Source organism: Sebastes fasciatus, chromosome 1 (genome assembly GCF_043250625.1).
Source record: "Sebastes fasciatus isolate fSebFas1 chromosome 1, fSebFas1.pri, whole genome shotgun sequence".
NCBI classification, from domain to species: Eukaryota; Metazoa; Chordata; class Actinopteri; order Perciformes; family Sebastidae; genus Sebastes; species Sebastes fasciatus.
In genome coordinates this window covers 26,064,064-26,136,152 of record NC_133795.1, presented here as the reverse complement: position 1 = coordinate 26,136,152, position 72,089 = coordinate 26,064,064, and the positions used below count along the sequence as shown (strand labels likewise).

General features: G+C 39.6%; 2 protein-coding genes across 3 annotated transcripts in view; one reads left to right on the top strand and one right to left on the bottom strand.

The window, feature by feature from the left end:
• Positions 1–14,926, bottom strand: part of phc2b (polyhomeotic homolog 2b (Drosophila)) — a 43,061-nt gene extending 28,135 nt beyond the window's left edge. For both annotated transcript variants that reach the window (XM_074639887.1, XM_074639888.1), the window contains exon 1: positions 14,772–14,926. The gene's annotated coding sequence lies outside the window, so the exon portion shown is untranslated. The remainder of the gene's footprint in view (positions 1–14,771) is intronic.
• Positions 14,927–44,041: 29,115 nt separating this feature from the next.
• slc2a1b (solute carrier family 2 member 1b) lies at positions 44,042–69,250 on the top strand. Its single transcript, XM_074639882.1, has 10 exons — positions 44,042–44,432; positions 56,936–57,031; positions 62,040–62,200; positions 62,798–63,038; positions 63,217–63,379; positions 63,626–63,813; positions 64,010–64,114; positions 64,963–65,064; positions 65,163–65,366; positions 66,516–69,250. The coding sequence occupies exons 1-10, from the start codon at positions 44,418–44,420 to the stop codon at positions 66,711–66,713; spliced, it is 1,473 nt and encodes a 490-aa protein (XP_074495983.1). The 5' UTR covers positions 44,042–44,417; the 3' UTR covers positions 66,714–69,250.
• The last annotated feature ends 2,839 nt before the right edge of the window (positions 69,251–72,089 follow it).

The window sequence follows — 72,089 nt, the reverse complement described above, 5'->3', positions numbered from 1 at the left end:
GATCCAAAGAAACTAAATGTGTTTCATCAGATTCAAAAAAGAAACGACTGTATTCATTAGCAGAAGCTAAACTACAGCTGTATGTGACGGCTACTGAGCAACTCAACGTCAAGGAAATGTTAAGAGCAGCAACACAAAGGAAATGTCAAGAAAGATTTGATCTAATATAGATATCATAAAGGAAGTTAAAGCGTGTGTGAACATGTCAGAGATAAAAGATTTCAAGTAATCTGCAGACTCTTTTCTCCATTAATGGATTCATCTTTGTCTATAAAATGTCACAAAATGGTGAAAATAAACAGTTTCCCACAGCTCAAGGTGATCTATTTAGCTTGTTTAACTTGACTAAAAAAACAAAACAAAGAAAATTCAGTTTACCAACGTGGCAAAGCGATGCATGAAATCATCACGTTGGAGAAGCTGTGAGTGTTTGACATTTTTGCTTGAAAATTGACTGGAACAAAAAATAGTTGCCAATAAATACAGTTGCCTGCCAATTCAATACCACGGTAAAAAACAAAAACTAAACAATAAATTGCACAATCTTCAACATCCACTCCTTTATTACTGTTTGCATACTGTTTTTTTTGTGAATTTCTTATTAATCCCTGAAGATCCGCCTCAAGTTTCTCGGCAAAAACTAAATTTAACAAGATTACATTTGAACACAATATGATGATGTTATAATTTACCCTCACCCAATATTAATTTTTACTGAATAGAGCCTGAACACCTCATCATGTAGCAACCTCCGTATGTTAACTGTTAGCTCCGTTATTTAGCCAAGCAGGACCGTGCTGCCTACTTGTTGCCTACAGCTAACATTACCAGCTCTCCTCCTGTGTCCTCCTTCACAATAATGCATTAGCAGGGACTAACGGGACGCCGTTAGTCAAGACTTCTGATCCCCAGGACGTGTGGTACCTGCGATACTGTAGAAAAATGAGTGCTGTCACTTTTTCAGAATTTTGGCATCGACTTGGTACCGAAGTGTCGGTTCTCGATTACATCCCTACTGAAATATACGAATCAGAATACAATCTACCATGATGATAACATGATTTACCTGCCTTGCATAAATCACTATCCATCCATTATCTGTGACCGTTTATCCCATTCGGGGGGGCTGGAGCTGATTCCAGCTGACATTGGGCGAAGGCGGGGTACACCCTGGACAGGTCGCCAGACTATCACAGGGCTGATACATAGAGACAGACAACCATTCACGCTCACATTCACACCTACAGGCAATTTACAGTCAACAATTAACCTAACCTGCATGTGTTTGGACTGTGGGAGGGAACCGGAGAACCCGGAGAAAACCCACGCTAACACGGGGAGCACATGCAAACTCCACACAGAGGCGTGAGGCAACAGTGCTATGCACTGCACCACCGTGCAGCCCATGAATCACTACGCTATTTCCAAAGAATGATCTGCTATCTCACTGCAGAGGGACTCACTGCAGTCTAAATACTAAAGTAAAGTTAAGTAGTGCATTACACAGATCTGCAGTAGGACGAAAACCAGTCAGCTGGGAAATGAAGGATTCTTTTGAAGTCTGTTTATTTTCATGCACAAATTCATAACATCAAATCTAAATTTAGGAGCCTGTTCAGATAAACTACCCCTGCACTGTTCTAAGATTATAGGCAGAAACAGGCAGTTTCTGAAACACCATACAAAGTGTATGACTTCATTCTCCGAAAACAAAAAGTGAGGCTGAGGCATGGCAAAACAAAGCTGGTTAGAGAAGCACACAAAAATGCAATTTGGGAAGCTAATGAAATCCAGTGAATTAAACATAAAAGGCAGAGTGGCTGGCCAACATTAGTGGCCTCCCTAAATTACATTTTAAACAGTGGAACGGTTCACATACAAGAACAAACGCATTTGGTGCAAGTTAATTGGGAAGGCAGCGGAAGCTGTACTAATGACTATGACAAAAACTCCCACTCCCATCAAAATGCCCCAAAAAACCACCATACAAACACCACGTCATTGACTTTAAAGAGGACATATCCTGAAAATCTCACTTTTTCAGTGCTTGTGCTCATACATTTGGGTATCTGGAGTACCTACCAACCCACAAACTGTGAAATAAAACAACCCAGTCAGTTTTTTGTGGGCTGTCTGGATCAGAAAACATGTGATTCAACAAGCCATTCAGATTTGGCTCCCCTTCCTATGTCACATGCAGACCAAACAGTATATAAGCAAAGAGATGAAAGTCCGGTGTTATTCTGACAACAGCTGCTACCGCCATTTTGGACTGAAAACGCTTATTATATTTATAATATTTTATTGTTCAACACAGGCCATTTCGGTAGAATATGACAACAGAATAGAAATAATTGTGTTTAACTTATGTACAGCACTTCTTAGGACGTTTTACTGGCGTCCGGTAGTCATTTTCAGTCCAAAATGGTGGAGGCCTAGCTTTGCTGCTGGGCGCTGATGTTGCAATGGAACGAACACTTTCACTTCTTGGCAATATACGTTCTTTGTGCAGGCTCATTAGAATATGTCGTCCACGGCTTGAGAACTACCTACACAAAGGTGGACCATATTATCTCGCAAGCCAATCAGAGCAGACTTGAGCTTTTTCGGGAGGGGGTCTTAAAGAGACTAAAACGGAGCGTTTCAGACAGAGGGTGAATACAGGTATATTCAAACAGACGGTGTGAGAAAAATATTGTGTTTTTTGAACATTAAATTATGTAAACAATTTCTAGTAGAAACCCAAAATACAAGTATGAACCTGAAAACGAGCATGATATGTCCCCTTTAATATAAGTATAGGCCCAATTATTGCTTAGACTCTCTCACAGAGTCCAGTCTCTCCTAACAACAATTAGCTAAAACAAAAGTAGTAACCTAAAACTAAGTTTTGAAATACAGTATCTCAGACTTCCATTTCTTCTCGTCAGTCATGAGCGTGGAGTAGAAAAGAAGGAGTGATTTAGGACCCGTTCATAAAAGCCTTTTAAAAGGTTGGTCCCCTGATGCTCTGCTATCCATTAGCACAGGAGCAAGAGAGCTCTCTAGACGGATGAGATGGAGGGAGCTTCATCATGACAGCTGATGAGATGTGAAGAGGATGGGAGGAGGGAAAGGATCCTCCCTTGTTGGAGGCAACAGTGAAGTTTTGTTAAAAGAATATGAAGAAAGTTCTTTGATGAAGCAGAGCTCTAACGGAACAGGAGGAGTTGAGATGCTGGTCGTGTAGAGGACGAGGAGGGATTAATGAGTGTGTATACTATACTATGTGGTGGGGGGATTCAAACAGCATGACAGCTGATGTAACGGAGCTGAAAAGAGAGGCCAAAACAGGGAGGATGGAATGTCTAGCCTTGAGGTTAGAGGTGTGAGCATTAAGATACAGGAGGTGGGGAGGGGGGGTGAAGGTTGAGTGAGCAGCTTGAGGATTTTAAATGGGTTGGAGTGGAAAAGAGGGTGTGATGGAAGTAATTAAATAAGCCGCCATGCTGCAATTCTTAAGCTATTTCCTCCTCCTCCTCCTCCTCATTATTCTTTTGAACGGATTAGGGGCCAAAGCACAGCTCTCTTGCCCACTTATGCTACAAAGCAGACTTGGAAACAAATCTGCAATCTTATTAAACCAAATACTATTCACTGAGATGGAAAAAGCATTAGACCCCTAAATATTCAAGCAAACTAATGAGAAAAAAACTGGAATTTGAGTTTTACTGTTTGCAGAATTGCTTGTGCATGAAATTAAAACATTAGATGCTCATGAATGAGGCAATTACTGTATTCATAATAATAGAGCTGCAACGATTTCTCGATTAGTTGTCAACTATTAAATTAATCACCAACTATTTTGATAATTGATCAATCAGTTTGTGTCATTTCTTTTTAAGGAAAAAAAGTAAAAATTCTCTGATTCTGGTTTCTTTACTCCTCTATGACAGTAAACTAAGCTGGGCGACATGGAGAAAATCAAATATCACAATATTTTTTTACCAAAAACCTCGATATCGATATTGCAACGATATTGTAGGGTTGAATATTGGTGCTTTCACAAAATATTTACACAATGAGATTTTGGATGTATAAACATCAGTAATGTGGATATAATGACTAAGAGGGCAAAGTGCAAATAATAAAACAGCTAAAATAGTCTGGTAGTGAAGAAAAACACATCACCTTATTGTAATGCAGATTTTAACACTTATGCCATATTACAATATCCAAAATCGAAGACAATATTTTGTCTCATATCAGAATATCGATATTAATATAATATCGATATAATGCCCAGCCCCACAGTAAACTGAATATCTTTGAGTGGTGGACAAAACAAGACATTTGAGGACATCATCTTGGGCTTTTCCAACATTTCATAGACAAAACAACTAAACGATAAATTTAGAAAAATAATAGACGGATTAATCTCCAATGAAAATAATCATTAGTTGCAGCCCTAAATAATATATCCTACATTTTTCAATAAAAAATGCTTTGACATGCAAAAACAGAAGAAATCTTGTCAACACAATTTTCTCTAAGCAAGAATGTCTGGGGTTATTCCATGAAATGAGGACAATTTAAATAAAACATGAATAACAAACCCAGCCAACCCTCCCAAAATGGAGCCTCAACTGATAGAAAATATGTCAATTGTAAATTCCCCAAAACAAAGAAAACGTGGGTTTGCATTCAGAAGTGTCTGGCGTGAATTTAAAATGTCTCGTCTGCATTAAAAAGCTGAAATCTAGTGCGGTTCTCTGGTTGTAAACAAAGCACCGCCGCCGCTGCCAGTGTGCCGTCATTAGCCTACATCCCAGAGTCTGCTTCCCATTGCCTCCTCGTGTGTGTGGAGAGGGGAGGGAATCCCCTCTGGTAATGATGCCTTCATTCCCTGTCTTTCTGAGAGGAGTCACCCATCCATCAGTGGAGGGGGGTGCTCTCCATTGCACCCCCCCTCCACTCCAATCCTAAACCCCACTTTCACATCTACAATCAAGCTTTGAGCTGGTTTTGGGAAAAAAAAAAAACCCTGGTATCCATGTGTTTGAGAGCACATCAGAGCAGCGCCAGCAGCCTGTAATGCGTTGCAAACAGCCGGTCAACACCATAACAACACAATTTGCGCTCCTCACAAGAGAACATATTGATCCGCTCGTGCTGGCATTACAAGACCGCAAGAGCCGACTGTCAGATTTGTGTCTGGAGGATTTGCATAGCCTGCGGGAAGATGAGAGCTGTTAAGAGACTGTCAGACAGACTGGCTGTCTCTACAGAGCTTAGATCACAGTGAGGAAGTGCAGGAGCCTCCATCAGCATCCATCCTTCAGTCCTCATGTAGGAGAACTCGCATTCGAAACACCACTAAGAGCGCTGCACTAATCGATTGATGTGTGATAATGGCTTTAATAGCCAGGAGATCCACAGAGAAATGTATGTGTGTGTGTGTGTGTGTGTGTGTGTGTGTGGAGGGGGTACTCTGCTGCTGAGACAAAGCCCCCCTAACCCTGGTGCTCCTACCTCCTCCGGCCCCCCCAACGCGATGCAGGGGTATGATGCCCCATCCCCTCGGGAGCGTGCTGTCCTCCTGCAAGATGCTGCTCCTCTTTGTCTGACCGGCTGAGCGGCTGCTGGTTGACTGAGTGAATGAATGAACGCGTGCGAGCGTGTTTTCCGTGCTGTATCCAAACCCCCAGCACTCTCTCATCTACCCCCAACGCACAGCGAGCTCGTCGTCGCAGCATCAACACCCCACTCCACCAACCAGGCCGCGGCCTGCCTCCTGATTATGTGGTATCCTAGCGACAGCCAACGGGGTGCCTGAGGAATCCCCGTGCGGAGCGGCGTGCTGATTGGACAGCAGGATCCTCTCTAATGAAGATGATGGTAATGATTTTACTCCGTCTTTCCCCTCCCCCTCTGCTGCTGCCTGACTACTGATTTTTATTTTTTTTTTAGGATGCCTGGACCCTCCAACATAAGGTAGACTGTAAACATCACCTAAATTATTATTTTTTTAAGGTCATTCCAAGGTAATAAGGTATTTCATCACAGACAGCATCTTTATTTTGCTTAGTCTGCGTCTGGACTAGGACGGCACAATTTGGAAAAAATATCTGATTGGGATTATTTTGACTGATATTGCAATTGCGATATGGTTTGCCATATTAGGGGGAATTTTTACATAATTATTTTCATTTCCATTGAAAAACATATCAACATGATTATGGTGAGATTTTTGCAGGAATTTGTACCAAACAAAGATGTTTTTTTAAATCTGTAGAATATGATGTGTACAGCAGGTATTTTGACAAACATTTTACCTTTGACAAATATTGCGATTTTAACAAATACTGCGATTTAAGAATTGCAGTAGGCCATATTGTGATTTCGATAAAATTTGGATTAATTTTGCAGCCCTAGTCTGGACAGCTGAAAACTGAAGGCTCCATTTCAGTGCCTCAAATTTGAGGGTCTACAGGAGAGCTTTTAAACCATTTCCACAAATAACCAGCAGCACTAAGTGGGCCAATTTTATACCATAACACTCAGCGACCGACAGGAGCAGTGACTTATGGCCAGACCGAACATTGAACCCATTATCTTACTAGCAGGACAGTAATCATCATCAATTATGCGACTAGGCTGACACCGAGGCTAGAGAGTAAAAAAAAAAAAAAAAAAAAATAGCGATCGGTCAAGACGCCCATTACCTAGTAACTGCTGGTTGTGAGGCGGTCTAAATCTTTAACTAAATTTACCCTAATCCTGCTAAAACAGCACCATTAAAGAGAAGAAGAATCAGTAAGGGGCGGGCCAAGTTGCAGCCGTAAAGCATCAAACCACCTATTTATAGCAGTTATGGAAATGAAATGCTAAACAATAAGAGTAGAAAATTGCGATCCCCTCTGAAAAGTGAAATAGGATAGCTTTGCGGCTGAATTCAAACCGCTCTTTAATGACAACAGAATTCGTTGACGTGAAATAGGGGGAGATAAAACCAGAGGATAATGGCATACTTATGCTCTGCCCCGCCACATTAACACGCCACGCAACTGTCTGGCCATATGAAATGTAGCCATTTGAATCGTTTGCCGCTGCAATGTGGTATTGATTTGGGCCATCCATGCATGAACCTCATTGATTATTATCTTCTCATTAGCATATAGATTAGCTGGCGGTGCAGCCAGAAACGCGAGCCTCGGGTCTCACACAGTTGGCTGACGGAGCTGTGCAGCAGAGGGGGGGGAGCAAAACAAGGAGGAAAAATAGAGGAATGGGGTGGTTCTGGTTTGATATGACGGACCGATACATCTGAAAGCCTGGGACCTATGAGATACTAGAATAAACAGAGAGCGGTCACAGTGAAGTCAGGCGTTAAGTTGGTAGGGCTGGGCGATGGAGATGGAGAAAATCAAATATCACAATAGTTTTGACCAAATACTTTGACAAAGATATTGCATCAATATTGTAGGGTTGACAAAATTTAAGATTTCTGATAAATAATCATCAGTAATGTGGAGATAATGACTAAGTAGGTAAAGGCAAATATGATTATTTTATACATTTTAAAATTACGATATCCAAAATCCAAAACGATATCTAATCTCATATCACGATACCGATATAATATCGATATATTGCCCAGCCCTAAGGGGTGGTCCAGCAAGGGGCTTTAAAAACAAATAAACTGCACATTTTCTTCAAAAATGCATTCAAGCTCATTATCAATTTTAACAACGCTGACATCTAACAAGCTCTTCTGGGGGGGGCGGTATAAAAATAAATGGTCCCGGCACCATATGAGCCTTGCTTTTAGATTCCTACATCAAAGACACCACCAACCAATGTACTAAAAAGTTTGCTTGAAAATACACCAACTCCATGCTAATTACGATTCATCTGAAAAAGTTTGAAAAATGAAACAAAACCATGTCAAGTGACGGTGGCGTATGAGCTAACTCAAGGACAAATTGAACTGAAATAACACAAGCTGATTAATTAATCATCGTAGCGCTTTAAAAACAGCAAATCATTTCCTCCTTTAACGGGATGAATATATTAATTGGATGCGTTCGTCTGCCTTCAATTATTTTTTGGGGAGGAGAGCCTATTTCTAATCACACAGGGGAGATGAGGCATCTGCCTGCCAGACTCATCCAGTTTTAGGGACAAAGTGTTCAAGCTGGTTGAAATTTCCGCAGAAAATGCAGATAATATAAGTAGCAGATTTGTCATCCTTTATTTATTGGAAATTTAAATGAATAGATTCTCAGATGTGAGAATTTGTTGCATTTCTGTTTTATTATTGTAAATTGTATATCAGTCTTGGTTTCGAAAGCCAAAGCAACTTGAAGACATCAATGTTCAGAAACAGAATCTGAAATACTTTATTGATCCCCGAGGGGGAAATTTGGGCGTTACGGTTGCTCTTGTATAAACATAAAGAAATGTAAAAATAAAAATAAAGGAGTATGTAACATGTAAATTCTGCACATAATGCTACAATGTGAATACAATATATGTAAAGAAATATAAGTACTAAAATTCAAAATATTAATTAGAGTATGAGGAATATGAAATGTTTGTATTAAGACGTGAAATGTTGAATCGAGGGCAGTTTTTCTGACATTTAAAACAACGATCTTTTAAATAATCGTCAGATTAATCAATGAAAATAATCGTTAGCTGCAGCCCTCAGTGAGTCATTCATGAGCAGAAGTTCAATGTAGGGCTGGGCGATATGCCCAAGATCTTCTGTCACGATATAGGTAATTTCATATCTCGATAATGATATACTGTATGTCGCCATATAGCATGTTTTCTGGTCTATATGAAATAACCACAAGGTAAAGCCTATTTTTGTATACTCCTGTGTGAATTAAAATACTTGACAAATGAAAAATGCTGAGTATTTTTTCAATTTAAGATCTTGATTGCAAAAAGAACATAGCAGTTTTAAGTAACATTATAGAGAAAAAATAAATAAATATAGACCTAGCCCATATCGCGAAAAAAAACGGTATCGAAAAATATATATGGCAGACATTTTTATATCATTTTGGCGATATATAATGTCATATTGGCCAGCCCTAGTTCAGTCTAGTCGTCATGTTGAACTAATGAACTAACAAATCCTAATCTTAACAGACAACAACATCCGCCACTTATATTCTGGTTCATTTCTACCGTATGAGAGGGACTGCCCCGTGAATCATAACAGTAAAAGTCAGCCTCCGCATCCTGCGCTCTACATTTCCGTGGCGATGCCGGGGTCATCCCCCGAGGCTGATGACGGCCGACGGGTCGTGTCCAAACGGAGCGAGCGGGGCGCTGCCTTTGTTAGAGCATGTGAGACAGAGATACCCTCTGATCCTGAGGCAAGATTGGTCGGGTAGCCGTAATTGAGCCATCTGACTCAGACGGACCTTTCCTTCCACAGCTGAGTAGAGCGGCACAAAGAGACGCTGGCTGCTTTCCAGGTTAAAGTGTGCCGCGTGTGTGTGGACCATTCCAGCACACACAGACTCACGCTGTGAAGATACAAAACACTCTCACTTGACTCTCCCCAGTTGACTGTGGTCTTTTTATGTTCGGCTTCATTTAGTCGGGCCCCCAGCCTGTAAAGTGCAGATTGCTCCACGAGATGCTAAAAATCGCTCGGGTTGTCATCAACTCTCAAAATAAACACAGGAGAAGCAGACAGAAGAGCACAGAGACAGACTGGGAGCAGAAAACGAAATGAAAGATTCTCCCGGCTCCGATCTATAAATAACACAGTTAAATAGTTCTGGCAAAGCTCGCAGATTAGCAACACGCTTCAATCCAGACGGTTCTATCAGAGCGGTCTCTGAGGCATCACTCTCAGGCGTCGATCACACCGAGAGGAAAAAAATAGGTCAGGTACGAGCCGAGATGAGCAGCAGGCGGCACAGAAAAATGGAGTGCTTCACTGCCTTCATCAGAAACAAGCACTTTCAATTTCTACCAACGCCAGCAGCGGACCAGCCAGACATCTGAAGTTCTAATAATCCAAAGGATAAGAGAGAAGCCTCCGGGTCACTGGGGACTCAGAACTTTCTAGTAGCTTGTGATATCTGCAAGGATTTCTTTCTTTATTACCTTTCTATGAAGTAGAAGACTATGCCCAAAATGACACTGTTATTTAATGAGGTTAGAATGAAGGCACTTAATTCCTTTTCCCCTGATGAAAAGCTTTCTTTTCATTTGCAAAAGTATTATTCTTATAACAAATATTCCACATCCTGATAGTGATATCCTGCCTGAATATGGACGTAGTCTATGTGACGTCATCAATAGGTTTCTGAAGAGCCGTTGTGAAGCTCAAAGTGGGAGGCTCCGGCTGTAGCCGTCTTGGCTTTGACGACACAGCCTAAAGGCCTTTGCACACCGGGAGCGTGACGAATAGATGACACGAAAAATGCAAAATACTCGCCCGCGAATATTGTATGTCTGGGGCATTTATTGTTAAAGTGTGCATCTGGCCTGTGCTGCCTTTGTTAAGGTTGAAAGGAGTAATACAAAAATGGGCAAAGAGGTGGAACTGAGGTGGGCCCAGATGACGCAGCAGAGGAGATGGCTAGCGACGAGCGACCTGAGACGGCACCCACCTGTCACTCAAAGCGGCGACGTGTTCAATTATGCATAACTTTAAGCCTTAATAAAAATTTAAACGGGAAAGTTGTATAAAAATTCACCCCCCAGTTGTCATGAATAGAGATATTAGCTATAGAGACCAAAACGTTTTTTGGTACCAGGCTGTAAACATGTTTATTTCTGCTGTAAAGTTGGGCATTTTAACATAGGGGGTCTATGGGGATTGACTTGCTACTGGAGCCAGTTTCAAGTGGCCATTTGAGGAACTGCACTTTTTTTGCACTTCCACATTGGCTTCATTTCTCAGCACCGGAGGTTGCCGCTTGGTTACAACACGTTCAAGCGAATGCAAAGGTTGACCAAATAATCTATAAGCCTGTTCCCCGAAGATGCGTTCAAAAAGAAATCACTGGGTCAGAGTTGTCTGGTCCTGATCTGACACGTTGGAAAATGTGTTATGTGATACTCTTTGGTTTATCTCAATAACCACAGCCTTTGAAATGATGAATAGTTTCACAAACGTCTTTGAGTGATGCTGTACATATTAATGAGTGGATGGTTCTTTTGGCTGATCCTGATACTTTCTATGTTAATGTAACACCGCTATGACTCATGTCTCCACCAATAGCCACTATAACTGTGCTGCACGGTGCAGATGACTAAAAATCAATGCTATATTTGTACCTGTATGAAATATAAATACAGTTTCCAACTGCGTGCAATCACTTGATGTGATCACAGATGACTTCAATTCATGAGTAGAAAACATGTGACATTTGTTCGGGGAAACATTTCACTGTTCTTGCATTTTTTCCAGCAGGTGGATCTTTGAAAAGCGTCTCTGTGTCATGCTGACTGTCAGTGTGGTGACAACAAGCTTTTTTATGCAATGAAGGGAAATTCTACTCCCTTAAGTCATCACAAGAGGTTTTACCAGTTGGATGTTGACTTCACCCATTGAAACGTGGCTAGTCACATTTACACATAAATAGATTGTCTAAAAAAAAATGAACACATGGAATTAAATGAGCCGACCACCTATGAAATTGGCAACAAAAAACAACAACAATGATTTCCTGATGTCATGCACTCCTATCGACCACTTTTACGTGACTATAAATGGATACTCTGGATGTTGCTGTGACTGAAACTGGCACCTTGCACATACTGGAGCACATCTGGGGAGCATCTTGCCAACGAAAGCATGCCCAGGTATGCTGCTTTAGCACAAGAAAAGATCAGTCCAACTATTTGAAGCATCAAGCCTCTCTCTGATGTTGATAATAATAGTTCAAGAGGCAAGTAAAGTGGGTACATCTCACATGCAAATATGTCTAAAAACAAAACATGACCGTGACATGTGGCTGTCAACTCTCTCGTGAAATAAACAAATCATCCTTTTCATCACACTGAGATGAACAGCACATGACAGCTTACCACATTAGACCAGGTATCAGCAGTAAGAATGGATGTGCATGTAATAGCACCAGGCTGTGTGATCTCGGGTTTAAAAGGTGTCAGTCAATTTTGTAATAACAGCATGTTGTGCTTTTTAAGTGACTGCAGCAAGCATCCCCCTGTTATTAACCCCAGCAGCCCTGAGGAAAATCTATGAGCTTTTTAACTGCTGCTTTTTATTCTTGAAATAAGCAAATTACTGGGCGTGATCTGACCCTCTTCAGAGTACAGATAAATATGAAGAGGTGGTCTGGATCTGGTGCATCCATGGCCTAAAGTGACCTTATGTGAAGAAGTGGTGTTGTCCAGTGAAGCTAAATACAGGAACTAAACCAGTGTCCATTCCTATATTTAATTTTCTTGGTGTTGTCAGACACTCCCCTATAGGTTTTGATCACATACAGATATGCAAAGCGGCACACATCATTAGGCATCACCTTGTACAGTGGCTGTCTGACCTAATTGGCAGTAGGAAATGCACGTTAAATAAGCACACGACTTTCAAACCGAGGCCATTGCAAAGTTGCCCATTAAGACCTTGAGTGTGCCTGTATAAGTTGAATCTGAATCAAACGTGCTTACATTGCATTACTTTTGTCGCTCATTTAAATAGCCTCGAATGTACTCATCCAGCAACAGTGTGTGTATGAGGTAAACGTGTGTGCACCGAGTGTGTTTTTCTCTCAGTACCAGCAGCCTGGTTGTACATAATGGCTGTAGATAATTTTGGTGAAACCTACTCAGTCTTGATGTTTTGCACTTATTTTTTCTTTTTCCATCCATTTATTTGACTTGGTTTGTAGTAGTTTTGTTATCCATTTAATGATGAGGTGGTTGTTTTGACTGATCAAGCTAATGTTACAGTGATGGGACGGCCTTTGCGCCGATTGCAGATACGCTTTCTATATGGATTTGTGTTTCGGGCAAGAAACACTTAATCTGACATAAATCCTGTGTAGAAGATCTGAAATGACAATGACATTAAATCAAATCTAGGGATGCAACTAACAATTATTTTCTTGATTAATCGATGAGTCAACTGTTTGGTCTATAAAATGTCAGAAAATGGTGAAAATGTTGATCAAAGCCCAAGATGACATCCTCAAAACGTCTTGTTTTGTCCTCAACTCAACATATTCAGTTTACTGTCATAGAGGAGTGACGAAACCAGAAAATATACACATTTAAGAAGCTGGAATCAGAGAATTTTGACTTCCATTTCTTCAAAAATGACTCAAACCGATGAATTGATTATCAAAATAGTTGCCGATTAACTTAATAGTTGACAACTAATCGATTAATCGTTGTTGCTCTAATCAAATCAGCTACTATTTTGATAAGCGATTGATCATTTCAGTATTTCTTTCAAGCAAAAAATGTCAAATTTGCCCATTTGCTGCTTCTCAAAAACACAAATTCCCTTCTTTTCTTTTCTTCTGTATGAGTTGAACACATGCAATGTAAATCTACTGTTACAGACATGTGCAATAACACGTTGGTCATTTTTGTGTCACTTTTGTGCAATGTAAATACTGTAAATCTACTGTTACGGATATGTGCAATAACATATGCTGATCAATCTGTGCAATAATTATATGATGCTGTGCAATAATTATATAATTATCTGACGGACACTTTGTGCAATAATCTGCCAGAAAACTGTAATCTGGCAAAACTGTCATCTCATCAATATACATATTGTATTTTTATATTTTATATTGTATTATCTTTTATATTTTTTATATTTATATTGCACTATCTCTTTTTTTATTGTATTATCTTCTCATTAGCACCTATGGGATTGTCACAATCAAATTTTGTTGTACTACACAATGACAATAAAGGGCTTGACTCTTGAATCTTGAATCTGATATATACGTTAGTAAACAGAATATCTTTGGGTTTCAGACTACTACTACTATTTGAATTTGTTGTCTTGCATTCTGGGAAATTATAATGGACATTTTTAACAATTTCTTTTAGAAAAAATCGATTAGACAGATTAATCCATAATGGAAACAATTGTTAGTTGCAGCCTAAGTGCAAAAACACCCACATGCTGTACATGCCCATACACTAAGCCTAAACACAGACTCACTGAAGAGCAGGTTAGCTAAAAGCTGTGATGTTATTTAGCCCACATTCAGGTCAGTGGAAGGAAGGCCATGGCCACCACACTATCACACTATCCCAGCTCTTATAGTGGAGCATCAGGACTAACCTGATGACCTACAATAACTCCTCCTCTGAGCCAAAGGTCATGACCTCTCTAGAGGACCAGAGTTCCTCTAGTCTAGAGAGCACCTGGCTAACTTTATCAAAACACTTTTAAAGTAATGAGGCAAATTACAAACTAGAAAAGCTATAGAAGATCTGCTGTTGTTGACCAAAACATTCAATTTAAGCACTTTAAGAGCTAATGTTTCTCCCTGATACTACAACTACTACTACTGGAGTCCGTTACAACGTTAGCTAGCGTTAGTTAACGCTGCTTGGCTTGTTATTGATCACCAGTAGTGGTTGTTTTAACCAGCTATATACGAGGCTCTGCAGGCTAAACTTAGCTGTTAAACAACGTTAGCAGTCGAGCTAGAGAGAAACGCTGCTGCTGTTGTTGTTGTTGTTGTTTTGGGGCCCAAACACACACGATGACTGACGTACCGTGACACCCCGCAGCCAAGAAGCGAGCTAGACGTCGCACTTACCGTAAACGTGAAGCCTTGAGTCCTGGATCCTCTCTCTGGCCGCTGTTTGTCCTGATATCCTACACCATGTCTCTCTGGCTGCTGGCTCACAGCAGAGAGGAGCAGCTACAGAGAGCAGAGCAGAGCAGAGGGCGGGCCGCCATAGCAACGCTTTTCATTTGCATTCCAAACTCCACACGTGACGTGAAATCTGACCAATGAGCGCAGAGTATGATGTTTGGCCCCGCCCCTTTCTGCTGTCAATCAACAGCCCTCCTCCTCTCTCCTCACCTCACCTCTGGTCGCTTGTTCCACGCGCCTGTCAAGTGGCGACCGCTGGCTTCATCTCCATGGTAACAAAAAGGATGGATTTAACCCTTACACCTACTGTCTATTTTGTTTTGCACTGTAGATACACTAAAGTCAGTATTCACACCCTTTAGATAAGATAAGATAAGATAAGACCTTTTCTGGCATCAGCAGTTTTTTATGGAGTGGTCTGCTGGGGCAGCAGCATCTCGGCTGGAAGAGACTAGACAGAGTGATCAGGAAGGCCAGCTCTGTCCTGGGATGACCCCTCGACACAGTGGAGGTGGTGGGAGAGAGGAGGATGATGGCTAAAATGTCATCCATGATCGCCTTGTTGTGTTTCTTGGTGATGGAAATAAGGCTTAAAGGAATTAAAGAAGGAAGCCATAATATTAGTTGAAAAACTTTCAAACGTGCAAAGTATTGAAACTATAAAAGGAAATAACTACGGAATGGTACTACTTACTAGCCTTTTCTGAATTTTCAAAGTAAAACTGGACTGAACATTTATTAAATTGTATTTTTTTCATATTTAAAATGTTATTTTATTTCTATTTTATTCTTTTTATCTCTTTTTTTCTAATTCAATTTTTTTTAAGTGTGGAACTTCTTTTTTCTTTTCTTATTTTGATGTTATTTCATTCTCTAGGGGACAATGTTAGAATGAGTCTGTCAATAACTGGATTCACTATATCCAAAAAAACCTTAAGCTGGAGATACCTGGGACAAAATTGGTCTTGTGTATATATTGTGGGTCCTATGAGAAATATTTTGATGGACTGGTAAAATTAAATACAGTGAAGATGATTGAAGTATTGGACCTATAAAAGGAAATAACTACAGAAAGGTACTACTTAGTAGCTTTTTCTGAATTTTCATCAGCAAAGTAAAACTGGACTGAACATTTTATTAAATTGTATTTTTAATATATTTAGTTTCAATAATTTTTCTTTTAATTTCAAATGTTATTTTATTTCTATTTTATTCTTTTTAGCTCTTTTTTTCTATTTAAATTTTTTGTGGAACTTTTTTTGCTTTTCTTATTTTTGTGTTTTTTCATTTTCTAGAGGACTCACTGCATCGACAAAAACCTTAAGTTGGAGATCCCTGGGACAAAATTGGTCTTGTGTATATATTGTGGGTCTTATGAGATATTGGGATGGACTGGTAATATTAAATACAGTAAAGATGATTGAAGATCTCTCTCTTTACATTTTGTTGAAAATGATTCTGTTGTTTCAGTGGTTGTCTGCATTGTCTTTCAGTAATCCCAGCAGTATTCACACTGTGCTGGACAACACTGTACAAGCTTTGAATCCACACTGTGTGTCCACATGGAAATTACCGTAATAATAAAATGGACAGCAATGAATTGCTATTGTTCCAATGAGTCGCTATTGTGTTTGCCTGCAATATGAGCAGGGGGTGCATTCATCTGCTGCAAACACTGAATAATTGATCAGTATATGACTTATTTGGTCGGCCCCTGAGTTAATTATCTGGTCTTTCATATCTCCCTTGACGCCTCGCTCGCAGCATCAGCATGAGCACAGTATCATTCCAGTTACTTGGTTAATCCCCAAAGACGCGTTATGATGGGGCTCGCAGCCAGGCAGACTGGGTGATATTAATAATGTTGCAGAGGTAGCACTAAACTCAAACGCTGCTCTGCTGGGCTGGAACATACCTTCAGAGTGATGTTTATACAATATACATAATGTGCCAGATGTAATGGTGTGTATATAATACATGAGAATCCTGATGGAATATTTATGCGGGCTCCCGTTCAGCGTGGTCGATCCTCCGTTTCAACAAGGTCAGGGATGGTGGTGGTTTGTTCTCTATCACCAAGAGTACAAACCTGAGGCTGACTCACAGTGACAAACGATTTTAGCGATTCAGTACTGGAACAATGCCTTAAACTTCTTGCAGCTTTGACTATTTTGTGGTTGGTGGTGGAGGCCCAAATATTTTTATACAGTTCATTCTTTCAGCATTTATCATTTTAAACCAAACCCACAGCCAAAAGAGATGTTTTTTTTACTTAATAATAGTGGTGCTTGTGCATAAATCTCTCTGTATCAACCCTCTCAGCCTCTATGGTCATGTGGTAGCAGTCTACTGACCATCCCTATAGAGTCAAAACATGAAGAAGCATTTATTTTGAGTATTATGTTCAAAAGTTATTATTTCTGAGTATGCACAATAGCACTACCTCCTGCTGGTGAAATATACAGCTACCGTATGATCGTGTAAACATTTTTGATAAGTAACGAGACAACAGGAAACTGTCTTAGCCAGCAGATGTTTTAGAGTTATTAAAGGGAAAGTGTGCAGGAGTAGTGGTGCGGTTGTATATTGCAACCAACTGAGTACCCCTCCGCTCACTCCTCACTTTCCAAGACTGTGGTAACTTGAGTGCAAACAAAACTGTGGTAATGCCTTTCGCCTTGCTCAGAGGCCATCCTTACCATAATAACACTACTTTAGGAGCAACAGAAGTCAGACGGCGGCTGGAGGTACCACGGTTTTGCACTCTGCGGCAGTTTCACTGTGGTGGCCTTTAGGTAAAGTAAAAACACAAAAGACTCTCTTTAGAGCCAGGGTTATGTTTGTCCGTTCTGGGCTACTGTAGAAACATGGTGGAGCAGCATGGCGGACTCCATGAAGAGGACCCGCTCCCTATGTCAAGGACTATTGAAGGAGGCTGGGACACGGGTCTTGGGGTATGCGGTATAACACATGCGCAGTGTAACTGGATCTACAGTCGTGCGTTGCGATTGGCTTAATTTCGGCGAGTGCTGACCAGATTTTACTGGGCATGTGTTGTACCCCAAAGATATGACGCGTTGATGACCCGTGACCCAGCCTCTTTCAATAGGCCTTGACCTATGTAAATATGAAGGGCTCATTCTAAGCTAACAAAAACACAACGATTCTTAGTTTCAGGTGATTATACACTAATGAAAACATAGTTATGAATATTATATTAAATTTCTGCAAAAGGATCCCCCAAAATGCTACACACTGTTCCTTTAAGTGTTTAATTCTCATGGAAATTTATTCAAATTGACTAGAATTGTTGGAGAGTTCACATGGAGAGGATGGGGCTCTTTGACATATATTTAACATAATGTAAAGCTGTTACATTACTTGCTGTGATTTTACATTGTGACCTGAATTAACCTCAAAGATTCAGCCAGGTGCAATATTCATAATATATATTTATACCACCGTCTATCTAAATAGGCAGAGACTCGTTTTCCATTACGGTCATGATTTGCTCTACAGAAAGAAATAACGGTAGGTTTATATTAATTCAATACCATTTTTAATGCAATATAATGTGTCATGTTTGAAAAGGCTTACATGTTAAACAGTTCACGGCTAAAGTAATCTGTTGGAGCTTTATAAAATCAGCCTTAAACCCCATGACGAGCAGCTCTTCTCTGAGACAGATAATGACTTCATTACATTATGAATCAGGTGATGGGAGAAAGGGAAAATGACCCTTTATGGGAACAGTAAACAGTCTCTGAGTGAGCAGAAATGACAACTGGGATGCAGTCATCCTTTCAAGGACACAACATGGATTTTTGCCACAGAGAATACTGTGAAAGACCCCCATGAAACCAAGGTAAGCAACATATTTTGTTAGTCCTTTGCTTTTTATATGCGATACATGACTAAGGCAAACTTACAAAAATGTGCTGAACTCGGTTGAAATAAACTTTCTTCTTGAATGCAACAGAAGTAGAAGATGGTCTGGTATTTAGTACTTGTTTCATGATTGAGAACATATAGTGATCATATGAGGACATTAGTTCCTTGTAGCAATAAAGGGTGGCAATTTTTTGGATAGTTTAAAGGTGCTGTTGATAACATTGATCAAATTCAGCCACTAGTTTTCGCATTCTCCCTCCCCCGTTCCATTGCATTCACTTCACAACAAGTCCTTGCCAGGCACTTAGCGTCCATTTTTTTCCACACTAACTGACACCACAGAGATACCACATGATACGAATGTTGTTATACTGTTGGTTCACAAGCCTTGTTAGAAGTGGGAACCAAATGTCAGATATCCACCACAGAGATAAACAAAACATTCATTTGGACCCGCCAAAGTTTTTAAAATGATAAATTCACAATCATAATAGTTTTTTTCAGGAAAGCCATACTTCTATTCGGCACCTTTCTAAAAGCTCTGTGGATGTATTATTTAAAAATGTATATATTTGTCTACTTAAAAATGTAGACCTTTAATTTTACAATAATGTGTCACTCATGTTTACTGAGTTTTAGGAGATACTTACAAGAGTCTGACATGGAGTTTAGATGTTCAGTGACTCTCTTGGCTGAAGTTAGGAGTAGATTTAGCCTCAGGTTGAGGTTAGGATAAAGTCAGTATTAGAATCACTCAGACAGACACACAAAATCAAGAGTCTACAGAAGTTCAGTCAATATGCAAGTAACTTTGTCCATCAGGTTACATCTTGACCTGATAGATAAGTATGACCACTGACTGGCCTGAGTATAAAAATTAAACTTTTATATGACTTTCTTATTATCATAATGCAATATTTCTTTTTAGCCTCCCTTTTTTGATAGTGTAATTGAAATGCAGTCCATCAATTTCTCACTGAAATCGTTTTGGCCTTATTGATGCAGCTTGAATTGTTTAAGCTCCGGATGACTCACTTAATTTGTTTGTGCCTCCCTTGTGCAAACATTTAAACAGAGAAGAAAGATTATTCATGATGCAACACAGACAGTCTACAGAGCATATTGATAGATCTCCGCCATATTGGCTTTTCCGTAGTGATTGTATTGTGTGTATATTATATCTTTAGACAGTTATCACCTCAAACCTGAAGTATGCTTTGATGTTGGTTTCTCTAACGACACATAACTACAAGGAGACCACAAGACGTAGCACTACACACATGGGATAAACTCTGAGCTGAAGTTATTTGTATGTTTAGATTGCATCATGGATTAGATTACCCACAGAGTGAGGCATGATAACATTTTAGTGAGTCACAATCAAGACTAGCAATGAACCGACACTATGCTCATTATAACAGACTACAAGACGTTCGCTCACGCTCAAATCTCACATCAAAAGGAAACAACTCTAACTATTAAAAGCGAAGGGTGTGTTCTTTATTAGATCTATGCCTCCAGGAAATGCTTGCATCATTCATTCAGAAATCCCCCTCTCCATGCCCACACATATAGTAGCTGATGATGCAATGCCTTGCTAAAGGGCACCAAATAAGATTGTTCCATTTAAGACCTTTGTTCCAGCCCTTACAAAAAAGAAGATTATTCAAGTATGCTATTAGTATACTTCTATTAAAACTTAAAATAGGAAAGTATACTTTCAGATTACTTTTTATGTACTTATCAGGGATGAACCTCACAAAATTATACTTAACTATACTTGGCTTATACCAGCAAGTATACATAAAAGTCTAAGTGTACTTGGCAAGTATACAGAAAAGACCAAGTATACTTGGCTTATACTGAAACGTATACAGAAAAGTGTAAGTATATTTGGCTAAGTACTTTAAGTTATCTTAAAGAAAACTTGCAGGTATACTTGCAGTAAAAACTACTAAACTAGTAGTTTACTGAGAGTATTCTTTAAAGGGTACTTTCATGAACTAAAAGGTGGGATACAAGTATATAACTAGTAAACTAACAGTACACCTATTCGTTCAGTTGTAGTATAGTTCATATTATAGTTGCAGTACAAAATACAACTTAGATGTAAACTTGTTGTGTACTCAAAGTTTAGTACTCTTACATTTAAAGTATACTTAAACGTATACTTTTATAAGCTAAAAAGTGGGCCAATTTAGTCCCAAGAAGTATTGAAGTAGTACGCTTACAAGTATACTACTAGTACATTGATTTTAGTATACTTATCAAATAAAGTATACTTGGGATTATACTTGAACAATACTTAAGTTTACATCATAAAATAAACTTGAAGTATACTTCTTTTTTGTAAGGGAGTCTATCCTGCAGAAAACATTGTTCTATATGTGTCTGATAATTTAAGTAGTGTTATGTTCTTGCATGTGTCTTCCACAAGGGGGAGCCATCATGTTACCGGTCTACAAAGGACTTTCTCTGCTCAGGCTCACACTCATGAGGACAGATCTGACCAAAGAGACTTTACCACACAAACATTACTTACCAAGACTAATTTCCATAATTCATTTTATAAGTAGCGTGGTATTATGTGTCTTGTCTTTTGAAAATAATGTGTTGGTGTGAGCGTGATGCACAAAATCCACGAATTGTTTGGTTTTCAAAAGATGATTTAAAGAATTACATTTCATGTAAAAAATGTGTAAAATAAATCATTTCATTTCTACGGTAATGTCTAGAGACAATTCTGTTCCCAAAAGTCACCGTTCAGGCTGGTAAAATGTTTAAAATAGCATTGAGGAACGGGGTTAATTGTTCCCCTGAAACAATGAAAATTCCTGAAGTCAAAGGCTGCGTGCGGTTGCTTCCTCTCTGGTTAGTCCTGTTGTGTTTGCTTGTATTATGTTCTTCAAAGAAAGAGACTTAAACCTCCACCTTGATGCCTTTTTGAACTGCTTTTTTTCTGCATGAAAGAACTTGGGAATGACGACAGAGCGGCCTCTCGCATCAAAGTTTGCTTATTAGTTCTCCGTTTTCTCCTCATTGTTGTGCAGTTCTCCGATTCTGTCTCGCTCGGTGTTTGTACAGCGGGGATGACTATTGTGAGGAAGGATATTTAGTCTGATTCAGCCCCAGCAGACATCCCCTCCCTGCTGAATAAAACAGACTTCACAATAAAAGGTTTGGTGATTACAGGTATCCTGTACGTTGACCTTTGTGTTTACTTAATGGTGGTGCGATAACACCACTATTACCACCAATTACACTTTTTTACAAGTAGTTAAGCAGTCAGAGGAAATGCCTATCCTATATGAAGCAAGAACAGATTGGCTGCCAACCTTCTCTGACTAATAATTGAACTAAGAAATGACCTTTTGACCTTTCCAGTTACTGTTCTTGACACGTCAAAAATGAAATAAGACTTCTTCCTGGAAAAACTTGAGAAGGATTTCCTCTGCATCATGTCCGTTTCTGATCACTCATACCTGTATCTCCTTGTATTTATTCTTTCATAAGAACATGTGGTTCTCTAAAGTGCCATTAGTGGAAAAGAACCCGGCACTCATTTACAGCAGCTTAAAAGCGTCTCCACATGGCAGAGTACATTGAACATGCTCATTACTTCAATCTCCTCACACCCGATCAAAATAATAGGATTTTTTTTGCCATCAAAGTTATAACATGCTGGGTGGTGTGCAGTGATGTGTGGGGAGGAACAAGGGTCCAGTGTTTCAAAGGGTGTTTCACTGCCAATGAGTGACCCATGCCACTGTTTGTGTACTATTGCTGCCCGTGCCACCGTTTTGCCTTTTGGCTCCACTTACTCATCATTTTCCTTTTAAGTGTCAGCAAATTATATTTGGAAAAGCAAACAATGTCACATCAGTTCCCACAGAAACAACTACTAATACTGATAAAGAGATATATTAAAAATATATAAAAACAAATGACACAATGAGTGTGATTATGCTTTCTTTACTTATACCCACACTATGTTATACTATGAGTATTACTTGTGGATAGCATCCACAGCAAGTCATAACGATAGTAATGTTTCACACTGCTTCCTGCCTCTCAACAGTCAGCCATGCCCACGTAACTTCATTCCAGTGATGCGAAATGATATTTAACCTGTCACTGTTCCTGTTCTTTTCGACGGGTGATTATAACATGTTAAATCCCCAGGTAATTTTTCAAGGGCCGCCCTGCAGAAAGTCCTTTAAATGAATGTGAAGGTTGTGTTGGGTAAATCTTGATAATTATGATCTATACTTAAAGTAAAAACAATCTTCTGATGCAACAAAACAAAACCAACAAAAAAGATCAAGAATTCTAAATATATATTTCCTCTCGTCAGGCTGTGCAGATACATGCTTGTTCCTATTATCTATCTTTACATTGAGAACAAGGAAATGAAGTTAGCTGGAAAGGAAACAAGAATAGTTTATTTTTGGTTTGACTATTGCAGAGAAAATGATCACGCTAGGGTAGCCATTGTCTCAAATGGTTCTCAATATTCAGATTGGTGTCACACTGTGAAATTACTAAGAAGTGATCGGATGAGTGGAGGTTCTCGAAATGATGTATCCTGATACGTCAAAGCTGCACAGACAAAAAAAAATACAGGTTGAAAAAACTTGCAAAAGTGCAGATTTTACTGTAATGTGTCTATTTAATTATTTCATATTTCATAAAAAAAATCATTACGCAAATGGGAAAATAATGCAGGAAAGATTTTTTTAAGTCTGTCATGAATTTTAGTTTACAGTACAAAAACAAAATACACCAAACAGCATCTGACTGTACGTATAATAGATGATGATTCGGATTAACTGCTTGATTATTATCATTATTAGAAACAAACTAATTTCCCCCTCTTTTCTTGCCTTTGTGTGTGTGTGTGTGTGTGTGTGTGTGTGTGTGTGTGTGTGTGTGTGAGTGTGTGAGAGCATCGGAGGTTAAATGAGGTGAGCTAACAGGAACAGTGTAGGTGGGAAATGAGAGCCGCTCTGCACTGCCACACATGTTGTAGCGTAGTTTATTTTATCTTAAAAACTTGATCAGGTTGGTTGTAACTAAGTATGGGGAACTAGATTTTTTTCTGCTGCATGACAGCTTGTGTACAGTGTGGTTTATTATGGCAGTCGGCTGCAGGTTACAGTGAGAGTTTGTGCAACATGCCTGTCTGCACGCACACATTTTCTATTTCTAGTCTGTCAGAACGAGAGAGTGTCGAGGTTTCAAACCACAGTGGCTTCTGGTCTGTGAAGAGGTTCAACCTGGAAAGAAGTTTTAAGTGGTTGATAGTCAACCAACAGTGAGTCAGACTGAGAGAATGAGAGTGTGCATGAGACACTGTGCACGTCCACCATGAACGTCTGACAGGAATAGAATTAAATAGAAAAGAGGCGTCTGAGTCATCACTATATATCTTTTTTTACCATTGATCTACTGCAATTCTTAGAAAGTCATTCCTAATCATCACTGCTAATACAAAACACTACTTAGGAAACTCCCAAGATCATTATAATATCATAAAACCCACTGACTTCAATTCACTCAAAACAATCTGATTTAAACTGAACAGGTGAGCTGAACTGAACCATGCACCTGTCAGTGCACAGTGGACCGGAACATGGCCGCACCATGGGTGGGGCTACACATGTAACCACGCACAGGTTAGTTGGCCTGGTGCTAAAAGTTAGGGCGTAGTGCCACAAATGTTGCTCATCCAGAAAGAGAAAGACGAAGAAGAAAGTGGGAGGAAGTAGGTGACAAAAATGTTGGTGTCACAACTGCCCAAATAAGGACTGTTGTTGATTTTTGTTGTAAGGTGTACAAAGACAACTGTCCAAACTTAAACTGTGATAAATACAGTGTACAAATGTATTTTTGCGTAAATTGCTGCTGGGTGCGTTTTTCCACTTTATTTTAAAGGGCACCTATTATGCTTTTGTGCCTTTTCCCTTTCCTTTAGTCAGTTATATAGTTTTTTTGTGCATGTTGAAGGTCTGCAAAGTTACAAATCCCAAAGTCCACGCCAAAGGGAGTTACGCTCCCCCACAGAAACCCTGCTCATGAACTGCCGGAAACGCCTCGCTTGAAGTCCCGCCTTTTCTTCCATAACGTGGTGATGTCACCAAGTAACACATTTGTGGAGCGGCTAGTTTGGCACGCCCTTTAAATAAAGCTAGTTAGAGCGGAGTCTGAAGAGTTTGTTTCGGTTGACAGTAGGCCAGCTGACCAATCAGAGCAGACTGTGCTTTTTGGGTATTTATACACCTGAACATAAGCATAATAGGTCCTCTTTAATGACATATCTGGCTAACTCACCTTCAAGTCAGAGTGAGTAAAGAAGAGAGGAGAAAGTATAAAAATGGAAGAGTGGCTACAGAATAAAGAACTTCAGGTAGAGAAATGGAGATATAGGAGATAAAAGAGAAAACAGTGAAGATGGAGATGTGCAGGCAGAAATGTAGAGTGATAAAAAGTGTGTGAGAGGGAGAGGAACAGAGCGAGTTTGTGACTAGTCACAGTGACATCCCAGTGAGTGCAGCTGCACCGGTGTCATCCTGTATGTGCTGGCTGCTGCAACAGTCCCTCTTCACTTGTAATGTTTAAATAATACATTATCATCCTGAAAACAACAGCTAGCCTCGGGTTTCCCCTCGAGTTCACATTTACATATGTCTCTCACCGCCTCGCCTGATGACGACATTAATCACATGGTCCTTCACTGTAAACACTTATTTTTAAATCCTACCTTGTACAGGAAAACTCAACAAATACCGCACATCAAAGTCAAACCAGGAAGTTTACAGCAGATCATAATTCTAGGTTGTGTCTAGAAGGTAACCCACGAGTGGGGGACACCCTCGCGAGATGGTTAAGGTTAGGCATTGATCTTGAATAGTTAAGGTTAGGATAGGTTGTAGGGCAGCGAGTCTTTGCAGATTTCAGATCAGATTTTTGCAATTTGCAGGTTATCTTCTAGACATGAGCATAAGTTGTATCTCCAAAGAAATGGTGTGTTTTCCTATGAATAAAAATAAATAGAAATAAATATCTCACCTTATAAACCAAAAATGTTACTTATTTTACTAATTTTCATTATTGCAGTCTCTCATCCATTTTAATGTCTTTATTTTTGCCAATAGATAAACATAAAAGACGGATACTCTTTTCCAGGAAGTAACCATTTCCTAATAGTTAAAAGTCCCTGTTTCTTTGAGCCTTTAAGAGGTGTTTATGCTTTGTAATAACACCAGAAGCTTGGCAAGACCCTGGAATTCATAGGCTGGATGTAGCACCAAGCTAAAGATTTCACAAGAGGATGGCAGGCTTGCTCGCATGTCCTCTCGTTGGCTTCAGTCCCCTCTTACCTCATTTGGCTCGGCCTGCAGACCTCCGAGATGCTCCAGTGAGTTTCAGCAAACACTACAGCAGCCGGCTAATGCCATGTGACAATCTGTTTTTCTATTTTGCACGGTTCCAGAGGCAGTGGGAGTGACATTTCTCTAATTGGACATAATGATGGAGAGAGACGGAGACGGGTTCCCTGTTTGAGTTTATAATGTGCCCACTACACCTTTTTTATGAAGGACAATGTGCAGATTTTAACTCCTTGATGACATGTTACTGCTGCTGGTTTAGGAGAAGAATCATGACATTGATCTAATATCTCAGACTGTATATACAGATGGACGACGCGTTTCCACTTCCTCCCACTGTGCAGAAGTGAAGCCAAAATATCCCGGATACAGGTGTTGCCATTTGAGATTTTGACGTCATTTGACGTCTGTCATCCCCCTGAATCAATCGCAATCTGAGCACGGCCGCAGCTTGTCAGCGCGAGACTCACACCTGCCAATCATGACGCCTCACCCCCTTTTTATAGCATCAAATAACTAATTAAAATCAAACTCATCAGAAAAATAAACACTTGAACACACATCAGCATGATAAGAACGGCCTAAAATGACAGAAACCATCTTTGGGAAAAAATTATTTGATGTGTGCTTTGTCTTTTTAGTTTGGCCCATGTCCAATCTGCTAACATGCAAAGAGCAGGATTTATGACCTATAAGCTACTGCAGCCAGCCACCAGGGGGCGATTGAGTTTTGGCTTCCCTTTAGGGGAGCTGTCATGTCGTCCATCTTTATATACAGTCCGTGCTTCAGAGCGATGGGGAGTGAGGTGGAGGGTTAGACCAGACCAGACAGTCAGACCCAGCACTGCCACAAGCCCCCAGCCCTTTGTTTGTCTCATTTTCTGTAACCAGTGAAGCATTAAATCATAGTGGAATTAGCAAGCTAGCTAACTAGCTAATTCCAGCATGATTTAATGCTACACTGGTTACAGAAAATGAGACGAATAAAGTTGTCACTCATCTGGCGATAGCAGTGCTGTCCTATGCTGTGACAAGAGTGGATGAAGCATTAAAGGGACTGTTTGTAACTTATTACACGTATAAATCACTTATTGTGCAGAAATAACTGCTGCAGCTCCTCCAGACCAACAGAGGTTTTCTGTGTCTTGTGAAGTGACGGGGCTCCGCAGCGAGTTACGTTATCGTCTCCGACCGGGTGTCTCTGACTTTCGTTGACTTAACGGCCACAGGTGTTGCTGTTAACAAGCATTTCTGATTCTTACAAACAGTCCCTTTATGTTGTTACATTTTGCTCATTTACTCTGGCTCTCTATGCTTCGTAACGTAACGTTTCGACTCCACTCCGTAACGTTTAGTTGCGCTGCAAAACCTCACCTCAGTGAGTCTGCTACTTGCTGTAATTCGCTTTAGTTTATATGGAAGTTAGCCCACTACAACAGTCACAATTGCAACTGTGCTAATGGGGATCCTTTTTAAATAAATAAATAAATACATGTATAAATGGCCACCACTCTGACCATCCTGCTACATTGATCTGAATGGGAATGTCCATTCTGCTCCTATTCTATTTCTATGGTGGTACCATTTGGTCAAAGGCAGGTATTCCCTTTCTCATAAACACCAGTGGGTACTCTACAGAGCGCCTTTCTTTTACAGAGACTCATAAACTAACTCTATCAGAGCTGTTGTTGACTCACCAAATGGATGTGCAGAAACCTAAATGCATTAACCAATAATTTTGGGTAATGTAAGTTACAGACAGAGTCAAACAATGGTGAGAGGGTCATGGGAAAGTTTACCACCAAACATTTACATTAAAGTCTAATATTTCATACTGCCTTCCTTTTGTTTCCGGTTGTTTAATTACTGTGGGATTAGACACATTTAGCTCCCCCCAGCTCCCTCTCCCCTCCACGCACCTCACGGGCATCTTAATCGGGACGGACTTAGGGGCCCCGTGGCACCAGGGGTGCAGCCTTTGTGGGCCCAGCAAAGAAAGGAAAGGAGTGTGTCAGCGATTTAGCTGGAAGTTGCAGCCTTGTTTGGCCTCTCGCCTGCTGCCTGGTCAACTGGGTTTCTGCGGGAGCACTGGGCAGAGTGACAGGGCCAGTTACAGTGAATCAAGACCTTGTTGGACCTAGGTGTTTGCAAAGATAGATGAGGCAAGATGTAGAGAAGAAGAATGGGCATTTGGTCCCTCTGACTGCTTCTGAACCAGCCGGTTCATTCTGGTTGGGTTTTGGGGTTGTACTTTGTTCTATGTGCTCTTTCACAGGTCTGGTTGGCACTGCGCTGGCACAGAGCAGTGATGAGTCTTCAAAATGATTCAACATGAAGAACCCTCTTACTATCCAAAATGACAAAATAGTTTAGTTATATTTTAGATCAAATCAATATCTATCTGCATTTCTGTTTCACATAAAAGAAGGCTACTGTTTTGGCCGCCAAATTGCAAATGAGATGTTTTATTACCATTTCCTTAAATGGACAGTGAGTAGGATTTGGTGGCATCTAGTGGTGTGGTTGCAGATTGCAACCTCACTCCACCCTTTCTAAGACTGCTTCTGTTATTATGGTAAGGACCTCACTCAGGTAAAATTAATAATAACATTACAGGAGGAGCAATGGAAGTCAGACGGCGGCTGAAGTTTTGCACTCTGCGGCTCAAGTCACGGTAGTTTCACCGTAGTTCTCCAACACGCTTGGTTGGAGAACTACGGTGGCATTCAAGTAACGTAAAAAAACATAAAAGGCTCTCTCTAGAGCCAGTGTTTGGTTTGTCCGTTCTGGGCTACTGTAGGAACATGGCGGAGCAACATGGTCGACTCCGTGAAGAAGACCCGCTCCCTATGTAGATAAAAACGGCTCATTCTAAGCTAATGAAAATACGATTCTTAATTTCAGGTGATTATATACTAATGAAAACATAGTTATGAATATTATATTCCATTTCAGCTAATAGATCCCCTGTAATGTTACACACTGTTCCTTTAAGGTCCTTTCTTGTGAAGAACAAAGTTGTGCAAAATGTCCTAAATGTTGCTTTTCACTGTCTGGACTCGACCTGACATCACAGTCTTTCTGCTTAGTTGGATTGAGCCCAACAAATTTGCATCTTATCTACTAGGAATTTTCTACAAAAGATGACACATACTAAGAAAGAAATCAACAATTTGGAAAACTATCAAATCAAAACTGAAATACTTCCCTATTTAACATCTTTAGCATGACTGGATTAAAAGATGAAGCGCCAGTGAAAAGAAATCTTGAGAACAGATATGGGGAAAAATGTGAAAATGATATGATTGAGAAAGGCCGGTGGCCTAGTTAAAGGCCACACAATGATTTTTGACTTTTTGCCATACATAATCTTTTGTTAGCGACTGTGCTTTATCGTGTAGTTTCACAACCTCAATGGGTGAAGTGAAATGAATGAGATTGAGAAAGCCTGAGTGACCACAGTTGACGTGCCAACTCTCTTAAAGGCCACCAAACACATATCCAGCACTCTGTTGTGTGTTGCCATGGTGAATGCTGGTGTCATTTAAACGTCCTGAGCTGAATGTTAATTTCACCACACCTCATGTGTCACTTAAGTTGCATCTCATAAAACCTGTTTCACAAGACATTTGTGCCTTTCATCTTTGACGACAGTTCTTTTTCCAAAGCTGCTTTTCTTACCTTTTTTGCAGTATTGCTTGAAGTCACAAGACTTGCTACGTAAACAAAATTTTTTTACCTTTGGGAAGATATTGTTGAGCCAATGGCCATAAAGGACCATCAAGTTAAGAAACATTTACTTTTCTGCTTAAACACAGCAACATTTTACCCTCAAGAATTATTTCAAATCCTTTTGGAACAAAATCCTTCAGATATTGTAATGGACAAGGCGTTTAAAGAGCTTTACTTTATCAGAACACCTAATTTACAATAATCTACACAATTATATATCACATATTTTAATTATTTTTCTGTAAAATGAAACACAAAGAAATACAATGGTATAAAATACAAATTGTCTTTTGCGGCGCCCTGTTTCCTGCATTGGTGACAAATCTGTCTGAGGGTGTTTCGTAATTGGAGGAAATGAGGAATCAAAAAATAATAGAGCACTTTCTCCGAAATTTATATCAACTTCCATTTTGGGAATGTGGTGATAAAATGAAATGGAACTTCCTCGGAAGTTGGGAGTTGAGTTATGAGTAATCTCACTGACCAACTCTTTTCTCAAGAAAAAGAAAGAAAATATGGACATCGTGGAAAGTCTCATGTAAATTTGACAGCTCCTTGAATCAAAAATGTTGTTCAATGCCAGCTGTTATTACAGCTGTTGATATATTTCTTAATTGTAATAGTTGATTGCAGAATAATAACTTCAATGCTTCAGCAACGACAAACAATAAACAACCACTTCTGGTTTTATAGAAATCATTTTCTGTGTTAAACAGCTACAGATTATGTCTGTAAACAACATTGTTGTATAAATATCTGTACAACTCCTTCATGCTGTCAGAACAATAACTCCATCTTGTTAATTACAGGGCTAGCTTTAAAACATTGCGACACAGCAGGTTTCTTTCACTGAAGTAAAAAGACAAATATGGGTCTTTACAAATACACTACTTCCTTTTCCTGGTTCATTTACCGTCGACATATCTGTGATTGTGTGAAGATTCCTTCCTTTCATTGTATCTAATATGGACCATGACCCGTCATCAGGCAGTGTAGAGAGATCTCATACAAAGTTATTCAAAAACCTTAACGAATGTTTGAGGACAAAGACCTTCTTTGTGTTAGTGAAATAAGAGTTTAGCAGACTCGGTGTAAACAAATGAGGAAACAATGCCCGCGTGTTTCCTTGTGAATATGTTTACTTTCAAGATGAATTACAGCAACTTATAAACAGGAACATTTCACACACTGAAGCCTCAAACAGGTTCTTTAACCTTCCTTTTCAAATACCGGGATGCTTTACGGAAATAGAGCGCGGAAAATATAATAATGTATGACTTTTCCTGCATTCTGTAGTAAAATGATAGTTTTCTGATGCTTTGTGTTGCATTACCTCTGGTACTGAGAAGTGAAGCCAATGTGGAAGTGCCTTAAACTTGCATTCTTTCTAATAGCCAGCAGGGGGCGACTCCTCTGGTTGCAAAAAGAAGTCTGATTGTATAGAAGTCTATGAGAAAATGAGCCTACTTCTCACTTGATTAATTACCTCAGTAAACATTGTAAACATGAGTTTATGGTCTCAATCACTAGTTTCAAGTCTTCTTCAATACAGCATGATGTTCATTTAGTAAATTATGGTCCCATTTAGGGTCAAAATAGACCATAAAGCCGGGTATGCTTTAGGGCGTGGCTACCTTGTGACTGACAGGTCACTACCACGGCGTTGTCCGGTCTGGGAGTTGTCCGCATTTTCGTCTTAGAACTTTAACAATGTGTTTTCTGTTCATGGAAGTTAATTGTAACATTTTTACCTATAAATGCTTTATTCAGTGTTTGGTTGTACCGTCTTGTGTCACTTCTGGTTCCAAAAAACCAAGATGGCGATGACCAAAATGCAGAGGCTTCAAAATGGCAGTCCAGAAACCAATGGGTGACTATGTCCATTTCTTAAACACAGTCTACAGTATGCAGTCTGCCATTAGCCAATGATATATACACCATTTGTGTTGCTGCTCATCTAGCTGAGCAGGTTTGGGGTTACAGGAAATTGGATGGTGAGAAACTGATATGATAGCTTTGTTCGTCTTGGATTGTCTGTTTCTCTCTATTCCCACGAAGGTTCAGCATTGTCAGGAGGACAGCAAGCAGTCAGAAACTTTGTGTGTCAAAGTTCACTCTACATGAATTGACTTTGCCTATGCTAGTGAATCTACTGATTACAGCAATTCCCTTTGTCCTTTTTCCGATGAGTTTGACTTTGAGTGACCTTTGAATGCAGAACCATGTGATGATGGGATTTTGAAAAAATTGATAACCTGGCCCAAGCAAGTTTCAAGCTGCTTTTCATATTGTGCTGAAATAAATATGCTTTGAAGTCATATGACTTGTACAACTAAAACAACATTTTCAGTTGTCTATGTTTTGATTACAAGTCTCTGAACACAAATAACACGCGGCACATTTGGAAAGAGCATATATTCATACAAAATCCATTATTTGTCATTTTGCCGAATATCAGATTTGGGCACACACGTAAGTATAATGTCACAAGTAAAGCATGACAAACCACAATACTTTCATGTAAAATGCCACACAAAGAATCTCAAACTGCCATTGTAAAGAAAAAAAATCCTGCTGAAACAACATAATAATAGTGTTGAATTTGCAGAACACTATTTCCCGAAACCATCCCAGTATCTGTGACAACAGGTTAACACATCTGTTCGAGAACTGATAGGGATAATGGAGTAAAAACTCAGGTTGACACGGTTCCCCTGCAATAATGCCATTTGCTAAAACTCAACATTTTCCTCAAAAGGATGATTAAAATCCAGGCAAAGCAAAAATAAATATGTGTTCTGAGTTTGTCACACTACAGAAAAATGTGTTATTAACCTCTCAGCCAAATTTGAACGATTAAGAAAATCACCAAGTATATAAAATTAGGTTTCAAAATCATGAAAAAATAAGCAGTAATCCAAACTGATCAAATTCTGACGGTTTAACAAGTCATTCCGTGGGGGTTGTGACCCTTAAAACTATTTATCAACCATTTTAAAGCCTCAAAAATAGTGATGGAGTAGGCTACAGAGAGGCCTATGACGTAAGCAAAAGTTAACCAACTTGGTTGTGATTTGCCAGTGAGCCCAGTCCTGAAATACGCATGCAGCACGTTCTCGTCAAACCCCAAATGACAGGCACGCAGAGAGGGCCGGAGACAAACGGACGGTAAAAACCTTTTTGACTTTTTTTGGACTGCTCCTTGTATTGAAAACAGGTTCTGTTCAAACCACCAGACAATCAGCTGACGACGCAGTGACCACTTAGCAAAGACCACTTGTTTCCAACAAAAGGAGAGTTTGCAGTATTTCTGCCAAGTACAGCTTTAATCCTTATTATGTCATAAACCATGGCTTTGGCACAAGTCACAAAAATCTAATCTCTTCTTCATAGGAGATGTGTAGCTTTCCCTTCTAAAGGAGCACATTATCTCAGTTACAGATGTGCTAATGTGTTAAGGAAGACAACGGGAGTGTGAAAACTACAATGGTTCTTTAATGAAATGGTTTCTTGGTGTGCCAAAGAGAATTATTGTCACAACAAACTGCAGCGTTTTCAACAATTCAGTTTCCTTTCAACTAAGCACCTGAATGTGAACGCTGTGGCTGGCGAACATGAGTTTAGATAGTTTTCTTGAGCGTCACTCTGAATTCCACCTCAGTTATGTAACATATTTAGTGATAATCCTGCAAGTCGAATAATAATACCGACATGAAAACAAACAAGCAAAGCAGACTCGATGAAAACCCCTACCTCCTTCTCTCGCACAATATCGTTGCCACAAGCAGAACAACACTTTGTGATGAATTGAGTTGTCAATTTAGAAAACTAAAATTTAGTTTTAACCTGCTTTAGCTTTCGAGGAGGCCGGGTAAGGCTTCTTGGAAGAGGGCCACATTTATAAGCAGTTGAGAGGGATTCAGATTTGCACACCACAGCTTTAGAAGGTCACAACAGAGGTTCAATTGTACGGTGCTTCTGAGAAGAGTAGGGGATTAAATCAAAGAGAGGTTTATTTTGAAGAACTCCTTTCTTATTATTTCTATTGTAGAAGCTGTGAAAGCATGAAAACATTGTCAGCTGAGGCCGGGGTCAGAGGTCACTGAGTTAAAGGTTATCAGCGATCATCAGCGCAGCAGCCTGTCATATGGAATTAGACACACTTCGGCTTCCATAATGTTGCATCATATGTGGTGTTTAAATAGAAAGGGGAAATCTGTACATTTTTGCTGAGGTTATTATTACAGAATTTTACTGAGGCTTTTCATTTGTGTTTTGTTTATGATGACACTACATATTGGTTGGTTGTTTTGTCAGTGAAAGTTGAACCTTTGTGGAAAAAGACTCCCAACAAGCTGTAATAATAAAGCCGCACCTCAAACAGGAGGTGGCCGGTGGCTGGATTTTAAAACACCTGTGAAACATTCCAGAGAATTCAGAGAAACGTCAGTCACATAACCTTCATTATCAGAGTTCAGGGTTGTTCTTTCATGTTGCCCCTGGCTGTTACTTCATTATTAGGCCTACCTTCTTTTTTTTTTTAAGCTAAGCTAGCAATATGGCTCCAGGCATGGTAATGTATGTCTGTCTAGACTGAAATATCTCAGCAACTATTGGATGGATTGTAATTTTGTACAGACGTTTGTCCCCAGAGGATGAGGCTTACTGACTTTGGTGATCCACCGACATTTCCTGTCGTGCCACCATGACCCTGACCTGCATGAACCGGAGACTTTTGTTACATGTAATTTCACGTCTCTCTCTGCCCTCTTTAAAGGTTCTCTATTCGATATTCAGAACATTAATATAGCAGCAAAAAACTATTAGCTATGTAGAGATATAGAGGAGGAATGTCTACCTGAGAAAATGATGTCACTCCCCCTCTTTGTGTGTAGTAATCGGAGCCTCTCCTTGTTTTGTTGACACAGCTGGGACGGCCGAGCGTGCCTTTTAGTGTATTGTTCGTTGACAACCATTGAGAGGCAATAGATATGCTCTGAGTTACGAATTTAGCAGCTTTAACTGTTATTAGAGAGAATATAGAAGAGAGATAACAGGGAATAAGTAGGGAGAGAGATGGGGAGCGTCATGCAATGAAAGCTTGACATTGAACCACGTTGCAGTTCATGGTTGCCGCCTGTGAAAAGGTTCTCCCTTTTCACTTGGCCCTGTTTTCCAAAATTAACAGTGTTATTGTGTCGGCTAAATGATTAATTTTAGTCCAATGTTTCAGTTTATTTGTTTATTTGATAATGTATCAACATCTAATACAAGATCTTGTATTCGCGGTTTGTTCCTTATTCTGTGTGAATTTGGATGCTTGCTCGGTTTAGCTCACCCTATACTTACCTGGTCAGGTGGTAGGTTCCAGTTAGGTGCGGCTGAGAAGGTAAAATCACATTCACTGCAGTTAGAGGGAGGAAAATGAGTTTGGTAGCTTTCTGTGAGGCTGCAGCTTTCTTTTGTTTGGTGCTCTTTTGATTCAGTTTAAATGTAGTTTTATTGAATTTGCCAGGTTTTATTTTCTGCCATTTGTTTCAGTAAACTTTTGATGCCACTTTTTTGCACTACTCCTGCTTATCGACCTGGTTCTACAACATCACTTTTAAAGTTTTCTGGTGCCAAAACACCTCATCTGCCCTTTATACAGTATATGGGTAGCAGCCAAGCCCCCAGGAAGTGTGCCGGGCTTTGATACAAATATTCGTAGTGGCCAAACGGTGGTACTTCAACTTCCATGTCTGTCACGTGATGCCATTGGGTATTTTTGGCCGAGTACCAACTCTTGAATAGCCTGTATTTAAATCATTAGGTTCTAAAAGTTGTAAAATGCATTAATAGCTGAATCCAGAGTTATTTCCCTTCCTGCGTTCATGTGAATGAGCCCCAGACCGAGAATAGACCGAGGGTTGGGAGGCGTAGGTAAAGGAAACGCTACTGCGCCTGCTCTATGGACCCAATGGATGCGGAAGATCGCCAGATGATCCGGGTAATTTATCTCTTGGCAGTTGAGCCATTTTGGCTTCATGCGCCACTGAGCAACTCTCATAGGAATGAACGGGAGCCCGCCTACAACGCTGTATCCAGTTCTCTTTATACATCCATGGTAGCAGCACTACAGTGCCTTAACCCCTAGGCCCCAAGGGAACCCCAATTCCTTTCATTTCTCCGCTGATGGCGAGGTTATAAGGTATGAAATGCCCCCACAAGTCAATATTTCTGACCACATACTCATGACATTCCCAATTTGCAAATGTCAGAAAGGTAACATGCTAAGCTAAAATAGTGAATATGGTGATTATTACCTGATAGATATCAGCATGTTAGCATGCTGAACTATTAGCATTTAGCTCAAAGCACCACTGTACATAAGTTTAGCCTCACAGATCTGCTGGTGTGGTTGTAGACAGTTTGTCTTGTTTCAGTATAACCATTGCGTAAATCCAGCAGACAGTTATACTATTCCTGTTGACTGTAGATATGGACTATTGTTTCCTTGAGAGGTATGACACAACACAGTGGATAGGTTTATCTTTTTAACAGTGGCAGATATTGGTTGTTTCAATGGAAATGAGTGAGTTAGTGTGCACATACAGTCCATGTTATCAATACCTGCTGAATAGGCACGACACAACAGAGATTAACCAAACAGATGTCCCAATGTTAGACGTGTTGGCACTGTCCTGCAGCAGCTCTGGTTTCACAGTGGACCAACTGACTGACATTGCCATCCCTAGACCCATGCCGCTAGCGTGGCTAGAGAAGTGGTCCAAATTACTGTGTCCCTCTTGGGTTTATTCTGTTTGTCCCAGAGTGCATTTCTTTGGATTTGCTGTATCCATGGTTATGTAAGCAGTGCCCCTGGGAGTAATGGTTACCCTGTACAACCCCATTCAGAGCGTGGACATATCTCACTATTTTAACAGCCATGGCATGAGATCCTGTCAACCCATTACATTCCAAATGCCTAAAAAAGGATGAATGGCAGGTCAGCCTTTGGCCTTGGCCTACCAGACATGTTAGAGAAGAGCCAAGGGAAAACTTTCAATCAAGAGGCCAAGTCCATAACTCTTCACCGGTGACAGAAAACAAGGTCCACTGGAAGGTCACTGGTCCGTTACAGGGCTTCTGTGTTCACTACTACATACTGCAATCTGTGACAAAGGAATGAAATCACAGAAACCCCCAGATGATATGTTGTTGATGCATGATTTAAAACTGCTGTAATCAATATTTTTATTGGATCAAATGACTGCTTGCATGTGAAGATTGGGGTCACTCTCTGTGATGAACCCATAGAGAATTACCACCCAACTCTGCAGTTTTCCTCATCTATACGGACCGTTTCAGCGTCTTTCAGCTTGTTTTGGCTTTACCGACCGCTTACGACTCGCTTACTATTTCCGTTCACTCTCATTGCTCTCATCAGTGTCTTTTGCATTTTTTTCTGTCTATAAAGAAGGAACATTTAGTGATAGTAGTATTTATGTCCGCAAAAATATGGGTATATAGATTATCTATTTAACAGGTATTTTATTTGAATATCTGAAAATGAATAGTTTCAAAAAAAATGTAAAAACTAAATAAATCCCAAACACTATTTTATAACATGAGGCCTGCAGTCCTTGACCCACCAAGCTTCAATGTGAATCTTTATTTATTGCAGATTTAAGTATCTCAGGTCGCTAAGGTCAAATCTGACATCTTGGGTTGTAATCTCACAGGCACCGGTGATGTACTGTTATGACCCCACGATGAAAGAAGGCCTTTGATGCATTTGTGTTTTGCAGGACCACAACCCAGCCTGTGCAGAACAGGAAACAAACCTGTTTTTTTTTGATAGACCCAAACCCAGGCTCTTGGGAGAGTCCGTATTGCGTATGCAAGTTCGGCTTTCGGAAAAGCTCCTGCAAAGATGCAAAGTGTGCCGAAAAGGTGGCTGCCGTAACACGCATCCTGTTGTCGCATTTCCGCTCAAAGACTGAAGTTCTTATCTTTGCACTCTGTCAATACCAGGTTTGAATGGTGCGGTCCAATAAGGTCATTCTCAGAATTAAGGTCCATTATTATGCAAAGATAAAAAGGTGTCAAAAATAACAACAGTGAGAGGCCGTGGTAGTTAGTTTGTCAATCAGGCTGCAGACCTATTGCAATGTTGCTTTAGCTACTGTAACATTAAAGAAGTAGTTTGACATTTTTGGGAAACATTCTTATTTTATGTCTTGCCAAGAGTTGGATAAGAGGGTCGACACCAGTCTCATGTCTGTACGGTAAATATAAAGCTACAGCCAGTAGCTGGTTAACTTAGCTTAGCTTAGCTTAGCACAAAGACTGGAAACAGGGGGAAACAGCTAGCCTGGCTCTTCCAACGGTAACACAATCCACAGACCAGTACTATAAAGTACACTAGTTAACACTAGTTAATATCTCGTTTGTTTAATCTGTAGAAAAAAATAAGTGTTGACAGGACAAGATGTGGTTTTACGGGGGCGCATGTGGACTATTTCTAGAAGTCACTGCTCCCCGCCAAGAAATATACCCGCTCATATCCACCCCTAAAACTACAACTTTTAATTTTTACACTTTGGTTTTCGACAGATTAAACAAACAAGGTATAACATGTTAGTTAATGAGCTTTAGAGTTGCTGGTAGGTGTTACCTTCAGACAGAGCTACGCTAGCTGTTTCCCTCAGTTTCCAGTCTTTATGCTAAGCTAAACTAGCCGGCTGCTGGCTGTATTATATACTATATTATTATATTAACCGTGCAGATGTGACTTTCTGCAAGAATGGGAACAAAAACGTCAAACTCTTTCATTAAAATGAATAACTGCTCCATACTTAGCACATTGTGATTATTTTTTTATAGGCTTGCCTGCCAGTATTATTCCACTAGTAGTTTGCATTACATAATTCATCCAACCCTTTGTGGTTTGAATACCTCCAATACCCACATCGACGCCCTGCCTACTCACACATACCAGAGGATGAATTGAAAGCATACAAGTGTGTTCTCCGGGGATCTCTACATGAGTATTTGACTTGAAATTGGGTCTTCCTCTTACTTTGTACATTTAAGATTTATAATTTAAAGAATTACCAGTCACCTCTTACACTATTAGCCAATGTTTCATCAATTTCCTCAATGGGAGGCTCCCTAGTGTCACTTCCCTCGAATTTGACTCACTGCCGATCAGTTTTACAAGGAAAAGAGTGGGTGTAACTCACTGTGTTTCTTTTCTTTTTTACAGCAGATACAGAGGATTCATTGAAAAGTGACTGAAAAAAAAACGATGAGGTCTCACATCACTGCAAGCTAGTCCTGAGAGCGTAGAGAGCAACACAAAGGCTGGTGATGGACACTGACTCATGAGAATAACAAAGCAGGGGAGCCTACGTGCACGAGGGCACGGACTGAGTCCCGTGCTCTCATTCAGAGCAGGAGAATTTGAGCTGCCAGTTGACTTGAGCTGAAAATCAGGCCAGAGTTTCAGTAGAGGTGCTGTCAGGTGCATGTTAGGTCAACACACATACAGTACACCAGCCTGCAGTGAGGGGAGCTAGTGATATGAAATCAACAACATAAATCCAAAACATCAGATAGAGGAGGCCTTTACATTTAATGTATGGCTATAATATTTTTATAACAACAACAATGGATAAAATGACAATGACCCATGTGAAAGTGAAGTGACAAACTTTGACTTTATTGCTCTTTATAGCATCTTTCAGCTCATGGTTTGGTTTTAATACCCACAACTTTACTGTTTTGAGTCAGTCTCACAGCTCTCATAGCGTTGTTTCCAGCTGCAGCAGGCAGCTGTTTTCCAGTGAAAAAGCCCTATAAACCCACCGTACGCCACCTGGCCAGCACCAAATGGCACAAAAAGTTAGCGACAAGCTTGTGAACAGAGTGGAGCATGTATTTAGTAGCTACAGAGCCAGACATTTCCCTCAAGAGTTAGTGTGGAGACTTAAAACCTTAAAGAGAGTTTATATTACACTCGCATTCATCAGGTGGACAGAAACATGCCTCCAAATAAATGTTCCTCAGAAACTGCTGGATGTGTAAACAGGCAACTTTTGTCAACTTGTTTCTGTTGCCCAAAGGGACAAAAACAATCCGATAATGCAGTTAAAGACTTCTAAATGAAAAAACAACAAACAGCAAAATATGACATTGTCATTTTTTATTTGCTTTCTTGCTGACAGACGAGAAGAACGATAAGATTGATACAACCAGTGGTGGAGTGTAACTAAGTACATTAACTCAAGTACTGGACTTAAGTACTATTTTGAAGTACTTGTTCTTTACTTGAGTATTTCCATTTTCTGCTACTTTATACTTCTACTCCACTACATTACAGAGGCAAATATTGCACTTTTTACATTTATTTGATCAATTTAGTTACTAATTACTTTGCAGATTCAGATTAATAATGTAATACATAATCAACAAATAAATTATGATGTACTGTCAAGATACGAGTTTATTGATCCTGGGCGGAACTTTACCAGCCGCAACATCAAAGTGATGAACATATGAATGCAACAATAACTATATTCCAGTTATATATATAATTCTGAAATAGGCCATCCTACATGATGAGTACTTTTTAATTTTGGTACTGGATTTTGAAATGTTGAATGCAGGACTATTACTTGTAACAGAGTATTTCTACACTGTTGTATTGCTACTTTCACTTAAGTGAAAGTTCTGAGTACTTCTTCCACCACTGTATACAACTCTATTGTTTGTAGACTAAATATAAATTTAAAACCAGCAGGCATTTAGCTTAGCTTAGCATAAAGACTTGTAGCAGGTCCACAAGTAAACCTCCTTCCAACTAAAGCGATATAAATTGTTAATTAGTGAGCTGCAGAGGTAGATTAGGTGGATTTTATTACCCTGTGACAGAGCTGTGTCTTTGTGTATTTACCATACAGACATGAGAGTTGCATCAATGGAATATGCATATTTCCTAAAATGTCTATATATAACTACTGCTGCTTCAAACCATTCACTGCTCGTCTCTTTAGATTGTTCTTGGCTGCAGGCCTGGAAGCGCGTGGATCAAAGAGGATTCCTCTGTGAACAGGGAAATCAACTTTCCATGTGTTGCGTAGTGTAGAAATGTCTCCAATAGTATACAATTTCATGCAAAGGCTTTGTCCAAACAGGACAGAAGTCGGACTCCTTGTGGCTGGCATCCTGAGCGTTTGATTTAGTGCACAATACTATCAATCAGAACATTTGCACGAGTCTTTGTTCCAGAAAAAAATGTCTGTTATTGTTTTTGTTGGACTCTCAAAGGATTTGTACGTTAAAATCAAAAATAAACAAACTGTCGCTGCTGTCGTATGAACGCAGGCGTTTTTCTTCCTCTATCATCATGATTATTTTCATTTCAATATGCTTCAACCAGACCTGTAACAAAAGGTATGCGCATCATCTGTAAAGTGATGATGTCACCTCATCTCTGCTCGTGACGGGAAGAGGATGCATTGTGTAGTTGTTCAGCATTTCATCATTTTAGCTTTATCACGTGAATTTGGTCTGCATGTTTAATAAAATCCATATATTTACATTTTGGATCCTTAAAAGGAATGGAAAAAAGTTTTGTTTACCATTACTGCAAATGATTAATATAGAAGAAATGGTGAGAGGGAGAACGGTGAAGAGATTCCTGACACTTGTTTAAGAAAAACCAAAACGTATTGCTGTGTTGTTTGTTTAATTCTTCATTTAAGGCATTTTGTCGAAAAACTAATGCAGTCTGTTCGTGGCTCACATTCAACCTTTTCCACAGCGTTTCCCTGTTATTGTTTTCCCAAGGTTTCAAAGGCAGAAGATAAAATAAAAATTTTGACGAATTCTGCCCGTAACCCTCCCTCTTCTCAGAACTTCCATGCACTGTGTAAACACATGCATTTCCCATAATTATTTTTTTAATTTTTTTACATCCCCTCAGACCGGACACCTCCCCTCAATACCAAACAAAAGGTAGCGCGTAGTTTTCATTTGTTTTTTCAAGCCCTTTGGTAACAAACATCCCAGATCACAGCAGAGGGGTTGAATTGAGGGCAGACGTTTCATACAGTATCACCACCAACATGGAAGATCATTAGATCACATGTGGATGTTTTCAATAACTCGTTGTTAGAAGGCTGAGAACTGAAGGCAAGCAGACAGATGGTGCATTCAAGTGTTATAAGAGTACAGCAATTAGTACAAAACACAACTTTATCATTACATTATATTTCAGATATATCTTTGAAATTAAAGTGTAATGATCAAAACATCTTAAAATAGCTTACTAGACATAAACCCATTCTGTTACATCTGGGACTGGGTATACATTATCGAGTCCAACATAAAATAACATTGGAGAGAACAGACGTTCCTATCATAATTTATATAACTTGGGAGACACTTACTTTTTTTGTATATACCCTGAAATGAAAAACTTTAGTAAATTAGGGTTGAGCAATATGATGATATATACCATGATATACCTTAAGTCGCAGGTATTTAATTTACTGGTTTAACAAAAACAATCTGCCTGATTATTTTATCCACAAGCACTTTCTTTATATAGTTTCCAGAAACGTTACTAATTGCAATATATTATGGTCATACAATATCAAGGTACCACTTTATAATAAAGCACCCTTTATAAATGGTTTATAAGTTTCAACTAACAGCGTTATTTATGATTGCCAGGTTGTGAACTCTCAGTATCCTGAGACAGGACTCCACTGTTGTTGAAAAAAATGATGGTTGATTGAGGAAAAAACAAGACGAGAAGGACTACTCTCATATATTTGCACATTTTTTATTGTTTGAATACAAATTAGAGTGTAGGACTCTGTTGCTTTTAAATTAAGTGTGCTTGCCTGCAAGTATTTTAGTACTTTGATTTAGAGCTGCAAAGATGAGTTGATTCATCGATTGGTCGGTCGACAGAAAACTAAAGTATTTGGATAATTGATTCATCTTTTTAGTCATTTTTCGAGCAAGAATAACAAACCAATTCCCTCGTTCCAGCTTCTCAAATGTGTGGATTTTATGCTTTTTTTGGTCATATATGATAGTGAACTGAATAAATATGGGTTTTGGACATTTGGTCGAACCAACATCATAATTAGAGTGTTATATACAAGTTATGTATTATACAAACAGTGTGGAAAAAAATATTATAGCCTTCATGGAGTGGATGGTTATGTACATGCAGTACGTTATGCATAACAGATGCCATTCTGCATAGTAGCTACTTTTGTAGCTTTTGATAAGTAGATTTAGCTGATAATACTGTACTTATACTTAGGTTAGGGTTTGAATGCAGGACTTTTACTTCAAACGGTATAGTTATATTGCGGTTTTACTGAAAAAAGGATCTGAATACTTTTTTTTAAGGATCTGAATACTTGAACCACCAAAGCCTGCATGGCATGTTACCCATGTTACTTTTTTTTTTTTTTAATGCTTTCTTTATTGAACTCATGCTCATTAACAGAGATACAGATACATAGACAGTTGAAAAAAACAAGACAAAACAAGACAAAACGAAAATATACATTTCATAATGCCAGAGTTTGTGTTTATGTTATATACATCATGTTATAATCATTTAATAATTTATAAGTCTTAAAGGCTTTTTTTGTTCTTAATATAGGGTATGATGGTGCTATACTATTTAAATTCATTAATAAAGTGCAGGAAAGTTGGCTTGGTTCCTGACCATTTTGTCTTATGAATATGAAATTTTCCAAAAATAATAAATAAATGTATAATATACAGCATGTTATTTCCACTCTTATCTTGAATAAAATATATCATTACATCAAACATATTTATTTCAACATTCATCTTAAGTTTCTTTTGTAGAAAGTTGGCCACATCCGTCCAGAACATTCTTGTATATATACAGGGAAAGAATAGATGGGAAATATTCTCTTTTTCAACTTTTTAATTGAACCAAAAAATAAATTTTCCAGTAGAAGTTCAAAGTCACAGATAATATTTACCAAGATAAATCTCTAAATGCCTTGCCACAGTTTATTAAGGGTGTGTTAGCTTGCAGTATGTCACCCATCCTGTCTCCTCTCTGTGTGTCTGTGTGTGTGACGTCAGAGCCGCTGTGCTCTGATTGGCTGTTGAGGAGGATGGGCCTCCCCACCAGAAAATTGCGTCAGCTCTGATATATGAAGCGTTATGCGGCTCGTGTCACCAAAGAGCTGTTTGCATAAAGCTGGACGCCAAGAGAGCTACTCACACACCACCATCACCAACAATATCCTGGAAGACGTTACACATCCACCAAGCTGTGAATTAAGAGCTGAGAGACAAAACGACGCGGGAGAGAACAACTCAAGCTGCTTTTAAAGAGAGAAAAACACACACAAAAGACTTCTCTCTTTAAAAAAAGTTGTTTCAACGGAGCAAAAACCATCAAAGATGACTGACTTCTGAGAGCGAAATCCACCGGGAGACCCCGAGGAACTTCTTCCATCAACGACAACTTTCACACAAGAAGAAGACAAAAGAAACAGAATAATTCAGTCACATCGCAGCCATGGACACAGGAAAGGTAATTATACATCCTGTGACTCCTCATTATTCGTTAGCATCCTGTTAAACCGGTTCGGTAGGTTAGTTTGCTGCTGTCAGACATCAGTTCACTGACTTCAGTGTTTTATTACCCATGATGCACCTCCACATGCAGCATGATGGAGAGTGTCATGATGCAGCTAATGTTTATATCTATTGCATCCTTATTACCACTCCATACTGCCTATGGGTGCTCTTTAGTAGGTTTAAAGTACTTTTATCTCCCTTATGATACACTTTAATAGTTATTTTCCTGTATAAATGCATACAAATCATCAGTTTTAGCTCTTATACATTATTTCCTTCTACGTCATAGTGAGTAGTGGGGGTATATGGGAGGCTTTGTCATGTCTGGCACACATGCTGCTTATAAGAGCCTCAGTGTCTTAGTAGAATCAAGAATAAGAAGTATTCAGATCATTTATTGAAGAAAAAGTAGCAATACAACAAATTACTCCATTACAAAGTACAGAAAAAGTACAGAAGTATTAGCAAAATACACTTAAAGTACTCTTTATGCAGCAGGATATAGTCCCTGTCACTGTTGCATTATGTGTGTTTATGTGTGTTCATGGTGGGTATGATGCAGGATTATGTCACTTTACACTGTAGTTAATTATGTTAGTTTTGTTCCTGGATGGCTATTTATACCCATGAGTTTTTTTTTTATAAGAGCCTCAGTGTCTTAGTAGAACCAAGAAGTATTCAGATCATTTATTGAAGAAAAAGTAGCAATACAACAAAATACTCTATTACTTCTGTACTTTTTTCTGTACTTTGTATTAGCAAAAATACACTTAACGTACTCTTTATATGCAGCAGGATAGTCCCTGTCACTGTTGTATTATGTGTGTTTATGGTGGGTATGATGCAGGATTATGTCATATAAGACTGTAGTTAATGTGGTAACGTTATGTTCCTGAAGGGCTATTTATACCCATGAGTTTTTTTAATAAGAGCATCAGTGTCTTAGTAGAACCAAGAAGAAGAAGTATTCAGATCATTTATTGAAAAAAAAGTAGAAAATACAACAAAATACTCCATTACAAAGTACAGATATCTACCTATACCATACCTATATGGACTCTTTACCAACACCTATATCGGATTTGATATAACAAAATGATCAGACTTGATACATCATTAGTCATCTGAATAAGTCAGAACACTGCATCTCGTCAATACAACAAAATAGTCCATTACAAAGAACAGAAGTATTAGCAAAAATACACTTAACGTACTCTTTATAGGCAGCAGGATAGTCCCTGTCACTGTTGCATTATAATGTTAAGGCTAGAGATTATTATCAAGATCAATTAATCTGCTGATTATTTTCTTAATTAATTAATTAATCAATACAGAAAAAATCTACAGTCCAAAGTGACCAAAAGTCCAAAATCCAAAGGTATACAGTTAATTATTATTTAAGACAAAGAAAAGCAGAACATTCTCACATTTTGAGAAGCTGGAACCATCTAATGTTTGTCATTTGAAAAAATACATTTTTCTCTTAATCGAGTAATCGATTACTTTATTAATCGTGTAAGCTCTATTATATTATTGTTGGCGGTGAAGGTATTTTAACTACCCAATATACTGTTGGCAGATTAATCAGTAGCAGTGCATCATATTTTATAAACTCATCATATGTCTAAAATCTTCAATCTACAAAGTAACTCTAGCCATCTGCTAAATATAGTGTTGGAAAAAAAGTACAATGTTGCTCTCTGTAATGTATTGTTAGAGTTAGTAGAAGTATAAAGTAGCAGAAAAAGGAAATACTCAAGTTATGTACAAGTACTACTAACTTATACTTGATTAACAACATTCCACCACCGGCTAAGACACAGATAAGTTATTTAGATAATTGTTCTGTTGTTGAAATTGTTGACAGTTTTTCAGTCACTATTTCAGCATGAGTTTTTGGTTTGTCGGGCAAAATAAGACATTTGGAAACATCATCTTAGGCTCTGAGAACTTTATAAGACTAAATGATTCATCACAAAAAATATCTAATCCATTATCACGGACACATAAGAGGAGCATGTAGGAACATTTATAATATTTTTCAAGTAATGAATCCAGCATCATTTTGCTATTCTTGATCTAAACAATCAATAACCTCACCTATACCTCGTCTCAGTTATAGACTGTGATGCTCGTTGGTCAGAAGGTAAACATGACTTATCTGGTGCTTGTTATTGCTGTCTCCTTCCTGGTGCGACACTGTTAAATACACACAGACATGCTGCACAGTGAAGCACGTACGCCAAAAGCTTCCCCCCTCCTATTTGGTCATTGATGTAAGACCAGTTAAACCCAGTGGAGCAGCACGAGGAATCCCAGTCTGACATGCTGGTCAGAAAATGTTTCCTTAGCTGTCCCCGCCAGGCACTCTGTGCTATCCCGGACCTTCAGCTGGATGCGGTTTGTTGTGGACGTGATGGGAACGTTTCTCTCCGTTCCCAGTTTCCACTGTGACACCGATACAGCAGATTTCCAGAGAGAGTGCGACTCCACCGAGGGAATACGCAGTTGCCAACCCCGAGGGGGGCTAAAGCCTTGACCCTTTCCTTCCCAGGCTGTTTGCTTCACTCCCTCGTTTATACGTTTTGTTGCTTCCAGCAGTGTTGAGCTGTTTTTGTGTGTCTGTAGTTAAACAGCAGTGCTAATTAACATCTCGTGGTCAGGATTTTCATGCCTGGCCTGGCTTGTATTTAGTGTTGTGCCTGGTTATGTGCAGATGGGAGTCGCATACGTGCAAACTTCAGCAAGTGACTCAAGTTCATAAAAAACACATAGGAAGTGGTTGAACTAAAGTTTAATTTCCAGCGAAATGGCTCAGATTCAGAAAAGAAGTTAATGCTGTTAATACATTTTCCAGCGTTATTTATTCTACTTCTCGACAAGCTAGTATGACATGGTTAGGTTTTCTAGTTTTCATATATATCCTCATTGTAGCTTTAAAACTGAGCCCGCTACAACCTAAAAATCGCAAGTTGTATGAATGTGTTAAAGAAATTGGTGGCGTTAAAACAAATTTGCGTTTACACATTAATATTACGTTAATTTTTGACAGCCCTAAAATTAACACAACTTAATGTTAATTTTTGGTATTTTTTACTCACATTTTGAATCTCATTCTTTCATTGCAGCTGTATTCTAAATATAATTTAGTTATTTCCTCCTTTCGCACAGCTTCATCCATCAAAACACGCCGTGTTAATGACATCCCATTATTGGCCATATGAGAGCTTCATTCTCATTAACAGTAAGCCTTGTTTGGGTCTGAAAAACTCACCTCAGTCCTCTTATTTTCTTCAGCAAAGAATGAAAAATGGTAATTGGGGTCAAGCGTACAGTTGACCTGCTCTGTTTTGAATGAAACGGCCACTAAACATTTTATTCCTGACAGACTTGACAGTGCAGGTATTTTGATTGGGAGTCCATAGCCAACAACCAGCCACCTCACATTGTACAGACTTAATTGCACGGGCTTAATTCCTCTCCATCTACTGCCTTTCAGCCATCTGCCAACTTCTGCCCTCCTTAAGACAGTCCAGTAGATTTACTTTCATCTGCATGAGTTGTTCCCTTCAGTGCGTCTTATAGTGTAACTGTCAGCCGTGTTCTAATGAGGCTTAATGAGGCTTTGCTGCAAAAGTTTGGATCAAGAGTTCTGGGAGGGTTTTAAATGAACCGAAGAAGCAAGCAAGAGTGCATGTTTAATTCGCTTTCCTGAGAAACTGGATGACTTTGCCCACACTGTACTGATCACTGTTCACATGGACGAGATGGTTAGATAAAATTGTTCATTCAGGGCCTAGCTGTGTCCCTCTAGGCTTCTTTTGACTTTCTCATGGTTCAGTTGAAATTAGCTTGCTTTAATAAATCAGAACCCACTGAACCACGGGGTGTTAATGTATGTGTTTGACCTCTAAACGTTCAGTCTCACCTTTGACTACTCTCAAATATCCATTTCTTCTTGTTGACTGCACTGCAGGATCAGTTTTAATTGTCTGCCGTGTTCTTAAAGGGCGGGTCCATTATTTTTTTTAGTATTTTTTTTTTAGGTTATTATATAATCCTGTAGCTTCCCAGTGGTGCTCCTTATGTATTCAAATCCAAACATTCAAATTTTGGTCAAATTATGTACTTTATGTTTTAGTGTCAAATGCTATTTTCCCAAGCCCTTCTAAAAACTTTTTCCCACGTGACCAGACGTAGGTTTCTGCATGACGACACTGGTACATGTACAGTATATATACAACCTTATAGTCAGTGTATTAGCGTTACATACGGTATCTTTGATATCGGTCAGCACGCTCCCAATTTGGAGAAGCTGACAGGAGTACCGACACAGAAGCTAAGCAATGTACTGTTGTGTGGCTGCCACGATAGTTCAGATCCGAAATTCACACAATAAAACAAACTAACCAACCGATCGATGCAGCGGTAGACTAGCAACTCCTGTGTTCTGAGAGGTAAAATGACTGTTTTGGTGAATAGTCTGGTCTGGTGGTTTTGAAGACAGCGATATAACGGCTTCAGTCCCCCGTTTGGGGTGGCTAAAAAACTTATTTCTGCTGCTCCCGTCCACAGCTGCTTTACCTTGCCATCAGACAGCCCTTTCTGATGGGGAACTCAAGCTGTTATATCGCTCTCTTCAAAGCCACCAGACTCCATTCACAAAAACAGTAATTTTACCTTGCAGAACGCGGGAGTATACAAACAACATCACTTCAAAAAATCCGAACCAACCCTTTCAGTTATTTCCAAACATAGCACAGCTAACTTTGACTCAGGTAGTGCTAGTGTTCACATTAATCATAACCTTATTGATTAGCTTTGATTAGCTTAATTTGGTAACCTATGTCACTGCATTTTGCTAACGGCTGAGTGGGCGTTTCCATTTGAAAAAAAATGGAACGAACGCAGATGGACCCACCCTTTAAACTGTTGCTGCATAATCTGACTTAAACTAGATAGTTACAGTATCTAAAATGGTATTGATAGATTATTAAGGCTGTTTAGATGGGATTTACTAAACGGGAATGTACCTTATTGTCCTGTAAACTATAAAATATTCACATTTTAAACAGTGTTACTCCTTAATCAAATAATTATCAAATAATTACATACCTCACCTCTATATTGTTGCATTTATGTGTACTACTTCTGCATATTGTCCCCTCCTCCATTTTAATGCTCTGATATTGATAATCTTAACTAAAAGTATAGTCACTAAAAGACCACATACTGTAAATGCAGTTTCTCATCTCTGTGGTAATAATCCTATCAGTCTTGTTGTTTGTATTAGTGAGAAGCATTCCCAGACATAGAGTCTGACTGTAAATACATTTTTATCTGATCTCACTGTGACTGGCTGAAGCTTCACTGGCCCTGACAGATAAGGCTTTAAACCACTTTCTAAGTTGTGTTTACTAATGGTATGTGCAGCAAATAAATGAGCACTAGGCCACCAGGAGAGGTTTCACAGGTCACACATGCAAAAAGATAGGTTTCTCATTGTTCTACAATGTTTAAATAAGTGCTAATAATAACTAGGAGTACCAGGAAGCTCAGACAATTGCATGGTACACATTCAAGTCTGTGTGGTTTTGCATATGCTCATTTGATAGGGAAATTTTTATAGGAAAATATGCCCATCCCTTTTACATTATTAAATTTTTCATCCAGGTTTCTGCCCACAGCTGTGCTAATTTCTTTGTTTTTCAACTTCAACATCAGTTTATTTACAGAGCACATCACCCAAAGAGTCTCTGTACACGTTACTGACCTCATATGAAACAAATTCACAACAATAACAGAACAGAGGCAACTCCTTATGAAAGTAGAGACTTTTTTTTGTGATAACTGGTAAAATATAAAGATATTGATTAAAGTGTTAAAAAATATACTACATATAGCATACAAAAGGCATTTTAGATATAGACATAATTATGCATAAGATAGTTATAGTATCTGGGCTTTAACTTTAATGACAACAGTGTTAAACAGTCTATGTTAATGCAGAAAATTACATCTCTACATTAAAACAAATACCCCCCACAGCTCAAGTCAGCATGAGGAGGCTTTAGAGCTGAGCAGAGCTGAGAGGAGTGGAGCTGAAGACAGGGCTCATATTGGATTCCCCACAGTGGTGTAAGCTGAGACTATGGAGATGACGTGTAGAGGGATGTGGCGGCAACACCAGCGTAGGCCATCAACAAGAATCTGTCTCTCTGGTGAGAAGGAAGTGAGCTGTGCTGAATTACAGCAAGCTTCTGCTTTGAACTAACTATTGAGTTGAGGGTGGATATGATGAGTCACAAACTACGTAGTGTTACAGTAAAACACGACAATTGCCTGTGTTGCTCATAGGTTTAGAGGCATAAACTGGTGTAAAGTTAAGCAGAACTTGTTAAACAAAAAGGCTGTTAATGGTTATCAAGAGGAGACATTTTGACTATTTGTTTCCAGTCTTCTGCTGGCTTGAAACTGAACGACTTCATAGTTTAGTGTTGAAGTTAGGAGTCGCCTTCAGGATGTTTGCTTAAATATTTTCCCTTTGTCGGCCGGCCGTCATATTGATTTAATACTTTACTCGTCGTGTGAGAATGAAGAGACAATACAGAGGAAATACAGACACTTTTTGTAGCACACTTGAGGCAAAACAGTGGTCAGATATCTGGAAAGTAACTAAATACATTTACTCAAGTATTGTACCTATGTACAGTTTTGAAGGCCTTGTACAGTACTCAAGTTTTTCTATTTTATGCGACTTTATACTTTAACTCAACTAAATTTCAGAGGGGAATATTGTACTTTTTACTCCACTTATTATTATTTATCTCACAGCTATATTTGCTAGTAACTTTTTAGTAATAAAAAAAAAGTAATTCATTAACTTTTCAAGTTAATAAAATGCCTGGAATGCCTGTCATGTTTCAGATGCCTATGCAGAACATTTGCATGAAAAGTCATATGAATGACACGATAATGTACAAGGCATTTAATGTGCACTGAGAACGCCATTCTTGCTTTAGGCGTGTCATTTGTACACCATGTACTATGTACTTACAGCAATGTAATGCATCCTTGTAAATAGGCCACTCTCATAGACATAGAATAAAAAGTGAGGAGTGGGAGTGGGAGGGGAGGTGGATGGGTCCAACAAACACAGGACTTTTCACGTTTTTTAACCATAAGACCGGTGTTCGAGGTGTTTTGTTTTGTAAGTTATGTTAGTGACACTTGTTACGTGTTTTCCATACTAATGTTACGTTGTTATGTACGTATTTTACTTAGTTTACATACTTATTTTAAGCCCAACCATGACGTTTTTCCTAAATCTAACTAAGTGGTTTTGTTTTTGTTTGTGGCGTAAAAATGACACGCAAAAAGCCTAAAATGTGTCCGTATGACACGCGGAATGTCCTTGTAATATTGTGTTATTTATACGCCTTCCTGTGAGATCAGGTTGTTCTATAAGTTGTTTGCAGTTCCACCAAAGAGACATTTCCCCTCTAATTGTCTCACATGGTTTCATTTAACAGTTGAGGACTAAACAGGTCAATCTAGCCAACATTTTACCAAGAAAATCAAAGATTAATCAAAAAAATAATTACATTGCAACAGAACCTTTTCTTCTTTCCTCTCCCATTAATCACTAGATTCATCTTGTGACCTTTTGGAGGTACCCGACCCCTCGATTGGGAACCAATTGACTAAACTAACTGTATATAAAGTAGTTAAAACTAGCTCCGCCTCGACCAGCAACAACAGTGAAATGCTGCTTACACATTGTTGCATCAGTCAGAAGGGACATTTGTTAATAGGAGACAAGTACTTTTATGTTGATACTTTTAAGAATTGTTAAAGTTTTGCTGATGATACTTCTGTATTTTTACTTAAGTGACATTTTGAATGCAGGACTTTTATTTGTAATGGCATATTTTAACTTTTTTGTTTTGATACTTTTACTTAAGTTAACTGTTGAAATCATTCTTTCACCAGTGCCAGAACATGTATATGTCGAAATGTTGTTCTCAGCGCTTTGGATTTCCCGTCGACATTCTTTGTTGCGGCCAAACCTTCTAATTTTCTTGAAAGACTAGTTTAACTGCGACATCCTCATGTTTTATATAATTTATGTCACCCCTCTGTCAGCTTGTCAGAGCTTAAGTTACTGTTTCCTGGTTTGGCACTCTGTGTTTTAGCACAAGTAGATGTATTTTACTGAACAAATAGTCACATTTAATAACCAAGTGTTTACATAGCCAGAGAGAACTCATCAGGTTTTATGTTTGTTGAATCTCATAGATCAACTTAAAGAGGTTTTGGATGTTGATTTGAGGCTCAGCTCAAGCATAAATAGTGAAACCAGGGTTAATATTAGCTGTAATAGTTGCACATATCCTAATTTGGAGAAAACTGCTCCACTACTTCATTTCCTCATACTTTTTGAGAAAAGGAATAGCGTGGTAGAGTGTGAGCTGTTGTGCGCGGTAAATGTTTGTATGGATCATCATTTTCCATTCTGCTGGTGTTACCTGTATCATGTGCTTTATTAATTCAGTCCTGTTGGCTGTAGTCAGTGTTTACACAACAAGAGCAGAGAGGCTGTTTTACCAAGCAACCAAAGCTGATACTATCAACAGTGTTAATTGTATAACGCAGAAATGACTAGACAGAAATATCCTTGCTGTCTACACCACGTGTTACTTGCACATTTGCATGAATGTGTTCCGGCTCTAGGAGAGATAGGTGTATCAACCCAGCCCTATTAACTACCACTTCTCCAAATCTGGCTTGTACTGATATTAGTTAGTTAAGTTGTTTATACTATTGACATGCTTCATTTATAATTAGATTTTCTTTCCTTTTGTACACTACATGCTATTTATAAATATCCCTTCTGTTGGGACATGTTCAGGGACATTTGTAATAGTTATTTTTGCCTTTTATATCAAAAACTATCCTTTTAATAAAGTGAATTCCTACTCTTCTAATCAGCTTTAAGTATGTAGATTAACGTGGTATGCAGTGTAATGCCAGGCCCTTGTGAATGGCCAGCTTATCCGTCATGTGCAAGTAAACAAATACAAAAAAAACTCCATTTAGAAATGTAAACAAAGCTGAGTTTAACATGCCTGGGAGGTAACTAAAGGTAGAGAGCCGAGGATCAAGGAGAGGACTGGCCACCGGTGCTGGCTTCGAGGCTGGGATCATGAAATATTTTTCTTTGGGTGTGACTTCATTGTTTCTCCCGGTGAGGAAGTCATGTATTATGCTGCGGTTTCTGTAAACAAAGAACAGTATCAAACACACTTACCTTCTCACTTTGACAGGTAAGAGAGTAGCAGGGGAGGTTTGGCTGGAGAAAACATTATGAATAGTATATTTGGACTGAAACTCGTCTGTCTATACAAACAGTATGTGTGTACAGAGGCCAGGCTGAGGAAGGTATTTAGGTTAAAGGTAGATATGTCAAAGAGGACTGCTTGATTTCACTTGAACACATACTGCTCCCCCCACGTTTAACATCGAACATTTAAGGGAGGTTTTGCAAATAATTGCAGGTATTCCCTCGAGAGAGAGAGAGAGAGAGAGAGAGAGAGAGAGAGAGAGGGTGGAGGAGGGATTTAAACAAGCCTCCAGTGACGGCTTTTCACAGAGAGGGTTTCTCTGTTGATAGTATAAAACAGCTGGTAGTTGTTCATGGAAACCTTGTGCTGTTTCTTGTTTGTTTCTAATCAGCAGAGGCTTTACAGAATGACATCAGATCTGGTTGGTCTCCTCGATGGCAACGGGGCTCCTTTAAGAGACCACAGCTGAAGTGTGTGTGTGTGTGTGTGTGTGTGTGTGTGTTTGTGTTTATATACTATGCAGTCCTGTGGTGGACTTGATGACCCTCCTAACAGAAGTCCCTATTGGCCCGCCTAAGTGTAGGCGGGCCTTTAAGTGTCTTTAGCCAGGCCCACTGAACACGCTGGAGTGACTGCCTCCAAAAACACACAGACATTTTTTTTCTTCAAGCCCTCCTCCCTCCTCACCATGCAGGGGAGGAACTCTGGTCCCCACAAAGAAAGTTGTTACCCAGGCTACCTCTGTGTCCTGGATTACTGCTGCTCTTTGGTGATATTACAGAGGAGCATGCACAATTATTTCAAGTAGCTTCTTAGGATTCTTCTTTATTATGAAACCTGGTGGGGGTCGGTTCTTGTGTTTATCTTCTTCCATGGAAGCTTAAATTTAAATGTAACCAGAGATTTAGCCTCAAGGTTTGAATCAGAGTCTTAAAGAAGGAATCTGTACACTATTGGCCCAACACCCAACAGCAGACAGACGAAGTTAGCGACTGGCTGGTGAACATAGTGGAGCGTTTAGCTTAATAAAGAGACACATTTTTCCATAGGAAGTTAAAGTTACATCTCCTCTCTCATACAACTCAAGATCCTCCAGCTCTGTGACTACTTCACTCAGAGCAGCTGTCAATCATGATGTCACACCCTCTTTTATAGCATCAAATAACTAATTAAAACCAAACTTATCAGAAAAAGAACACTTGAACATACATCAGCGTGATATGAATTATCTAAAATTTATTTGCCGTGTACTTTGACTCTTTAGGGGCGGGACTTGGCTGGTTGCGAGACTTACCGCAACCAGCCACCAGGGGGCGATGGAGATGTTTTGGCTTCACTTTTGGGGAGCTGTCATGTCGTCCACCTTTATATACAGTCTATGGTGGAGACCAAAAACAGAGTTAAAAGGAGAATATTAGACTTTCCCGGTGGCCAGAAACAGAAACTCCAAATTAATTATTATGTTGTGTTTAATTTACTGGATTTAGAATTAGTTAAAGATGCCAGATCAACTTCAACTAAAGGTGATAATGTGTCAGTGTTGTGGTCACAGCTTGCCTCTGCCGGCCCCAGTGGCCAAAAAAATAGTAGTATTTCTAAAAGATTATTAACAAAATAGGACCCATTGAAATTGGACTTCAGTGCACCTAGAACACGCAGAGATAGGTTGATAAGTGTCTTACTCAAAGACACCTCACTGGGATCAACATTGGCTGTTGCAGGTCTTTTGTTTATAAAGATCTAATGTCTTAGCGGGTCAGAAGGACTTCAGATGTCCTCAGTTTGTGTCCATTCTCACTCTGGTCTACAGGGTAACTTAGAAAAATAACTGAACATATGCAGGTTTAATCCTTTGCAAAACAAAATGAATGTTTAATTTCTGCTCGTTTTGTCTGCATAAACAAAGACAGGAGCTCTCGTGAAGGTCAAATGTTCTCTTGCCATAATATAAGGAACCTATCTGGTGTGAATCACTGTGGAAAAAAAGGATTGGTGTGAATCACAGGACTTAAGGCAAAACTGTAATCATTCCAGACAGGATGACTGATGGTGCGATATGAAAGATGGAAATAGTAAGCAGCGCCTCAGCGGTTTATGTTGCTCTAAATTCAATCTTAAGTTTATGTACTTTTTGGCAGATTTATACGAAAACGTTATGTATGTGCGGAATCCTTGCCAGTGTTTTCAGGTTGTTTTCAAAAAGTTCTCCTTCCATGTTGAAACACTCAGACGTTCAGTTAGTAGAAGTGATGGCAGACAAAAAGGTAAATTGTACCTAGAGGCTGTTCTTTTTGTCTGTCTGAGAAGAGGAAATAGACAGCGACATACTCCGCTCTGGTTTATTAACTCTTTGGTATGAGGAAAATCTACTAATCTACTGAGATCAAGCAGAGAGTGAACTCTGTAATAACAGGAACAATAACATGCAGACCTGGGTCTAACCTGGACCTGTTCCAAGAAGTGGGTTTATTCAGTTATATCTGGATAACTTCGCTGAGTTAACCCTGGAGCCTCCTCAGACCTAACCACATTTTTCTCAGCAAAAGTGGTCAACAACTCAGTAAACATGCCTCAGGGAACAGGTGTCTGTCGGATGTACACATACATTTCATCATTGGTCTGTCGTATCCCTTTAGGTGTCATAAAGCATCTTTTATGGCCAGTCCAGTTTCACTATGTTGCTTTTTAAAGTGATAGCAAACAAGATATTTCGGGATATTTTTTGACAGTGTATTCATTATACTTGTTATGAACACGCGGTAAGGATGAAATTAGCGGCTGACCAACCGGAACATTTTGTTAAAGTCAGATCCAGAGAGGCTGAAGCAGCACCGCAAGTAAAAAAAAGTCCTGCGATACAGCAAGATAGGGAACACTTTGTCTCCAAAAAAATTGGCATTAACTTCATTTTCAATTTGTCAACTGATATACGTGTGAGTGTCTAGTTAAGTAAAACGTATTGTCCGGGAAATCAGAAAGATGATACAACTGTATTATTTTCACTCATCCCAGCTCTTTTACAAAATAATGATCCATTTGTCCACTGGGTGAATAACTGGTCAAACTGGTCTCTTCACTGACAATACTTCCCCTGTTCTCTATTGTCTTGCAGCAAATAACGTTCCCGTTGATGCTGAGCGTTGGAGCAGCTGTGATTGGCTCCCTGCAGTTCGGCTACAACACCGGTGTCATCAATGCCCCTCAAAAGGTGAGTTAAACATTTGAACACATCATGATAACGTTATAATGTACCTTCACCCCATACTCATTTTTACTGAATAGAGCTTGAACGTATCATAATGTAACAACCTCCGTATGTTAGCAGTTAGCTCTGTTAGCTCTGTTATTTAACTAAGCAGAACACTCTGCTGCCCACCGGCTGCTAACAGCTAACATTAACTAGCTCTCCTATCTGCCCATTTCAACACAGATTTGTTGTTCACAATGCAGCATTATCAGGGAAATTCTCTATTGTCCCCAGGACGATGGGACACCGTTAGTCTCGAGCCCTAATCCCCGGTGCCTACGGTACTGTTAAAAAACAAGTACCGTCAAGTTTTCCGAATTTTGGCCTCAACTTGGTACTGAAGTATCGGTTCTCGTGACATCCTTAGTATATGTGTTCTATCGTTCATACAGTAGATCATACTCCTTGCCAATCTAGCCCCAGTACTAGTTGTTCACTCGCTTGTTGAATTGGAAAGCAGAAGGACAGAAAATGAAGAGGAGGGTGGTTGGGGTTAAGGGGTGATATAATAATAGCCGCATTCAGGCCCACCAGGTCCAAGGACATCTGTATTAGCAGACTTTTGAGCGATTCCTGTGTAAAAGAGCATGTCCATGCCCAAATATGGACCTCTGCTGACCAGCAGCAAGCTGGGAAAAGCTAGACAAGGGAACTCAGAGGAGATTAAATGAAAGAGGTAGACAGTCAACTAATCACTAAATCTAATGTAGGTTTTATTAGTAGACCGCTACACCAAAGAAACTCATTTCCTGGGGAATGTCTATATTGCATCGCGTGTAAATAACCTCCGTCTGATTAGTTTGCGTTGGTCTGAACACACCCTGCGGCTAAACAGCTGTCTGTCCACAGGTCACAGGTGTGTCGCCAGTCACACAGGCCAGAGCTCAGCCTGTTCCTTTTTATTTACCTTACACATAAGCAGACCTTGGCGTGCTGGAGACAGACTGTCACAGCTGTTTGTGGCACTCTCACTGTGAGGACAGCCTGATTTTCATCTGCTCGTCAACTGTCATCACACCGTCAAAGCCGTTCCGGACTTTGATGTGAAGGACGCCTTGTAAATGAGAGCAGCTTTCATCAGTTGTCTTTGAACAGTGGGGAAAGACAGACAGGATACATTGACTTATTGGTGTGACATAGACAGAAGCGAGAGTCGTCGGTAGAGATATGATCTCTTATTCTTTTCTTCTTGAGTCATAAAGAGCAGAAGAAGTGGGCAGCTTGTTAAAGAGGGAATTTTAGGCCTTGAGACATTTGTGCAAATAATTGTGCCATCGTCATGGATTGTGCAAATACAGAAGTGATGAAACTCGATATTAGAAAGCCCTTGTGTTGTTTTGTAACCTGGTTATGGATATAAAAGAGTTATAAGAGAGTCTGCCTAGGGCTGCAACTAAAAATCATTTTAATTATTAGGGCTGTCCTTGACCAAAGGAATTCTTAATCGACTAACACTCATATGATTTTGTCGTCTAATCGATTAGTTGATTTAACCAACAGATCTGTAAAACTGAGTTTCTCCACAAAGAATCGCACGAAAGCACCACTTTAAATCTTGTGTTTAAAAGAGATGTGCTCATAAGTTTTTTGGAAATAAGTCATTCAGCATGAAAAAAAAGCATAAAAAGCGACTAATCGACTAAAGAAATTTTAGTTGACTAAGACCAAAACGACCGATTAGGTCGTCTAATCAACTAAGAGTTGTCAGCCTTATTAATTATTGATTAATCTGCCAATTATTTTCTAGACTAATCAATTAATTAAATAGAGTGCAAGGTAGGGGTGGGGGGAAATTGATACGGCATAGTATCGCGATATTTTGCGAGGCGATATTGTATTGATACACGGACGTCAAGTATCGATCTTTTATTATATAAACTATTAACGTCCTAACAATCCGGCTGACACTATTCTGTCTTTCAGAGTTTGTAGCGGGCTCAATCTTAGAGCTAGAATGAAGATACTGGTATCACATGAAACTAGAAAATGTTTAAAATCGCAATAAGATTGTATTGTGGGGCCTCTGGTGATTCCCAGCCCCTAGCGCTGAGTTGTCTTCTTCAAATAGTCTGACCAACAGTCCAAAACTGTAAGATATTTACTGTAGTTTACAATTATACAAAGCAGAACATTATGACATTTGAGAAACTGGGCCGAGGGATTGTTTAGCATTTTTGCTTTAAAAAATCACCTAAATAATGAATCGAATATCAGAATAGTTGACTAAATTGTTGCAGCTCTTAGTCCGGAATCAAGACTTACAGATATTTCATAATATTTAATCCAGTATTTTGCCAACCACAAGTTGTTAGTGCAGCACAGATTTGCCTCCAAAGGGAAAACAGCACGTGGCCGGCTTCATGCAGCTCGGCTCAGGAGTGGCTGAGTGAGGCGCTGCAGATTGAGAGGGAGGCGGTGAATATGTGGTCTGTTACACACTGGGCCAGTGTGAACCTGCCCTCTTGGCTCTTTATCCCCTTTCCCAATACCCAGCCGAGGTCACACACACACACACACACACACACACACAGAGAGGTCTGAGCAACGTCACGTGCAGAAAAGCAGTTACTCAACACAGGCTCTTAATCCTTCATTAGTTAATGACCCCTTAAGAGGCTATAACTTCACAATTGCAACTTTTATATAGCCACAGCACTTCACATTATCAGCAGCACCTCTCCCCCTCCGTTCTCCAGTGTGTGATAAATGCTACAGTGATGCTGCTGCTGCCCGTGACGCAGGTCGTGCACGGTGTCGGAGCGTCTCTGATTAGATACGCTCTTTCAAGGGCCAAGCTGTCCTCCTCTCGCTGCATGCCTGCCTGCGCCATAACGCCAATAACATCCTTGTTTGAAAATGTAATCGAAGGGTCATCTGTGCTTTGTTTAGTTTAATTTTGGGAACATCTTTGGTGCTAAAGGTTACAGCTTCGGCACCTTTCTGAGGTCAACTTTTAACTTGATGAAGTTTGTTGAAGATTTTCTTTCTTTGTGTTCATAGCTGTTCATGCCAACTACCAGGCTGCTCCTCCTGAAGCAATACATATCTAAAATACTGCTACTAAAATATGGCTTCCTCTGGGCTAGGCTATTTTTTTCTGTATTCACTGTATTTTCACCCTGTTGCGTGCTGAGCACAGAACTCACCTTGACGACCCGGCTAGCTCCAACAACATATGCTGACAGCATGAATAGACAGCTTGTTTCATTGTGTGGTTAGAGCCAGCTGGAGGTTTGGACAGTCTATTCAGAGAAAGACTGGGGAAGAGAGCACAAAATCATTATGTAACTTTTCAAGATCCGTCTGGATTTGTCGCGGTACTCTTGGCCTGATAATAACCCTGAATGACATTTTGTTTCAGTTAATTTATTCTTCTTAAGATGTAGACGGCATTTCAGAAGTCTGGACCCAGGCTCCGTACAGTGCCTATCAAAAGAATTCAAGGAGTTTTCATGTTTTAAAACCAAATAATATCAAATTATAACATCGAAGGGGACTTAATGTGCCTTTTTTTTTTACACTAAAAAGACACTAGATACAGGTGTATTTATTAAGGCTGTCCCCTCTTTGTCGATTAGTTGTTTTGATCTTAGTTGACTAAGATTCTTTTAGTCAATTAGTCATTTTTTACACTTTTTTCATGCTGAATGACTTATTTATATTGATGAGCTCATTTCTGGTAAACACAAGTGCACACCCAGTTTTACAAATCGTATGAGTGTTAGTCGACTAAGAATTTCTTCTAATATTTATACTGCAATCAATTGAAACCCCCTCAACTACACACCGATGATCTCCTTTTAACTAATTATATGACTTCTAAAAAACAGATTTAGGTGTTTCCTTTTAAATGGGGGTTATTTTGATCAATTTGTAGAGGTCTTTTTCACTTCATATTAAAGAGTGTTTCTCTGTTAATAGGTGTAAAAAACAATGATATAACAATGAAGCATGAAAACCTCTAAGTGGGGTGATTACTTTTTATAGGCACTGTATATTAATGCATTGTGGTGAAGTCGTCCTCAGTAGCCTTCCTTACAAGCAGTGATGGAAAAAGTATTAAGAAGAAAAAAACGGAGGCACTCAAGTCAAGTACAAGTACTCCTAAAATTGTACTTTAAGTACAATACTTGAGTGAATGTACTTTGCTATATTCCACCACTGCTTGCAAATGTATAAACGCAGAGATCAGCAAGCGCTCTTCTAAATAAGGCCGTTTTTAAAGGGTACATGATGTTGTGGGTACAGCGCAGTGCATGATGACATACTTGTGTGTGATATCACTAAGCAAGGTCTTGTGAGTGTAAGTTGATAGTGAGTATGACCCAAGCCAGGACAGGTTTTATTCCACTAGCGTAGAGGCACATGACAGAGCTGCAGCTGACATTTGGTAACAAGATGCGGTGATGGTGGTGGGGGGGGGGTCAGAGACATAGGCTACTGCTGAAGTCACGGCATTATGGGCGGTTGCAGACAGGGTGGTGACCTTTCTGAATCATATGAGACGTGTCACTTTGACCCACACATAAACAGACGCAGGCTCTGATCCCTGTCACTAGCTCGCCTGGGCGTGTTTGTCAACAGAGGCGTCTGTGATGAGTGTCGAAGGAGGAGGAGGAGAGGGGGGGAGGGCAGAAACTTGACACTTTACCATGTCTGGTGAACTTCCTGGTTGCAAGGAAATGGTGATGATCATACAGTGCTGCCATCAGCTGGTCACACAGTAACAGCTCAACCATCACTTTGTCACTTTGTGTTGGCCCGAGCAAGAGGAATAGCACATTATCTGATTCCCTTGAGCTTATGTAACTATAACACTATGACTTCTATAATGACAATTCTCTATTTCTAAATTGTGCAATATAATAAAACATGATGCTATTTAGTCTATATTCCAGGAGAAAACCTGTTTGCTCAGAATACATACAAAACATATTGATCATTTGTCTTTGTTTTCCCCGTGTGGCAGACCATCGAGAGGTTCATCAATGAGACGTGGTCAGAACGCTACCCGGACCCCATCACCAAGAGCCAGCTCACGGCCATCTGGTCCATCGCCGTCTCCATCTTCTCTGTCGGTGGCATTTTCGGCTCCTTCTCAGTCGGACTCTTTGTCAACCGCCTTGGAAGGTGAGAAGAAAAGAAAACCCTTGCTGGCAGTACAATAGCATGATAGCCTTGGTCTTTTCTAAAAAGAAACACACTGCTGAAAACATTTTCTCCATAAAAGCAGTAAAATAAAAAATAAATAAAACGGCGATTGTTAGACTGAAACTTTTTAGTTCAATGTGATTAGTTATCTTAGGCCTTGAGGCACTTTAGGCACTTATCACTACATTAAATATAGCAATGTTTTTTAAACCCACACACATGGGTGGGGCATGAGTACCAGGCAACGTTACAGATTTTAGTTATGGTCTTTTTGACGGAGACCCCCATTTTTCTTTGTGTCCACGTAGAACATAAAAAAGCACAGAAATAACACACAACATGACAATAACAAGAAAACGTCTAAAATAACAGACATGATTGATAAATTAACATTTTTCAGGACACAATCCGAGCTTTGCATAATCCAAAAAATATAATATAAAAGTTAATACCAACATTTGTTCTTGTGATGAAATGTGTATAAGCATGCAAATCTTTAAATTCAGTCAATTTTATATAACACGACGTGTCTGAATTGAAATTTGTTAAATGTATGTTGTTCTCTGCTGCCTACAGGAGGAACTCTATGCTCTTTGCCAACATCCTGGCCTTCATCGCAGCCGTTCTGATGGGCTTTTCGAAGATGGCGAGCTCCTGGGAAATGCTTATTGCGGGTCGTTTCGTGATCGGCCTCTACTCCGGCCTCTCCACAGGCTTCGTGCCCATGTACGTTGGCGAGGTTTCCCCAACATCCCTACGAGGAGCCATGGGCACCTTCCACCAGCTGGGCATTGTCGTCGGCATCCTCATTGCACAGGTTGGTGGATAGGAATGGTTGCGGTAGTTATACTGTGACATAGATGGTGAAGTCTAGTGATAAACCTATGAGATAACAATACAACCTTTGTTCATCCTATTACGTATTTATTTACAAATGCATGCTAGGAGCTGTGCAGGTGGTTCATGCGCGTAACGTGCATCTGTGTCGGTTTCAGGTGTTTGGAATGGAGGCGATCATGGGCAACGACGACTTGTGGCCGCTTCTCTTGGGCTTTACCTTCATCCCCGCTGTGGTGCAGTGCATCGTGCTGCCTCTCTGCCCCAAGAGCCCCCGCTTCCTGCTCATCAACAAGAATGAAGAGAACAAGGCCAAGGCTGGTGAGTTCATCTTTGCAAGATTTTTGTGCTTTTACGGAAATTGTGTAGTGAAATGCCACTTTGAAAACAGAGGTATCTCTATCCTAAGTATTTAAAACTAAATTCTCAAATTTCATCACAGATTCCCAAATGGGAAAGCGAAAAAGGAAACAAAATCGCAAAGAAAAATGTAGCTAGACTGGAGAAAAGAGGAAAAAAAGCGCAGCTTGTCGTGTTGACAACCTGCTTTCTCTCTGCATATTTCAGTGTTGAAGAAGCTCCGAGGCACCACAGACGTGAGCTCTGACATGCAGGAGATGAAGGATGAGAGCCGGCAGATGATGAGGGAGAAGAAGGTGACCATCCCGGAGCTCTTCCGCTCGCCCCTCTACCGCCAGCCCCTCCTGATTGCTGTCGTCCTGCAGCTCTCCCAGCAGCTGTCTGGCATCAACGCTGTGAGTGTCCACTGTTCACTCTGAGGACTGTCACTGAGATTCAGAAGAAAAAGACAGAAATCAAAGAAAAGCATCACTTTTCCCTGACGTGCTCGGTACACATTCACACCAGAGCTACATCAGGAATAAAGGAGGATATCCTGAACATGTCAACTGTGTAAAAAAAAGAGACTCATGCGGTTGTCCTACTTTCTAGGTCTTCTACTACTCCACTCGTATCTTTGAGAAAGCCGGAGTCGAGCAGCCTGTCTATGCCACCATTGGAGCCGGTGTGGTTAACACAGCTTTCACTGTTGTGTCGGTGAGTACAGTATTATGTTTTTAGATTTTGAAGGGAGATCCACATTATGGTTCAGATAATGATTAAACCATTAAAGGTACAGTGTGTAGGATTTGGTGGCATCTAGTGGTGTGGTCGCAGGTAACACCGTTCAACTCCTCAGAGACCATTCTTACGATAATAACACTGCTTTAGGAGTAACGAAAGTCAGACGGCAGCAGGCGATACCACGATTTTGCACTCTGAGGCTCACGTTACCGCAGTTTCACAAGTGTGTCAGAGAACTAGAGTATGGTGGCCTTCAGGTAACGTAAAAACGTGAAAGGCTCTCTCTAGAGTCAGTGTTTGGTTTGTCCGTTCTGGGCTACTGTAGAAACATGTAAAGAGGACCCGCTCCCTGTGTAGATATAAACGGCTCATTCTAAGCTAACAAAAATACAACGATTCTTAGCTTCAGGTGGTTATATACTAATGAAAACATAGTTATTAATATTATATTTCTGCTAATAGATCCCCTGAAATGTTACACACTGTTCCTTTAAGTTATTGAGATATTTCCACCCAGAAATGATAGTAAATTCAGTCATTTTCAAGATCCTTTTTTGTTGTTTTTGGACATATCTGAGGTGGAAAATGGTTGTTACTCTTGTCTTCTTGCACTGCACATTTCAGTAATCACTTTGCAGTCAAACTGTGTAAAGTTTTTATAAGTTGTGCCAAAACTGTAAATGTAAAATGTCTTCCTGTGCACCAGAGTATTTTACCCACGCAGCGGATATAAAAGATTTGTTGAACTACGTATAGGTTGTAAATGGTTTATCACTTTGTAGTACTGCACTGACCTCGTTCCTCTTCTTGTTTCCGTGTAGCTGTTTATCGTAGAGCGCGCAGGACGTAGGTCTCTGCACCTGGTGGGGCTGCTGGGAATGGCCGGATCTGCAGTCTTAATGACTATTGCCTTGGCGCTGTTGGTAAGTTCCTCCTAAATCCTTTAGACAATGTGGTTGTCAAGACTCCCGCTTAGTAAATACCAGTACCTAACCTTCCCTCTCGTCCCCTGTCCTCATAGGACCAGCTCAAATGGATGTCATACGTGAGCATCGTGGCCATTTTCTCCTTCGTGGCGTTCTTTGAGATCGGCCCGGGCCCCATCCCCTGGTTCATCGTGGCAGAGTTGTTCTCGCAGGGACCCAGGCCTTCAGCCTTCGCTGTGGCTGGTTTCTCCAACTGGACGGCTAACTTCATAGTGGGAATGACCTTCCAGTATATTGAGGTGAGTGGAAAAAGAAAACATTTGGAACTGGTATTTGTGTTTGTGAGGTAAAATGTAATTTCTTAGGAGGTTTGCTGGACAGCACTACATCATTTGGTACTAATTAAAAACAAATTAGACAAAGTTGTCAAGTTTAGTTGAATTTATAAATTGATTTTCAGAGGAATGTCATTGAAAGAATGTAAACAAGTAAATAGATGTAAACAAATTCATTTAGAATTAACCCCTTGAACTCTGCAATAGAATAGTCCACCGGTGCCTACATCGGCATTTTTGGTTATTCTAATGTCGTTTCTTGGAGTATCTTCAAATGCTTCATACCCCTAAAATCTGTACAACCTCAACTAAAAAGTAATGACAGTCAATAAACTATAATAATTGACAAACGTATTGAAATTGTGTCATAAATGAAAAAAGTAACAAATTTGCCATGTTTTTCATAAAATGTAACTAAATAAACACACAAAACATATTGATCCAAAAGATTTCTAAATGTAGAAACATGAACAAAATACTTCTTTAAACTCCATAAGTTATTTGAACTCTGCTCATTTTTTTGTTTTTGAGATATGCTCATTTTTATTAACAGCTTGAGGCGTTTTGATATTTTTATTACGCTCCTTAGGTAACGTAACTTAATGACGTCATCATGAGCGTACAGCGTGATGACGCGAAAGACCGAAGCCTTAACTTTCCGCTGCAAATAGACTGAATGCTCTAGGTATTATGGTTTTTATTTTAGATCAATTTAAAACAGGATCCTGTCAACATCACATCAATGTTTTAAAGGGTTAAAATAAATGCCCCTTCTCCTACAAAAATGATCCAATATCACATTTTAGTAAAGTCTTAAAAACTTCTCAGATTATGGCAATTAGTTATGGCACATTTAACACGTCTGAATTGCCTTGATCATCACATTTTTCATTTGCTCATAATGCACTGAGGCAGTTGACCACAATGACATTCCTTAACACTTAAAAGTTCAAGTTACCATGATATATTTTATGAAGGCAAATGCCATGTTTTGCTTTCTATCTTTAAGATTTGAATGAATCCATTTGACATTCTCACTGTCAGATTTATTGAGGACTGAACCTTGTTAGGACGCCGCTAAATAAGCGTCTCTCCTCTCATCTCTCTTCACAGGAACTGTGCGGCCCCTACGTGTTTATCATCTTCACCATACTGCTGCTCATGTTCTTCGTCTTCACCTACTTCAAAGTGCCGGAGACAAAGGGCCGGACGTTCGACGAGATCACCGCCGGCTTCCGCCAGACGGCCGCTGGAGGAGAAAAGCACTCGCCGGAGGAGCTCAACAGCCTGGGAGCAGACTCTCAGCTCTGAGCGACTGACTTTTTTTTAACTTCTAACAAACTCTTTCTCGGGGTGAGGAGGTCGCGAGAAGGGTCTACTAACTAGAAGTAGACACATCCATTGGTAGAATAATTTTCACGCTGTCACCACATTTCGGGCGTTATTACCAAAACACAGAACAGCCCTGTGTGATTCTCCAACATGACGTTCTCCGCCGCCCCTCTCAGGTCACAACAAAGAAACTCGATGGGCACTATGTCGCCTGATGTGGAGAGGGGGGTTGAGGATAGATGGGGAAGGATTTTAATATTTTAAGATATATTTTAAAGAAGGAAAAGGAGTGTCTGCATCAATCAACCAACCTTTTTTAAATCTTTTTTTCACAGAATATATATTACTGATGTGTGCTTATGCTCTGTTCTTTGTAGCCTGTTACCATACAGTCAGTTTGTTACTGCAGCTGTAGAGATCAGTTCACTGTGCAAACGTTTTTATCGATCATACTGTAATGCTGTATCACTGTAGACTCTAGCACTGTAGATGCTGCACGGCTCCACTGTGTGTCTCCCCACCAGATGGGGCACTGCCCTTAAAAAAGGTCCCAATGCTCCACTGATGAGGAATAACTTATTTGTTACTGAGTACACAAAGTGTGTTATGTCGATAACACTCCACACATTATACATTTTTGTTACTCCTGCTGGATAATATTTTACTCCTTTTTATTGTTGGACAAAAGACTTTTTCTTCATAAAAATGACATTTTTTATAAGATGTATGATCATGAAGACAAAACAGCAATATATCAAGAAATTCACCCATCACTCCTTTTTATCAGTACATTTGATGAAATTAATATTGACACGTCTCTGTGCAGGAGGAACAGTATCTGCTCAGATCAGTACCAGAGCGCTGAATTCGGCAGCGAAGTAGAATAAATAAATCATACATCCGTTTTACCGTGACATGAGATAAGAATGCAATCGGCAACCATGAAACCAAAAAAATAATCGGACTCACAAAACCCAGAACGTGTGGGAGATTAAGTGCCCGTCTAAAACAATCAAGCCTCTTCCGCCTTCAGCCTTTACAGCCTGCACAGCCTTATCACCATGGAGCAGTTTAAGGTCGGGTCGACCTGATCCAGACTGAAAGCCTCTGTCAGCGGACTATCTTCATTTTAAGCATTTTCCAGTTGAGATTATACCTGTAGACTCTACAGGTATAATCTACAGTCTAGAGCCTCCACAATCTGGTGAATTGGCTCGAGAGCTGTCAACGGGAGCTGCAATGCTGCACGCTGTTCCCCTGTGACAACTACGAAGCATCTTCAGAAAACAGAAATAATGGGGACCAAAATGAATGTTGGCTTTGTGGAAGGTTTTTGTTATCTTGAAAGTGCTTGGGTCAAACCCCCAGTGTTCCTTAATGTGTCACAGGACACATATTGCTATGGTGCGAGACTTGTTTGGTGCCTTGTGCGCTGCAGTATTGTTAGCTCTCTCTCTCTCTCTCTTTGGGTTGTGTGCTGCACTGTTGAAAACAAACTCGGTAGTCCGTCTCACTTTGCCTTGCTGTTCAAGCCGCCGTCTATTACTGCTGTATCACTTGTTGAATCTTTCTTTTCTTTAAATGTTTGAGGAAAGTTATCTTTTTTTAGCAGCACTTTATTATTCACCGTGATATTTCTTTTGTCGTTTTCTTTTTCTTTTCTTTTTTTACTCACAGCGTGGAATCTTTGTTACTGAAGAGAGACTGATGTTATTGAAATGGAAATGTGTGAAATAGTGTCATTTGTTCATATCTATTATGGTCTTGTATCAAGCACATTTTAATCTATTGAGGACTTTGATCCAGATCCAACCCAGCAGCCAAAAAAATCAATTTGAATCATTCCATAATTGGTTGTTAATTATTGTATATAGTAGATCTTTATTTTGTCATTTGATGGGTCACCTCACCCACCAGCCCTGGAAAGCACTGAAACATCCACTCTCACCAGCAAAAATCAAGCAATAGCACCAAAACATGTACTTCCCATCACAGACTGATGTCTGTATCAAAACTGTATTTTATGTACATAGATTCACCTTTCTGCTTGGGCATTTGATTTTTAAATGTAGCCTTTCAAATCTCCTGGTTGTTGGTCTAAGCACACACAACATGATGTAAATATAAAACGCACTACAGCCTCACCCACTCCAAATTTATAAACTATTTAACTTTTAGTTTTGATAGATACATTAATGCTGAAGGCTGTACATCTCTATGCATCTAGCTTCCATACTTACTCCTGTTTCCTTTTGATTTTATACCTGAAGATATGTTGTGGCCTAATAATACCATAATACTTTTAATTAATAATGTTAAGGAGATGCAGTCAGTAGTGTTTTCATTTTAGTGCACAGAGCATATTCTAATGTTTGTAATAAAAAAAGATCTGTTTGTATGTTTTTTTTGGAACGTGAAATTGTGATGTTGGGGGAATATGGATTGTGATGGATGATGTCCTGAATGGCTCTTGTGTAAGTGGTTTAATGCTGAATAAAAGAAATCATGCATACAGATTTAAAGTTTTTTGGGGGTCAATTTGTCGCTTTTGTTGGAATTAAACCTGCAAAACTGATTATGTTTGGCTACTTGGGGGCAGCACAACAAGCTGTAAACACAACGCTGACATATCAACTTATAAAGTGGTGAATATGTTAGCAAACGGTTCCTTAGTTACACATCCAGCAGACATGGAGAACATTAATTTGAAGTTGTGTTTCTGGCCACCTGATGAATGTAAGTCCAATATTTACTCTCTTTTAGCTCTGTTTTGGTCTCTACCAACTCCTGAGGCAAATATCTGCTCTTTAGCTGCTAAATGCTTCACTGTGCTCACCAGCTATTCTATAACTGTTGGTCTGCTGTTTGGTGCTGAGCAGGTAGTGTACAGCGGGTGTATCAGAGTTTTGTTTTGTTTTGTTTTGTCACCTGCTGCGTATCGACACAATGCTGATGAGAATGGTGAGACTGAAGGAGAAAGATGCTAAAAATCTCCATAGAGATCTGGAAATCTGGTGATAATTATAGTCCCTACCAGCACACAGTCATTTCATCTGTTGTTGATATAAAAATGTTGATTATAGCAGCTTTAACTAAAATGCACTCACAATCTGCATTGAGAAACTAGAGATGGCTCGGGGAGAAATGGAATATAATATTCATAACTATGTTTTCAATAGTGTATAATCGTGTTTTCATTAGCTTAGAATGAGCCCTTCATATCTACATAGAGTCTGCCAAAGTTGCTGCGCCATGTTTCTACAGTAGCTCAGAAGGGACAAATCAAAACTGTCTAGTCTAGAGAGAGCCCTTAGTGTTTTTACGTTACCTGAAGGCCACCGTAGTTCTGCGACACGCTTGTAAAGGGAGGGCTGAACAGAGGGGTGTTCAGTTGGTTGCAATCTGCAATCACACACCGCTAGATGCCACTAAATCCTACACACTGCTCCTTTAAGTTCTCATATATTGTATAACATGTTTCTTGATTTCTTTATTTACACAAAAGATAAAAAAATAAAAATATATCTAATATATAATTTGCAAAGGGAATCTGAAAGGGAATTAATAATAATAACACAACCCTCCAGTGGCTTGAAAAGTGGCATTCTCCAGGGTGCATATTACAGATTTTACAGACACATTACTTCATTAGCTGAAGAAGTTAATGTGAGATATGGATGAAAACTTCAAAGATCCAGTAAATGGACTGTTAGGGACTGGGCCATAGACTGCATATAGTCTATGGTCTAGACAGGCAGACACGAGGACTCGTGTTTTAGATTAAAAAAAGAAGATAAAATACCGCAACTATAATAAAACATGTTGACCTTCATAATTAACATGCAGGAGGAACATACTGTACTGGCTGGCAAAACCATTTAACACGTTAAGAATGCACAACACAACACCTAAAATAACTACAAATGGATATTGGGCAGAGAGTTTGGAACTCCATATGTACAATGCAAATAACTAAATTACTCTAAACTTGTTAAATAAACTTCAATATATACAAACAAAAGTAAAAAAAAAGAAATCTTCCTAAACAGCGATGGAGCTGAAGATAAACCTAAATAAGAGAAAAGGTAGATTAAAGTTAAAATGTGAGGGTGAGTGGACATGTTACCGTACTGATTTTTCAATGCCTACAAGCATTTGTCAGCAAGACAAAAAAAACTGTGATTATTTTTTCACTATCTGAGCAACCAGATGTGATTCTCTGGCTTCAAAGATGTCTTTGAAGATGGCTGCTCTCTCTAGATATATAACCCGATCCCAGAATGACTGAATCAATTTCTCTTTCCTTAACAGCATTCAGTCAAACCCCGTCCGTAGCTCTTATTTATGCTACAAACAAAAGACGTCACACTTTCCTTTAACCTATTACACAACAGTTATGACACTGGATGACTGGTTTAATGTGCCAGCTAGGTGTTACAAAGGCAAAATGTTACGTCTCAAGTTATATTTAACCAGGTCTGTAGAGAAAACTGTGGTGAGGTCAGTGAAAAGAAAATGAGCTCATGTCGACCTGCGTGGATGACCTGGAGATGATTGAGATTAGGGTTATCACTGCTGGAGACATGCTCCGCTTCACTCATGTCCTCCCGCTGTCTTTAAAGGGCAGGAGTCTCACCTCTCCTGTGTGTCCTTTCATAGACATCTGTTAAATCTCAGCACCAGCGTCTCTTATTTTACACTGATCTGATGCTTTCTCTCTCTCTGGAGTACCAGTCACACCACACAGCACCTGCAACCATTAGACTGTAATGATTATCCATCATCTGTGACCTTTAAGGTTTAAACTGTTTACAGAAAAAAACACTTTTACAGCAGAGAGTAAACAGCCAAAACACATTTTGAAGTCCCGTGGTCTATTCCTGCGAATTCTAAACAATTCTCAAGGTCGCCCGGAGCAATATCCATACTAATGAGATACAGGAGAGAGCCGGGCAAATGCAAGCATTTGAATATGTTTGATCGTGTCCTGGCACATGAGCGTTTGTAGCAAAACAGGCTGAACCTCCAGGGTGGAACAAACCAGAGATGCCTTCAACGAGGCGCAGCGTCCATATCTCCCTCCCCTGTTACTATACATATTAATCCCTCCCCCACTCCTTGATGAATAGGATCAACCAGTTCAAAGGCATGTTTGCTGTTAAATACAACTGTGACGTTGCTTCATGTCCTGCGATTATTGATTTCAGTGAAAAAGGGAGGGGATGAAAACCCTAAGAAGCAGCCGATTCGACTTTTATCAGGCCATTAATAGGCCCTATCGGTCGCTATAAGCGCCATAGATGTGGGTCAATAGGGACCTACTACACCCAATAGTAGGTTTTATTACACGGCTGT

Coding starts and splice junctions, on each gene's coding strand:
- slc2a1b (XM_074639882.1), top strand. Junction 62,201..62,797: donor TTTGTCAACCGCCTTGGAAG/GTGAGAAGAAAA, acceptor TGCTGCCTACAG/GAGGAACTCTATGCTCTTTG. Junction 63,039..63,216: donor TCGGCATCCTCATTGCACAG/GTTGGTGGATAG, acceptor TGTCGGTTTCAG/GTGTTTGGAATGGAGGCGAT.